General features: G+C 42.6%; 1 protein-coding gene across 1 annotated transcript; it reads right to left on the minus strand.

Annotated features, from left to right (window-relative positions):
- Positions 1-8938: 8938 nt before the first annotated feature.
- Positions 8939-39827, minus strand: Vapa (VAMP associated protein A). Its single transcript, XM_032901718.1, has 6 exons — positions 38965-39827; positions 21974-22126; positions 20561-20664; positions 19746-19826; positions 11029-11202; positions 8939-9721 (listed from the first exon to the last, which is right to left on the minus strand). The coding sequence occupies exons 1-6, from the start codon at positions 39041-39043 to the stop codon at positions 9563-9565; spliced, it is 750 nt and encodes a 249-aa protein (XP_032757609.1). The 5' UTR covers positions 39044-39827; the 3' UTR covers positions 8939-9562.
- Positions 39828-52978: the final 13151 nt, after the last annotated feature.

The raw sequence follows: 52978 nt of genomic DNA on the forward strand, positions 1-52978 counted from the left end.
TTTACATTACCCTGGCTGGGCATCCTGGGCTCTGATGACTATGTACAGTTTCATTATTTAACGTTCTATCAATAGGACCCCCGTCTTAGTGTCTCTGTTGATATGATCAAACACCTTGTCCAAAGCAATTTGAGTACCCAACTTACATATCCTGAATCACAGTCCACTGAGGGAAGCCAGGGCAGCAACTAAAACCAGGCAGGAACCTGGAGGCAGGAGCTGATGCAGAGGCCACGGAGGGCTGCTGCTGACTGGCTTGCTCCACCTGCTTTCTTATAGAATCCAGGAACACCAGCCAGAGGGTAGCATCACCCATGGGCCGTGACCTGCCACACTGAGATAATGTCCTAGAGTCTTGCCTACAGCCCAATCTTATGGAGGCATTCTCTTAGCTGAGGCTTCCTCCTCTCCAGTGAGTCTCGATTTTGTCAAGTTGACATGAAATGACCCAGCACAACCCCCCTACATGGACCTACTTCAATATGAAGTAATCTTACCATATCCCAGATCCACTCTTACTGAACACAGGGAGAAGCACCTGGAGTTAATGCATATCTAAACCAGGTATCATACAAATTAATAACAGATGGTAAAAATAATATGTATCAGAATGAACTTACAGAGGTTATAGGGAGAATCGTGTCTCAAACCTTGTATTTTCTAAGAGTTTCTGATTTTATGCCATTTCATTTTGTACAACCTAACCCCCCCCGCCCCCATGCCAATCATCTGGAGACACAAACTGGCCCATGTAGTCATGTTTAAAAAAAAATCATATCCGTGCGTATGCACTCACTTCTTTTTATAGTTGTTTTTCAAAACGACAAAGGCCTATGACATAGACACTGTCAGGTCAAGGAAACTCCACTCCCAGTGGCTAGACAAAAGCCAGCATTCCTCAGGACTCCCAGAGCCATTTCCTCACCACGGGCATTAGGGACAAGAGGCTACCTGCGGTGCCTATCAGCACATGGAAGTGCATGCTGGCTCCAGGCTCCCTCAGTATCTCAAGACCCCGTTACACATTTCAGAGCCCACGCTGGCACACGCCCTTCACACAAACTCCAGTCATGAGTTCCGCATTCTTACGACCCTGTCATTTCTGCTCTGCACTCTCTTGGCCATCTGCTGTCGTCCTCTCTTGCACCCCCCATCCCCCGCCTTGGTCCTCTTGGTCCAGGGGCCATGTTCAGTCTACTGCTTCCTCTCTGTTCTGGACCCTGGCTGTTCTCTCCTCGAAGCTACAACAAAAGCCTCTGCCTAGCCACGCCTTGGAGCAGCCATGCCCTCAGTTTACACACACATGTATTGGCACTTTCAGGGGAGGGGTTGGGGAAATCCAACTCTCCTGACCAGCCGTCCTAGAGATAGAAACTCAGGAACGTGAAGAGCTACGGTGTCCGAGGTGGTACCAAACATCTGTGCTAAAAGCGAGGGGAAATCCCACCCCCGACAGACCTTGTGTGTCACCATCAGGCAGTGATGGCACTGGCTCAACCCACAGGCTACAGGATGTGGCAGGGCCTTTGGTTTCCAGTTCTAGCGTTGGCAACAAGGAAAACCATGCCAAACATTTCAAGGGCTACATTTGGGTGGAAACAAAACAAATGCTGAGTGAGGGACTGTCTTAGCTAGGGTTCCATTGCTGTGAGGAGAGACTATAACCTCAGTGACTCTTACAAGCACAGCACTTTACTGGGACTGGCTTAGTTACAGAGGTTCCGTCCATTTCCATCATGGCAGAAGCATGGCAGTATCGGCAGGCACGGAGCTGCAGGAACTGAGAGTTCATCACCAGCTAAAGACAGCTAGGAGACTTGACTTCCAGGAAGCTGGGAGGAGGGTCTCAAAGCCCACCCCAGTGACACACTTCCTCCAAGGCCAGACCTCCCAAGAGTGCCACTCCCTAGGCCAAGCACCACAGGGACACGCTTGGGTGACAACTCGACATGGTATCTTACATACATGTAGTTACACACAGTATGAACCAAAACCTGGAGATAAGATCATAACCCCTGGTTAGCAGTGTGAAGGAAATGGCAGGGTAGAGCACGAAGGCTCCAAGTCTGCCTTTAATGATAGCGGCCTCCGGTACAGCTAAAGCAAACGGGAAAAGTAAATCGTTAAAGCTGGAAAACTTCCAAAGGAAGGAAGTAAACTACAGCAAACGAGGAAGGGATGACACTGCTGGAACGGGAGACCCACTGTACAGATGTGTAACTCCGCTCTCTGCTGCCATCTAGTGTGCTCTTCAGGAGCTAGAACCAAGCACACACACGGGAAGACTTGTATTTAAATGAGAGGCAGCGTCTGCAGAGACAGGAGCACCCATCTACCCATCTACCTGCACCTCCCCTATCCACTTCAAGATGAAAAACTTAATTTTGGCACTTCATAAATCTCATGTTGAGAACCAAGGGTTAAGTTTCTTACTAACAATACTCTTAATACCTCCCAGAAATATCCATCCCACTTTTTAAATTTTACTTATTCTATATATGTGAGTACACTGTCTTCACACACCAGAAGGCATTGAATCCTATTACAGATGGTTGTGAGCCGCCATGTGGTTGCTGGTTACTGAACTCAGGACCTCTGGAAGAGCAGTCAGAGCTCTTAACCACTGAGCCATCTCTCCAGCCCCCCATCCCACTTTTTGTAAAAGTCATTTCACCCAATTCAAAATGTGCAATTTTATTTGAATCCTTACTGGGGGAGGAGGACTGCATGTGGAGAGGGGAAAGTGACTTGTGAGGATAGATTCTTGCAAACTTTAGGATAGCCGCTCAGGTATGGAACAATATCCAAAGTAACTTACAGCACCCTTTCTGAAGAGCATCTTTCAAGTTCCTTACACATGGGGCAACTGGAATCCAAGAAATAGTTCTTAAGCAAATGAACTGGGATGCACAGGCCAGTCAATCGGGGGGACATCATGAACTGTCCACGTCCTTAAGCAAGGTTTGTCCTCACATCTTTTTCCAGGACAACAAACAGTTCAAGTTGGGACACAGGCTGCAAGGCTGTAAGTCTTTGCTTCTCTTATCAGCATCACAGCCAAGTCAGTCAAATGCATAAAGCCATGTGGCTGCACACTCGTTTTTACTCGTTTCTAATTGCTCAAAAGCACACAGCTCTGGAACCAGGGATGTATTAGGATATTTTCAAGTCATTTCCCTAGGGATCAGTCTAACCGTCAGCTTTTCCACCTGCGCCCTAGTTCCCACAGAAGAGAGACCTAATAACCGAATGCCTAGGCCTTGTGCTAAGCTTGTTGCTCAACTCGCTCAAAATGTTTATTAACCTATTTATGCTATTCTGTGTCTGCCGCTTGACCTCGGTTCCACATGCCCCACTTCCTGAGTCCAGGTGACTAACCTGCATCCAACTATATCCCAGCCCCCTCCCCCAAACTGCCCCACCTCATCCTGCCTCGGCTTACTGGCTGCCAGCTTTTACTGACAAGGGATGCTTCCACACAGTACACACCAGATCATGCCAGCAGACCAATACTCAGACTTCGTAGCGCCAGCTTCTGGATGACCAAGCATTCCCAAGATGCCACTGTTGAACACAACTCTCCTGAGTGCAGCTTCTCCCACACCTCACTGAGAACTAAGCCAGTGTTCAAGTAACTTTTGCTTTTAATGTGAAAATGACAGACACATCATTACACTTTATTGGTTCCCATATTGTAACTTCTCTTGAGGCTACAAAATAAAGTCCATCTATTCAGCTTCTGATTTTGTCCTATCTTAAAAACAAAACAAACAAAACAAAACCACACCTCCCCCTAACTCACACAGACCCAGTCCCTGAAACAGTCAGTGGACTAACAGGAATCGGCAAAGCTCCAGGGAAACTACTATGCGAATGTTTCTAACGCAGCAAATGTCAACTTTGGAGCTCGCTTCTTAAACCTCATTAAAAAGTCAAATCTTTGTTGCTTTTGACCTTGTTAAAACCTGCTCACATCAAGTAGTTTCAAAGATAAGGCAAAGGTAATCTCCAGCAACACCAGCACTAAGACGACTCAAACACACTTGAACACTTTTGAGGACCGTTAACCTAGAATTTGTTAACTTGCGTCTTTCCCCAGGTACCTTTAAGGCGGTAAGCAGAGACTCAGAACACACCTGTGAGTGTGCTGCAGGTACAAGAGTGAGCGGAACTAAGGCGCACTGGTTACAGACAAAACGAGGGTAGCAGTGCACTTAGTGCCGGGTAAGGCCTCCCAACTAACGTCAGTGGTGACGAGTCTTCTCCCATGCTGACATACACAAAGCAGAACTCTAGCGCGAAAGGATGAAGACAATTTATATTATCTGCCAATAGAACTGGACTTTCCAAGAACTTGGAAGGAAAATAATCTGATCACATTTCTGTAAGTAATTAAAAGAACAAAAAAATGAAGTCTCCTAAGAAAGGCAGTCAAGAGAGGGCCATGTGTATTTTCAAAAGCATCACATACTGTACTTTAGAAAATGCCTACCAAATACACAATGTAATTTACAGCCATCACCATGGACACTGCAGCCCGAACACGGATGCAGAGAAGACAAACAGGGTGGTCACAGAGGAGCTGTTTACCAAACTCAAATGCCGTACTTTTTACACCTACACTCAGGAAGCTGTGTCCGCCAGCCTGTGAGACGCTTGTCAAGTTTTCCTCAGCCCGAGGAAGGCCTGAATCCTCCCCTACAAAACAAAGGGGCTGAGAAACAGAACTGTGGGGAGGATTTTTTTTTGTTTATTTTTATCCTTTCCTTTCCATCTTCTGCATGTTCATCTCCTTCTTCTATTTCTCGGAACAAATTCCTTCTTCAGCTTTGTCTAACTTTGGATCCATCTAATTTGTTGGATTCTGTAATTTTAGGTTTCACAGTTTTTATGTGTGCCTTTATGTGTATGCATGTATGAATGTGTGTGTTTAAAGTATTTGAGTGTGTGTATGCCCATGTTGTGTATCCAGGTCCATGTCCATGTGTATGCAAGTGTTTGGAGGCTAAAGGTTAACATCAAATGTTGTTCTTGATCTTTCTCTACTTGATACATTGAGGCAGGGAGGGTCTCTTACTTAAACCTAAAACCTACCAATTTTGCTAGTTTTTCAGAAATTCAAATTTGAATTTCTATAAAACAGGATTTCTCTTTTTGAAAATTTCTTTCCTTGGGCTGGAGAGATGGCTCACGGTTAAGAGTACTGACTGCTCTTCCAGAGGTCCTGAGTTCAATTCCCAGCAACCACATGGTGGCTCACAACCATCTGTAATGGGATTGGATGTTCTCTTCTGGTGTGTCTGAAGACAGCTACAGTGTACTCATACATAAAATAAATAAGTCTTAAAAAAAAAGGTTTAAGAAATATCAAGCTTACTTAAAGGGTAGAGAGGCTGAGAAATTAGGGAAACGACACCCTTCACAATAGTCACAAATAATATAAAATACCTCAGTGTGACTCTAACCAAGCAAGTGAAAGATTTGTATGATAAGAACTTCAAGTCTCTGAAGAAAGAAACTGAAGACCTCAGAAGATGGAATGATCTCCCATGCTCATGGATTGGCAGGATTAATATAGTAAAAATGGCCATTTTGCCAAAAGCAATCTACAGATTCAATGCAATCCCCATCAAAATTCCAACTCAATTCTTCATAGACTTAGAACAATTTGCAACTTCACCCGGAGTAACAAAAAAACCAGGAGAGCAAAAACTACCCTCAACAGTAAAAGAACTTCTGGGGGAATCACCATCCCTGGCCTCAAGCTGCATAACAAAGCAATCATGATAAAAACTGTATAATACTGGTAGAGACAGTAGATCGATGGAATAGAAATGAAGACGAGAAATGAACCCACACACCTATGCTCACTTGATTTTTGACAAAGGAGCCAAAACCATCCGATGGAAAAAAGACAGTATTTTCAACAAATGGTGCTGGTTCAACTGGAGGTCAACATATAGAAGCATGCAGATCGATCCATGCTTATCACCCTGAACAAAGCATAAGTCCAAGTGGATCAAGGACCTCCACATAAAGCCAGATGCACTCAAACTAATAGAAGAAAAAGTGGGGAAGAGCCTCAAACACATGGGCCCTGGAGAAATTTTTCTGAACAAAACACCAATGGCTTATGCTCCAAGATCAACTCAACAAATGGGACCTCATAAAATTGCAAAGCTTCTGTAAGGCAAAGGACACTGTCATTAGGACAAAACGGCAACCAACAGATTGGGGAAAGATCTTTACCAATCCTACATCTGATAGAGGGGCTAATATCCAATATATACAAAGAACTCAAGTTAGATTCCAGAGAATCAAATTACCCTTTTAAAAAATGGGCTACAGAGCTAAACAAAGAATTCTCAACTGAGGGATATCGAATGGCTGAGAAGCACCTAAAGAAATGTTCAACTTTAGTCATAAGGGAAGTGCACATCGAAACAACCCTGAGATTTCACCTCACACCAGTCAGAATGGCTAAGATCAAAAACTCAGGTAACAGCAGATCCTGGCAAGGATGTGGAGAAAGAGGAACACTCCTCCATTGTTGGTGGGATTGCAAGCTGGTACAACCACTCTGGAAGTGGTCATTAGTCTGGAAGTTCCTCAGAAAATTGGATATAGTACTACCTGAGGACCCAGCTACACCACTCCTAGGTATATACCCAAATGATGCCCCAACATATAACAAGGACACATGCTCCACTATGTTCATAGCAGACTTATTCTATAATAGCCAGAAGCTGGAAAGAACCCAGATGTCCTTCAACAGAGGAATGGACACAGAAAATGTGGTGCATCTACACCATGGAGTACTACTCAGCTACCAAAAACAATGACTTCATGACATTCATAGGCAAGTGAATGGAACTAGAAAATATCATCCTGAATGAGATAATCCAATCACAAAAAGACACAGTCGGTATGAACTCACTGATAAGAGGATATTAGCCCAAATGCTTGAATTACCCAAGATACAATCCACAGAACACATGAAGCTCAAGAAGGAGGACAACCAAAGTTCACATGCCTCAGTCCTTCTTAGAAGGGGGAATAAAAATATTCATAGGAGGGGACATGGAGACAAAGTTTGGAGCGGAGACTGAAGGAATGGCCACTCAGAGCCTGCCCCACCTGGGGATCCAGCCCATATATATATACAGCCACCAAACCTAGACAATATTGATGAAGCCAAGAAGTGCATGCTGACAGGAGCCTGTTATAGCTGTCTCCTGAGAGGCTCTGCCATAGCGTGACAAATACAGAGGTGATTGCTAGCAGCAAACCATTGAACTAAGATCGGGGTCCTCGTTGGAGGAATTAGAGAAAGGATTGAAAGAGCTGAAGAGGTTTGCAGCAACCCCATAAGAGCAATACCAATCAGCCAGAGCTCCCAGGGACAGAACCACCATCCAAAGAGTACACATGGACAGAGTCATGGCTCCAGCTGCATGTGTAGCAGAGGATGGCCTTGTTGGGCACCAATGGGAGAAGCCCTCGGTCCTGCCAAGGCTGGACCCCCCAGTGGAATGTCAGGGTGGGGAGGTGAGAAGAGGGGGGAGGTGAGAAGAGGAGGGTGATTGGGGAGGAAGGAACACCCTCCTAGAAGGAAGAGGAGGATGAGCTAGGTGGCTTATAGATGAGAAACCTGGAAATGGAGTAACATTTGAAATGTAAATAAAGTGTCCAAGAAAAAAGAAATATCAAGCTTGAACTTATCACCATTGAATGATTTTATAAAGAACTTCAGACCAAGGAAGGAGCTGCTGATTCTATACTCAGGGGATTAAAATGTAAGGTTGTCCTCATGCTTTCAGCGTTGGGGAGGAGCTTCTGTAGCAGTAATGCCAACAGCAATAGATCTAAGCATTACTTCTGGTCTGGTTGTTTTGTTTAGTCGTCCGGGGATAACAATACATCACATATAATCTGAGAAATTAAAGACAGTCCAAATACCTGGCAACACCCCTGTACAGACCTGCAACACACTTCATGCACAGTAAGACCTTCAACTCAGTTTCTTCCCCAACAGAGTCCAATTCTTACAAAATCAAAACCTAGTTTTGATAACACAAATTCACCTGTAGGTGATAAACTATATTCTCAGCTGAAAACAGTACTTTCTAAGTTTATCTCAGTACAAGTGATATAAACTAAGACATCAGACTACAGGGAAACATCAGTCTATACGTAATGACTGTTCAAACTGTAATTTTCACGTCTAACACTGATTTGCAAAACTAATGTTTTGTTTTTCAAAAAGTAAATCCCCAAGTTTTGCTAATACTAATTTCCACAACAGAAAAACAATTCTTTTTAGCTATTATTAAGAAACACATTAAAAAGTAGAATTATTTAATGTACTGAGTATTTGAAATACAGGAGAATTAAGTTTTCCTTGAGAAAAGTTTAAAAAAACAAAACCTGGCAAGAATGGAGTCAGCTGAACAGGATTCAGTCAGCTGGCACGCAGGAGACATCACGATTACAGCACTGTTACATTTCATAAATTCAATTAAGATGTTCCGAAATCCCCGTTAGCTTTAAATCTTGTCATTTCTTAAGGCAGCCTGAAGACTAAACTACACATAGCCACGGGGCTAGGAAGAGCCCACACAGGACAAAAGCGTGCAGTGCACAAGGCCCCACTCCTTTGCTGGCTGGTGGCAGGAGGAGTGTGCACCTTCAATCCTCACGCTCAGAAGGCAGAGGCAGGCGGATACCTGAGTTCAAGGCCAGCCTGGACTACAGAGTAAGTTCCAGGACAGTCAAGGCTACACTGAGAAGCCCTATCTTGAAAAACCAGAGCAAGGCAAAGCAAGCAAACAGATAAATCAATAAAGTCCAATAAAATTAGTTCACTGCAGATTGAACTTCCTCACCCACCCCACCCTTACCCGACCCAGCACAAATGACATGACAGACACAAACCAGCTGTCGAGCAAGAATCTGTTAACAGTTTTATTTTTTATGTTAAATACCATGGGACAGGATTGTAAGGATGAAAAACTCAGTCAACAAACTGCCTCACAAGGGATAAGAAAATTCTGCCATGATATTAGCAAAGGTAAAGGAGAAAATTTACACAGTAAGAGGCACCATTTCCCCCACAGAAAACCTCTTGGCATTTCCTGAATGAGTGGGATTAGCAATCTAAATAAATCATATTTCAAGAGGTAACAGCAACAGATAAAATTTAAAGGGATTATTAAAATAACATTTACAAGACTGAACAATTCTTGAACTCTTATTAAAACCACAAAGAAAGAACAATTCTTTATTATGAATTTCATAAAGGACTGGGTGTGCGACTGGCATCTGCTAGTGATGATCTGGTAATATACAATTTGTCCAGTAGCCGAACAGTTTGTTTTTATTGTGTTTTCTAACCGTAAGAGATCATTAAAGGCAAAGCCTATATGACGCTGTACACACAAAAAAAAATGGTCACCGCGGGCCATGGTCACCGCGGGCCATACTACCAATGAAGTGGTAGGTAAACAAATCTTTTTCTGGTCGAGAGAAAAGAAAAAAGAAACAGCACTCTGCATGCTTCACTCTACAAGATGAATTTCCCTAGAAAGAATCCAATGAAAATGGCTGCAATTACAACCAGAAGAGAAGGAAGAGGACTGGTGACATTATCTCTGAAGGACACGGCTGAGGTGGATCCAGGTTTATCCGAATGTGCTACCTTTCTGAGCCGTAGGCCTTCATCCTGGGGGAAACACAGAAAACAAAGATTTTAAGCAACAGCACACACAGGTGAGTGGCGGGGCTAACAGTTCATAAAGAGCGTGGAGGGCTAGGAATAGGGGCAAGAATAAATTCCCATCTACCTTGGGCACCTGTGGAATTAGGAAAAACTCTAAAACTGGATTAAAGCAACTACTGAATAATTCTATAAATCCGCCAAGACAATCAAAAGCGTTCATGTGATATGAATTACACTGCAATAACAATGACTGTTAAAACACAAACTGAGAAATGTGTTCCGACAGAACATGTGCACTCACTCCACTAAGCTCCACGGCATTTTTAATTGGCCACAGCCATGGGCCAGAGGCTATCAATGCACCCTATACTCAACGACGTCAAAAGCCACATGGCAGACACAGGAGGAATCATTTTCATAGTCTTGATATGTGCAGAGCAAAACCAAGGAACATACATAAGGGGGTCACCATGGAGCATAGACTAATGTAGACCACATACGGGAACCCTCTGAAGCCCCTGCCCAGACTGGAAATTTCTCCTTTGTGTTAAAGTACCTTATTTGCTTCCATGTAAAAGAATGAGCTGCCCCCTTCTCACTAAAACGGTTTCACACAGCACTAAGTTTAAGTTTCTGATAGTCCTATGATTTTAGGAGATGTGACTGCTTTGGCTTCTCCTAGGAAAGCAACAGTTTCTCAAGCAAGTGGTTGTTATGATAGTATGTGTCACCTGGTCCTGGGGAAATTACATATACCTCTTAACTTTATCAGGTGCTGTTCATACAACCTAAGAAACTAGAGAATGTTTACTCCCTCAGTATCAACCATTCTATCCTCACACCATTCCTCAACCAGCACCCCAGCTTCATTACGGTTTAACTTACTGCTCTAACATTAGGAATGTGTGAAGTGACACACGTCATTATAGCTGTCCCGAGTCCTCATCTTCCCCAGGCTAGTGACATGTGCTTTGATCCTCTCAGAGGATGCCCAAACTCTGGTGCTAATTAGCAATGCTAATGTGTTAAGCTAGGCTAGGCCATTCGTTAGGCAGGTGCATTTAATCCTATCAAATGTCAAAAAAAAAATCTTAGACCACTAACTAAAGATACCTGGCCATTTTATTTCCATTACCAGATTTCAGAAACTTCATTTCTTTAATCTTGTACTAACTAGTTCCAAGTACTAAGAACAGTCAAACGAGTTCAATAACCAGCAACAGGACTAACTATGAACACAGAGAGGCTGAAGGACACCAGCACACTCCTCACACCTCATCCAGTCACCTCATTTTCAACCAACAACTCACTCTCAGGTGTCGGTTTTCTTCTGAGAGCTTCATCATTTCTCCCTGAAGTCGCTTGCACTCTTCCATCAGTTTCCTTGTCTCCGTGTCATTGAGTGAAACACTATGTGGTTTTGGCAGGGGTCCATCTTGCTTGGATGCATTCAGTGGGACAGCTTTGCTAGGTTCCATGTCGTTCTGTATTTCAAAGATAAGGGAATCTTTAAGCAAAAAAGGTACAGATTTTTAACTAATAAAAATCTAAGTTCTACATCTTTTCTAAAAATATTATGAAAATATGACAGGTTTCAATGAATTAAGATTTATTAGGTAGCAAATATGACCATCTGTAGAGGATTTTCAGGGGAGCATGTCAATAAACACTAGCAGTTAACCACAGGAAGCACTGCACTCCCTCTACTCCACAGCCCTGACACTGACCTTACCATGACACTTAAGGGGTCGCAATAACTCATCCTTTACACCCTTTACTCCAGATTTCAAGTGGAAGAAGAGTCACTTCTCTTTGTATTCACCCCTAGACACACACTTTGGTCAAGAGCAGTCAGTGAAGGGAGATAGGTTGAGTGAGACGCTCCAGGTCATGTGTAATGGACAGGTTGTGTATGGGTCTGATTCTGCACTCAAATGAGGCTTAGGTAACTGGAAGGTACAGGAACACCTCACAATCATTCCAATAAATTTATAACTACCTAAGGACATACAGTCAAAAACAATCTAATGCCTATTAATGGAATACAGTACTAGAAGGTACAAACACTGGAAGGGAAACAATAAACACATCACTACAGTGGGAAGCTATCTGTGGTCATAAACACAGATGATTACTCAAACTGTAAGACTGTCCAATTCGTGTGATTCGTTGTAGTTTTCTATTTAAGTGGTAGGTTAAGACAGCTTTCAAAACTGTAAGGTCCAAATTCTTCCTTTTTCCCAACACCATAAGCATTTGCACACCTGTGGCAACACTAACATTATTTCTAAGCCTGTGATCTAAACTGTTTCAATTATCCTTAAAATCCAACATCTTTATGCCACCACAGCATCAATTTAAAGTAATCCTTTTCAATTTAGATAGATTTTTAATTGTTAAAAATTTTTAGAAGGCTTGAGAGTTTAAGTCAATATAAAATTTGACAGCAAGCAGGAGACCTTGGGTTTGCTACAGAAAACCAAAAAATAAAATGAAATAGGCAACCTTTAATCCAGGTAATAAGTGCTAATCAAGATATTTACAAGAGTAAATTTTATGATATCCCAAAGTAGTCATTTATACCAGGATTAGAGGGGCTGTACAGAACCATTCTGGCAGCCAACTGAGCTGTAATGGTTAATACTGTCCACTAGACAGATCTAGAATCACCCAGGACTGTAAACAAACCTCGGGGCACGTCTAGAAACTCTGTACTAAGTGAGACAAGCCACTCTGAGTGAATGGGAGTAGGTCCCGACTAGAGTGAGGAAGGGAGCTGGGCACCAGCACTCACTCTTCCCGCCTGCAGATGCAGCCGACAACCAGCTGCCCATGCCTCCAACTATGAGCCACACCAGGTTCTCAGGAAGCCCCCCCCCCCAGTACTTTACAAAAGCAACAAGGAGTTCTAATGCAAGACACGCAGTGACCTTTGACTGACCTGCAAGCACATTTTCCCAGCTGAGAAGGGTACATCCTTCAAAGTTAAAGAGCTGCTTAACTTCAGTTTGTTCTGAGTTCTCTTGTGATTGTTCTTTATCGTCTGATGCCCAACCAAACCCACCTCTAAAAGAAAAACCTTTACTTCATATTTTGCTAACAATACTTTGAGTTTTCTCCCTTGACAATAATTAAATCCACTTCAAACTGATTTTTCAAATCCCATCCTGCACAACTAAACTTCTAATTTAGAGAGAGAGACAGAGAGAGAGCGCGCTGTAAAGAGACAACATTTAACAAGAGATAACCGGAGTCCTCACACACATTCCCTTCAGGATGAAGAGTCCTAAGCGCAGCATCTGTCTCACAGGCAGATAGGACTATTCGTACTATCCTCCTGCACCTTTTCATGTGTGTTTTACACAACGTGTAGGCCCTTGGTTCAGTGACCCAGGAGTACAAATAAAAAGGCAGCATTCATGTCACTATGCATTCACGTCACTATACAGGTGTGCGCTCTGCTTTCTCTACCTTTTAATTATTTCAAGTGGCACGATATTTCATTAAATATTCTAATCTAGATTATTCAATCACTCAGCACTTCACTCTTGTTATGAGTCTGGCTGCTGTTCGGAATCTGTAGCACAAAGCATAGCAAATGCAAAAACAAACAAACAAACAAACAAACAAACCTAACTTCTGGGTCTCTAATGTATAGACAAACCCTCTGGCTTAGCTGGAGACCCAGAGGGAAAACCGAGTCTTCTGCGGGACACTCAACAGGCGACTGTGTAAGGGCTTCTGATGAGCCCTCCATTAGTGGGTCTGCCTGCAGGAAGTCAGCCTGCTCTTTTTAGTTACTTCAGATTGAGCCACAAAGAGGAGACTGTTCTTAGGACCATGGACCAAGCAAACAGATTCAACATCCGGTGCGTGACTCTTACCAACAAGAGCAGCCCCCTGCTTTAACAGCTCAAGTCAGAGTAAGCTACAGCGGGGTGTCAAGGCAAGCCAGCATGCTACACCTGCTAGTTCATAGTCTTTGGCCGAACCATAGTCGTCCCTTGGCAGTCCCTTTCACTAACCTTGTTGGGGGCAAATGAGGGAAAAGTGAAACCTGGGGCAGAGCAAACACTGCAGCAAGCTCTAAAAGAGGAGCCAAAGGACGTCTCAGCACTACAGTGAGTAAAGGAGTCGATACACCAAGATGGTGTGCAGCTAAAGGCAAAACCTCTGTCTATGCCGTCAGAATTAAACTTTTAATCTATGAATTGAAATATTCAAAAATTAAGACTTCCTAAAGTTTTTCTTTCTACCCTAACAGCAAATGGATGATTTCTCTAGGCCCATGGTCACCAAAAGAAAGTAATTCCAAATTATAAAGCCAAACAGTTAGACATTTAGATTAAAAAGGCTCATTTGTTTGAGATAGGCCCTCACTATGTAGCTCAGCTAGCCTGAAACTAGCTCTATGAGCCAGGCTAGCCCTCAAACTCACAACCCTCTACCTGCCTCTGCCTCCCTGGTGCTAAGGTGTTTTAAAGTCTTATTAGTTAGTGTGAGGGAGCTAGAGACGGTGCAGTGATCAAGACCAAGTAACGATGACAGTTAGAGCACTTTTATTTTTCTTTCCTAAAGCACAATGCTTGTGGAAAAGCAGTGTTTGCCACCTTTCCTACTTACTATGTATCTGCGATGCTAATTCACACAAGATTCAAATTCCATTTCGGTATTTGCTCTTTAAATCTCATTTACAGGACAAACGACATCAGCTTAATTCTGCTCGCACTCCTGTCCAGCTCAACACTGTGACTCTACTGACTACTGTTTCAGAACAGGATTGTATGCAGGTTTTTGAGTTCTCCTGGTAATTTTAGGTCCAGTCTAACACTTTAATTGTGTGGCTGGTGAAGCAGCAGAGGGCTTGCATACAGGAAGCCCTGGGTCTACCCCCAGCATAGAACCAGGTCTCGGCATTTGTAAGGGCAGGCGGGCGGGCGGGCAGGAAGATAAGGAACTCAAGGTCATCCTTGGCTATATTCTGACCTGAGACTAATCCGGGCTATGTGAGACCCTGTCTCAGAAACAACTATTTATTAATATCCTCAATATTACTCATCTGCTTAGGTATGTACAGTAACTTACTAACACTAGTAGTCTCCTACTTCTGTTAGCTCCTATGACAAACCTGCTTCACCTCTTTTAGCTCCCTGGGATCACTCTTCATGTGATAACTGGCAGGTGTTGCAACTGTACTGCTGATGCTGCTCACTGAGGTGACAGCTGACGCGATCCCTGGTAGAGTTTTACCCTGAGTAGCATGGGAAAAATATTCTCAGATTCATACCAAACTGATTTCTCCTGTATATTGGGAATGACTACAAGAAATAGCTTAAATCTGTAAAATATTGATATCTTATTCTATAAAAATAAGTAACCCATCAGAATTAGAACATCAAAGCAAAAAAAAATAAAACATTTGTGAACTTGCTTTTCATAAATATTTCTACACAAAATTAGACTGTCCTATTTGCATATCTTCATCTATAAAATGTATATATTAATTAAATATAGGCAAAATTCAGACTGCCCTAAAAAAATTAGTTCTTCCTCTAATTCTATGGCAAAAAAAACAAAAAAAAAAAAAAAAAAAAAACAAACTAATACATGTCATTAACTGAAAAATAGTGTCATATCCTCTTTCCTTTGCTAACACTTAACACGAACATTTTCTTATTAAGGTTAAAAAATGGTAATGATATGTAAGCCTCTTTTATACTCAGGACCCTGTTAACCCCCAAACACACCAAGTCAATAAAAATTCAACAATTCATAAAATATTCTGGCTAGCCTACCACAATTCCACAGTTCTCTACTTACCTTTCAAATTCTCTTAACAGGTAAAAATTAGTTAACTCAAAAAGTTGAGCACAAAATATTTAACAGACATCCCCTATTTTGTTTCAACAAAAATAGCATGTATTTTGAAAAATAAAATGCCTTTATAAACGGCTCTTGAACCTCTGCTCCAATCAGCGCCATTGTCATTAAAGCAAGTTAGTTTTTGCAGAAACTATGCCTAGACTCTCTGATGTTATTTACGTAGGTCAATGCAGTAAGTACACTAGTCTTACTAATCTGGAAAATGTCAAGCAATTGATACTGAATTCATACTAATTTCATACAAGAATTCATATTGAATAGGCTGTAAAATATCAAAAAGCCTCATTCCATCCTTAAAAAACACTACAAGCAAGTGAGTCAGGGATGGTGGCTGGCACACACCTTTAATACCAGCACTAGAAAGGCAGAGGCAGATGTCAGTGAGTGCAAGGCCAGTCTACCCTACCATAGCGAGCGCCAGGACAGCCAGAATTACCTAAGAGAGCCCTTGTCTCAAGAGAACAAAAACAAAATAAAGTAAAAACTCCCAGGACCTGGACACTGAATATTTTGTAATCTAAAGCAAACAATAGCTAAGAAGAACTAAGTTGTACAGAACTTCACTTTATGAGGAGTCCACATAAAGGCTCTGCAGTAGACAACTCTGGTACCAGGCAAACAAATGCCTGCTGGACCTGCACTCAGAGCGACAGTGCATGTGATGCTCAACAACTGCACTGTTTCAGTTTTGCAGTCTAGAAAAAATTAATGGTGTCTCCTTTTTAACTAAGTTTAAACTGCTTGAGTTTCCCTGTTCATCCTGACAAACCAAAACATGAACTAAAAACATTATGTATTTAAGCTGACTGCTTGTTACCTTATGACATGATCCCAAAACCTCAAACATTTTAATTTATAGTGTCTTCCAAAAATTCTAAGAAATCACAAAATACCATGTTTCTCTCACTGCTTCCAGGACCATGAATACAAAACAACAAATACCACTCTGGAAAGGTCAGTATCCTCCAGCAGTGCAGTGTGACAGCGTGAGATGCCTCATTATTTCGTTCAGGGTACCCCAATAGACAGTAGGGCAGAAGAGTTGGGGCGTGGGTGGGGGAGTTTAAACTAACCCAGACTCCTCTCTACCATACTGAAACAAAGTGCCAAGAGCCGACAGCCACTGTGAACTGCCTTCATTAAGTTTTCCAAGTTAAATATATCAAAAAACTTGAACTCTCAAGTAACTGTGGCATAAAAACCCAGTAACTATTCAAAGTGATGGTTATTAATGATGGTTATTAATGAGACTGATCCCAGAATTAGTTCACAATGTACATTCATGTAGGAAAAAAGGTCAAATTCTACATAGAGTTCTCCAGTTTCCTGCACACTTTTCAATAACTGACATTTCTTAGACTTTGCAGATGAGTGCCAGCAGCAAAATGAGCTTGAAGAGAGAACCCTATTTCCAAAAGTAAATTTCACAACACTCCAAAAGTTAACTGTCCTCCAGTTTCCTCCTCTGGAGTTGCTGGGATTTCGGGCCAGGGTGCCTCTACCACAGAAGCTTTGGTGGTGCTGTCCTGTCATTTAACCCAGGGTATTGTATGCTAAACCTGCCTCCTACCCTCTAACCTACATCCTCACCATGTCTCATCTTGAAATGGAAACTCCACACATTTAAAAATGTCCACCTACTATCATAAGGCTTATTCCTGAAATACAAGCTCTCACGATGCCAAGACAGGAGGACTGTCCCAAGTTTGAGGGCAGCCTACGCATACAGTGAGTTACAGACCATCCTGGGCCAGAGACAAACCCTGTCTTCCAAGTAATGATGAACAAGACAAAACAAAAGCTTAACTGCATAGTAACAGTACTTCAGGAGGCCTACACAAGGATCTGCTATTACACAGCCTTAAAAGCCATTGTCAATCCAGTGCCCACACTGCCACTCTGAAATGCTTCTCTGACTTTTATAGAGTTTTGTTTGCTTTTATAAGAAAGGGCCTAACTACTACCCTGCAGCACAAGCTGACCTGGAACTCACAGCAATCCTCCTGCTTCCAAAGTACTGGAATTAGAGACATAAGCAGCCAAAGCCACACTTCCAGTGTTTAAGAAATGATTTAAGTCTGAGCCTAGAAAAATCCTGGCCATATAATATGTGAAGAGAAATTGGAAATGAGCTGGAAGCTCTTAGGTCACTGGTGACTACAGAGGCTCCTAACAGTCAGCACACTGGTGATATGACTGTCAGTCAGTCTCTAAAGAAGACAGACAGCTTCCCTCCACAGCTCCAGGAAAAATGGAAACTGAAAAGAGGTAAATGCTTGAAGAATGGGATGCACTGTGCAGCTCTGACTTCCCAGCAGGTCACCAATGTGGCAACTCTTCAACTTGCAGCAGCTGCGACACCTGCACAGGAGCTCCCCAAACCCTGTCAGAAGAATGTGGAGCTCACGGAGCCCCGTCCCACCCCAAAGACTCATGCTAGCTTACTGCTGATGGAGAGAGGAGAGGTATTTCTCTTCACTGTCACTAGTGAGGTGAACAAAGCCATGTAAACAAAACTGAACAATTCTCCTGTGACAGCCTGATCCAAAAAGCATCTGAGTAGCAGTAAGGCCAGTCAGAAAAAGGAAAGGAATCCATGAGGGGGCAAAAGAAAAAAGAGGGCATTGGGCATTGAACACGATCAAATTAGATTATGTAGATATATGAAAATAACAGTGAAACCTATTATGTATAGCTAATATATATAATAAAAATGTTAAAAATGAAAGGTCACTAATGATTACTTGGTTTAAGTGCTAAGAGCCAACTTGAAAGGTCTAATAAGCCAATCTAAGAAGAATGTAGGGACTAAGCCTGACTGGTGGTAATCCCAGTTAGGAGACAGAGGCAATGCAGATCTCAATTTGAGGCCAGCCTGATCTACAGAGTGAGTTCCAAGTCACCCAGGGTTATACAGAGAAACTCTGTCTTAAAAAACAAAAGTAGTAGTAATAGTAATAATAACTACTACTATTATTATTAATATCCCCAAATCATTTTTACAGTAATGTCAATCAAGATAAACTTATCTTTGGTTGTTAAATACAAAAAGCAATGGAAGCTATTATCTTTGGAGCCAGCACAGATGAACAGGGAAACTAACATATAAAGTCTAAACACTGCACTTTTTACTCTGGCAATTATGGTTCCAATTCACTTTAAAAGGATGTGTTGAAAACTTAAGTCATTTACTGGTCAATACCTAACTAACGTTTATGAGCATTTTTATTTCAGCTTTCTTATCAAGAAATATAGTTTACTCTGAATAGAGCAAACAAGTTACCAGATCAAAGCAAGAGTCATACCAGACTATAACCAAATTATACCAATTACATTTACCCACAGTATTTTATACATTTCAATCCACACAAAAACTTTGTTCTATAGTCCCTCCCACAGAAAAAATGAAAAATCCTTGGTTTTGGAGAGATGGCTACTCTTCTTCCACAAGGCCTGGGGTTCCATTGCCAGCACCCACCCATGGCAATTCAAAAGCATTTGTAACTCCAGATGTTCCAGAGAAACCTATGCCCTCTCTGGTCTCTGAGGGCACCACACAAGCACAGATATACATGAAGGCAAAGCAACCATACACATAAAATAAAATACTTTTAAAAAATTTTTAATTTATATTATATAGAGCACAGGCCACTGGTCTGCTACAAAAACATATCTATCCTTCAGCCCCCCCAAATATGTAGTTGCTTAATGCTAATCAATAAGCAATTATTTTAAAAAATAAAATTGATTTTGATCAGAAGACAAAAATATGCAAAGTCTTTGGCAAAGGCTAAACTGGGGGGAAGATGACTTATCCCTGTAAATTATATATTTTAGTCCAAGAATATTGATGATTACCCAAAAAGAAGCCCTGATTTTATAGCTGTATCTGCATATGCATGTCTTATTCTTTAAGAAAAAGGATAAAGACATGATTTCAGTTGTCAAAATTTGAGAGCATTCTCAGAAATTCTTTCCACACTGTAATTTGGACCTACCCTGTAATATTTACTTCTTCTTGGGCAAACAAAATATCATAAATTGGAAATAGCATTATCAAGCTTTTTACGTCTCATAAAATGACCAGGCACTACAAGCCCAGTGTCAGAGGCTGATGACCAACCGAGGTTTCTTTCTTACTCACCAGCTTATCGTTTTCATTCGGCATCTCAAATACACATCTCAGTTTAGAATCCATTAGTTCGTCAGGTTTTGCCTCTTTCCACTAAAAGGAAAAACAAAACAAAAATCCAAAGATGAGAAAAGAGAGCATGTGGCACTCAGGTCTCACCAGAGGGGACAACTGAAGCCTGGGAACGGTGGCTTAGACAACGGCCCCGTCAGGAAGCAACTGCTCGGCTGCTGCTGGCTGGAGTTGACTGCAGGTCACCTACAATCATGTACCAGTGCCTCTGCCATCACCATCAATTAAAGCCACACTGACACTGGGCCCAGGAAGGCAAGGGCACTGCTGCCACCCTGGTGGCCTGAGTCCATCCTAGGAGCCACACTGTGTGGTAGACAGACTGGAAGGCCAGCCTGACCCAGCTGACCTCTGACCCACAGAATGCAATGGAAGGCAACACACACGAGTCTTCTTCACCTTAGTGTTTCTAAATGGTTCCCAAGGAACAGTATTTCAGGCCTGGTGGGCCGTGCATGCCTTCTAGCTCTGTGATGGAAGACGCAGAGGCAAGAGGATCTCTCTTAAGTTCAAAGTCAGCCTTGGTCTACAAAGTTCCAGAACAGGCAAATCATGTCTTCCTTTTTTTTTTTTTTTTGGAGGGGGGGAGGTTGGGAGGGGAGAGGGATCAAAAACTACAAGGTTTTTAATTGTTTAAATTTTAATTTTGTTCTGATAATTAATTTTTAGCAAGGAAGTCAGGATTGTTGAGAGCTAAACAAAACAAATTTAAACCACAGCTCCAAAAATAATTTCTGTACAACTTCTACACTTACCACAGCTTCCATATCTGAAATGTTTGGTGGAGCAAAAATTGTCTGTACCATGAACTTATGTTTACTCTTTTCGTTCGGATCATAGTCAAAGGGCTGCAGCATTACTAAACAAAGAGAGAGAGCACATGATCACCACCACAGCAACACACAAGCTTAATAGCAAGATGGGTTCAAACTCAAACGTAGTAGTCTCAAGATGCACAAGCCACGTTATAACTTTCAATTATTAGTAAATTCATTTTCTGCTGATTCTAATTTGGATAACTGAAACACTTTTAATATAACCCATTTTTAAACTGGATTTTAAACAATTACATAGAATGTGTTCATTTGTTTAAATCTAATTTTAAGAAAACAAAGAAAATCATTAACTCCTTGACAATTAGACTTTATTACGAGATCCCATTAGCATTCACTTTTATGCCTCCGGAGCGGAGTAATCTGTAACAAGTTTTCAGGCTCCAGGGGTTCAATTGGCATGCTAAATTTATGTTACATAAATCCAAAATGAGATCATAAAGAATACACATCAGCAATTACTAAGAATGTCTATGGGATGCATTTACAGTCAGGTTCTACTTCTTGCTATTTTAATGTCCTTTAAGCTTGAAAATAAAAGTTGTAGTCATCTTAAAATTTAAGAGTAATATCAGTGGTCACCAAGGATTTTAATACATGCATTTCTAATCCATGATCTATATTGGCATAACCCATTTGTTTTTCCTGCCCCCTTTGTAATTAACAAATGCAGGAGTTGGAAAATACTGATTAAAAAAGAAGGTAATGAAGTCTCTGTGCGAGTGCAGAGAGGGTCTCCTCTCCCACAGTCAGAAGGTACACGGAGCCACACAGGCAGACCTGCAGTCTATGGTGTTGTGCAGTACTGTCTCTTTAGAAGGGCTGTCTGAGAAAGGAAGGAAGGAACCTTTCACCAGCAGATCCCACGGCAGGAATATATGATGTGTGTAGAAGGAACTACTGTAAGCAATACACAAGGGAATGAGTGAGAAGTGCGGTTTTCAAGACAAGACATTGGCATTTACACCAAAAGGAATAAAAACACATCTGATTTTATCAGTAGGCCCAAAACAGGCAAACATTTTTTTAAGCAAAGGCCTCAAAACACTTCTGTGGATGTACAGAACATGATTCAATCACAAAACAGTGGCATTTCAAAGATGAGTAAGAATACAGACTACGGTGGAAAGACAGTTATGGAAACAGACACTAGATGATGCTTCAGACTGACAGTAACTAATCACACCCACACACAAGCTCAGAGTAGGAAAGTTTCAGTAAAATTTTGTATGGCAGATACCCAAGGAAAACCTTTAGACAAAAACTGAAGGCAAACAATAAACAGATAAAAATATCAATATTCAAAACTGCATTAGTGTAGGACATAACTGCTACCTGAGACAGTCACGATTGACCCTGGGTCAATAACCCCACTGTTGGGCCGCACGCAGTACCGGCGGGGCGCTGTGGTCTTCACTTTGAAACACACTTTTCTGTCCGATGGATTCTGCAATTTAAGATTTGTAGTGACTACATCTGTGAAGGGGCCTGTAAGGTAAGGGGCAGAGGAAAAGAAAATTAACTGGATTCACAAAAGCATTAATTCATGATTAAATTAATATAATCTCAATCCCAATTTTTTTCAACTTTTGGTGATTTCATCCACAAAGTAACTATGATTTTAGTTCTTTAATTTTGGTTACATTTAGTTATTATTGCTTGTGTGTTGCACGTATGAACACATGTGTGTCACGGTTATCTACACGGAGATCAGAAGAAACTTTTTAGAAACAGTGTTCTCCTTTCATTATGTGGGGTCCAGAAACCAAACTCCATCCCTCAGGCTTGGCAACAAGCATCTCCATCCAATGAGCCATCCTGTCAGCCAAAACTGTACTCGTGTTCCTACCACATCACATGACTGACAGTTCCCCAGTGGTCTTCACCAGTGCTGATCTTTGAGCTCACAAGGCCATACAAAACCAAACCCTGACAGTACTCACTGCCTCAATTCATTCAATCCATTCACTCACGTGTGTTATAAGTACGATGTTCTATGCTCTATCTAAATGCAAAGTCTTGTCTTAAAGCTTTACTTTTGTACTCAATAAAACGACAAAAATAGAATTCAAAAAGCCGATCCAGCTCTACTTAACCAGGATATCCTCGCTGTTTGTAAACGGGCTGTGAGACGTAAAGATAAACCTATTTGGTTTTGGCTGAAAAGCCAAGACAGATTATACAGTCTAGTTTGCGCAGCAAGAATTTCTTGTTGATTTTGAAGGCACTTTTAATCGTTTTTAATGGTCTTTTAATGGTTTGAAATCGTCTTTTTAAAATCTATTTTATGCTCTTGCTTTGTGTTTGTCAAAGGAATGATGCTGATGATGCAAACAGACTGTTGGATGGCTATAGGCCTACATTCAACCACCAGCACGGAAAAGAGAAGAAGTCTTCTAGAAGCCTGGAGGAAAAGACATTATAAAAACCGTCCTATTTTATCTAATCCTTTTCATTCATTTATTTGTCTGTGTTACTCAGACTCTATGTCCACATGTGCAGCATGGTCAGCAGTCAATGCTCTCCTACCACATTGGTTCAAAGGATTGAACTATCTTCCAGCAGGGCTGCAAGCACCCTGAACCAGAGTCACCTTCTGACCTATTTATTTGAATCATAAACAAAAATTATGTTTTTTTAAATTTTGCAACAGTCATACTTTGAAATCTGGATTTAGAAATTCACCAACTATGTGCAATAAAGTTTGAGTGTTGGTACTGTCTGAGACAAAGACTTTCAGGAAAGTAAAGACAGACTGCATAAGACAAACACACACGTGTGCCTAATGCTTACCAGGAGAAAAACTACTGCACAGAAGTGGGGAAATTTAAAAACTGCTCAGTTCAAGCCTGAGAAATAGTACTGGTACTTGAAGTGCTCGTTTCATTATAAGCTACTCACTGGCTCTGTGGACAATCTTACACCCTTTGCTGCTCCCCAATTGCTTGTTTCTGATCAGCAGATAATTTAACATCTCTATAACTCATGAAGATAAAGGGGAGGATTCCCCTCCCCCAAACCTGTCCACTTCACCTCCCATATACACAGCATAAGAGAAGAAATAAATACATCTGAAACCAGCGAAACAGGAAGTCCCCTCCTTAATAGTGGCAGTGCCCACAGATCATAACAGTAACTGGGCTTTATGACATTTTTAATCAATTCTCCTAAGAACTGTATGTGTTTTAAAGAGTACTTAATATATTATCCAATAGGGATTATATATTCTAAATATAAAGATGCAAAGATAAAATAATATATCAAGCACGCACAGGCATAATCCACAAATCCTAACACTGAATTCATAAAAGCTAATAAGGCTGTTATGGTAGCTGTTATCACCCTACCAACAGACAGACACAGAGACAGACAGACAGACACATACAAACATACACACCCCACCCATCCTCAATGATATGAATTACTGATGATAAAACTTTCTTCAATTGTCAAGCTAAGCTGAGCTACAGAGAGAATCAGGCAGGGGAGAAAGCAGCTTGTTTTGTCCTTCACGACGACACTCCTCATAAAGAACATTCACCTGCACACTCCGATCTCATTTTATTAAGGCTGGGCTCTTTCAGACATTTCCTACCTAACCCTTTGGGCACAAGGCTTCATGAGTCTAGCATTTCTACCTGTATTCCTCTCCTTTCAGGGATGTGTTAAGCAGAAAATAGTCCTTTAAGATAATGCCTCCTTCCTGAGGACCAGATCAGGTACAATTACTGCCCCATACTCTGCAACAAAGGTCAGGTAAATTTCTGTGCAGCACACCATGAAAGATTAAAGTTCTCTAAGCTCAGGGTTTCCCTGCTCTATGGATAGCTCCAATTTGAAGCCCTTTGTCATCCATCTTGGAACCGAAGGTGACCAAGGAAAAACACAATTACAGAAGCTCTTGCAGAGTCATGAATAACAAAGTAATCCTTTTACTTCAATTCAGACATTTGCAAGTGTTCTAACATCCATGAAATTGCACTCTTTTCACAGTTGCTGACAAGTCTCTCAGCTCTTCACTATGGTACAGACTATGTTAGTGGCTTCCATGTAATAGCACAACATTCAATACCAAAGAATACCTCTTTAAAGGAATCCTGGCTGTCCACACAATTCATGAAACATAATCCATATGTATTCCATGGTGTTTCCCATTTTTCCTACTCTATGTATGCCTTGTCCCATTCATTCTCTCACACCACAAACTCCCAAAGAAATAGTAAATTCATTCCTGCCTGACTGAAGTGGAGAAGTTAACAAGCTTTGAGTCCTTGTGCTACTCAATACATTATTTGTTGAATTACCATATACCAGAAATATAGCTAACATTTTTAAACAAGAAATGATGAAAGTATACATGCTCAAGTGAAACTCTTTTTCTTCATAAATCATTCTAGTCTTACAGCTTTACTCTTTGATCATACTATACCTTTACTGTACTTTGAATATAAAAGGTAGGAATCCTAAAGAGAGCTGGATATCCCTATGTGAATACATAAATAAAAGTCATTGCTATTTACTATCTCTGCACAGGTTTTGCCGAGTTAACTTAAACTAGCTAAACAGTTTCCTAAGCTGGCGCACTGGTTCTTTAATGCCAGCACTCAGGAGGCAGGATCTGAATTCAGGGCTGGCCTGAACTCAGTGGTTTCTGGACAGTCAGGACTGTGTAAAAGACCTTGTCTACAAAAACAGTAAAAGAAAACCAGGTCTGACTCCAGAGCCTCAACTGTACTTATTTCCATAAATACACACGAAGATTCCTGGAGCATTAGAGCAATCAGATTAGCATCATATAATGTACTTATTTCCTTTGGTCCCACAGGCCAATGTTAACACTTCCTAAAATAAATAACATTTAAGTATTTTACACCCAAGAAAGTTCTAAACATGTTCACTACATATTTCTTTTCATTTTAATTTTATGTGTATGGGTGTTTTGACTGAATGTACATCTGTGTTTGCCTGGTTCTTGGGAAGGCAAGAAGAGGGTGTCATATTCCCCTGGAAATGCAGTTACAGATTGTTAAAAGTTGCCATGTGGTACTGGAAAAATAGAACACAGGTCCTCTGGAAGAGCAACAAGCACTTTCAACTGCTCAGCCATCTCTAGCCCCTACAGATTTCTTAAGGACATCACCTTAATTTATTTGCCTGTTCTATACTGTGTGAGCGATCACGAGGACTGATGTGAGTTCCTGCACTGCTGTATCTCCTGCAGTTACAACACTGTCTGATGTCAGTCACTGGTAGGCATCCTTGTACAAATCAACAGTCCCACTTTCTGGAAAAATGAAATGAGAATGTATATGGGTGTTCTGTCTGCATGTTCATCCATACACCAAAAAAGGGCATTTGATCCCTCAGGACTAGTTATAGACGGTTGTGAGCCACCAAGTGGATGCTGATAACTGAACTCAGGACCCCCTAGCACAGCAGTCACTTTTCTTATTTGCTAAGTCAGCTCTCCAGCCCCAAATGAGTTCTATTCTACTCAAAAAGGTTTAGTTTCAACACTAAAATATAGCCCTTTATAAAATTTTTACTAAAGTATGGATTGGGATTAGTGCTAAGCCAAGACTTCATACTTTTACTTAAGCCTCTCTAATATTTCAAAGCTTTAATTATTTAAGCTGCTTACGGCACTTATTTATCCACAGTGGATTATATAAGTAAACAATTCCCAAATATATTGTGAAAAACTCACCAAAACGCACTTAATAGAAAGGCAGTGAGTGTGTAGTCATTTGAGGAGGGAAGATGCCATGTTTGCCCACACAGTGGGTCACAATCATTGTTAAAAGCTACCCATGAGATGGCATCGTGTCTGTCTTTCTTTTAAACCACTTCCCAATACTGCAGTGTCATTATGGGCATATAAGTCCAATACCCATTTGTCATCTTCACAAAAGAAAGCACTTTAAAAGTTAAAAAAATTATTCTTTTCATTACTCTCAATGAAAAGACAGGCAGGACTGGTTTCTGTTATTGGTGTATTATTTTGTTAAAACATAATGTAGAATACTGAATGGCTTAAAGTCTAAAGCCATTTACAATGTGACTGATCCCCCAAATTGATCTTACCATTATAGACAAAAAGATCTCTTAGGTCCCTTCCATCTCCAAAATTAAGTGATATTATGATCAACTTATTATCTTGAAGGTGTCTTTCTCAATGGAAAATAAAGAAGTAGACAGAAATTATTCCCCATCAAACATTTAGGGTTGCTTTTTAAGACATTCTAATATATCCGTGATTGTTATTTTGTTTTGTTCTAGACTTTTGTTGTTGTTCAGCTGGTTTTTTTAGTTTTGGTTTGTTTTTCATGGATTTCATATGTAGCCTAAAATAGCCTCAAACTTACTACCAAAAATAAAAGCTGGGGGCAGGAGTGGAGCACCTTTCCAGACACTGAAAGACCTAGTACCAGTCAGGTGGTGGGAGTGGATGGTGGGGCACACCTTTAGTCCCAGCATTTGAGGGACAGAAGCAGGTGGATCTGTAAGAGTTCCAAGCCAGCCTGGTCTACAGAGTTCCAGGACAGCCAAGGCTACACAGTGAAACCCTGTCTCAAAAACAGCACCAAAACAACAAAGATCCAACCATATTTAAGGGGAAAAAAAAACACAAGAGAGCAAATATCTATTTCAAGAGTTTACTATTTGTAATCTGGTGGCATGGGAAACGAAGTAGAGGTAACATCACAGTCAAAAAAGCAAGCACCATAAAAATCCTCTCAAATAAGTGTCTCTGCACACACTGGCCCAAGCCTGTTATCCGTCTCTAAGTCTGTAAGACTTTCAAGTGTGAACTTCATTACCTCATCTGTGTCTAAAGTCAAGGAATAAAGATCCTAACTTGTCAATCATCAGTATATAGAAAAACTAGCCTTTCCCAGTGGCCAGCTACATATTTTTCCTTTGCCATCGAAATAAACACCAGTATTTTTACCTTCAACCTATATACACCTACCATTGTTCTTTAATATATATCTAGATGACAATACCAAATAAAAGGTTAATACTATGTCAATTGTTATATGTTAGAAATAATAACAAAAAAGTGTGTGCATGTTCAATACTTTTGACATAACTTTTTAAAAATACCTTTCCTTTTAAACAGTTGTTTGAATCTCAAGATGTGAAATCTGTGAACATGGTTCTAAGTGGTTTTTCAGATGTGAGTCTGTTCTTCCTAGTCATATTCTGTTTTGTTTAATCCCAAAACATTGGCCCCCTGAACCAATCCACACTATCTGGGGAGGGGAGGAATTTTAAACCTACTTGTTTAATTCTATATGCAGGGCCAATTCTCAGGGAAGTAAGTATCATCAAATACATCTAATAAAATTCTTACAAGAAGCCAGCAACTGATGACAACATGTCACGTTTATGTGCAGCTGATTTAACATTTGCAAAGTCGTTACAAAGTAGGTTTTAAGTTTTAAAGGTTTTTTTGCTGTTGTTTTGTTTTTACTTTATGTCTGCGCATGGGACAAATGTGTATTGGTGCCACTGTGTGATGCAAATGTGAAGATGAGAGGGCAATCAATCTGAAAAAGTTGTTCTTTTCCTCCTCTATGTGGGTCATGGGATTAAATTCAAGATTGTCAAGCACAAGTGTCTTTACCCACTAAGCCATCTAGCCAGGCCAGATTAGATTTTTAACTACAATTTAAATTGTAAATCTGCACGACATGTATTACCTAAACCAAAGACATTCTCCCAAGATCAGTGAATTTATTTGGAAGTAGCACTGAAACGGGAACACTCCTAACATAATATAAACTGTGTTTATTCAAGGATATTCAGTATACCAACTATACATTACAATAAATGGATCGTATTTATGTACCTTTACAATGAAAGAGTAAGACTGTCATGATCAACCAGTTTATTACATGAATCAGGACAACAGAAGTGACACAATGCAATCTATGAAATACTTTTTGCCACAAATACTGACATCCAAGACTAATGAACCCCTTTAATCAAGGCAAAATTTACACATACTGAAAGAAACAACTAAAACCAGAGCAGAAGCACAATTAGGAAAACTTCAAGACTGAGTAGATGCTAAAGACTTACTGTTGATTTTTATTTTAAATAAAAATATGATATGCAAAGAAAATGTTTCCTTTTAGTTGTTAGAAATTGAAACTCAAGTAGCAATTGAAACCTAAGTCACAGAATATTTGTTTTAAAAGTATTCAGGCAAGTACGGAAGAGACATCTCAGTAGCAGAATGCTTGCCTCCTATGCATAAAGTTCAGGTTTGATTACAGCACACTTCCCCCACTCCAAAAGGGCAAACAAAAATACACTAATAAGTAAATCATGATACTAACGAATGTTTACATCATTAAGACACATTTTTAAAAAGCTTACAATGTAGTAACATTTGGAAACTTTCCTAAGTTTAAAATTTTGAATGATCTGAGTCACATTCCAGTTATAAAAAACCCAGTAAGTAAGCAGGTATTTGCAAATAATAGCTCTTTTCGGTTTTGCTTTCTCCCCCAAAACAATTTTTGTAATTCTAAGAAAGCCAGATCCATCTCAGAAAAGCAAGTAAGCCTTCACATGAGTGTCCCTCAAAAGAGGCAAAGCCAACAAGAAAAAGAGATTAGAAGTAGCCAATAAATAGATGCCTGGCCACAGGGTCCCTTCGCAAACCATTTCTGCACAGTCAAAGTTTTTTAGGCCAGGCATGGTGGCACACACCTTTAATTCTAGCACTTACTTAGAAAGCAGAAGCAGGCACAGCTCTTCATTTCTAGGCCACCCCTCCCCCCAAAAGTTTCAACAAAGAACTTGAAAAGGTAAGGGAGGGATGAAGGACAGAAAGAGGTCAAAGACACAAATTAGCACACATGCAGTCTAGAGCAAGTCTAGAGACCTAATAACACACATGACATTCAACTGTGCTGTGTCTGGATTCTTGCTAAATGACAAAACTTCAACTGGGGGAAGGGGTGAAGAGGGCAAGAGAGGAAGGAACAAGCCAATTTGCTTCAGTCATGCAGCCATTACCTACATACATTCCATAACAAGCCATACACCTATGACGGATAACACTGTCAACCTGACACAATCTAGAATCAGCACAAGTAAGTCTGTGCACACCAAAAGGGTGACCTAGGTCAGTTTAACTGAGATAGGAAACCCACATGAACTGTGAACCACAGCATATCACTGGCTGAAGTACTAGACCGATGAAAAGGAGGAAGACCGTGAGCACCTGCGCTACAACAGGTCTTCGTCCCGACTGGGAATTCAGTGTAACCCCAAACTCCGGTCGGTCCCCAATTCCCTCACTACAGTGGACTCTCATCTTCCTGGACTGTTAAGGTGAATAATGAGAGAAGCCTTTCTTCCTTGGTTGCCTTTCCCATATTTTGTCACAGCAATGATAAAAGCTAACTAATATCTTTTTTTTTTTCTATTCTTTTTTTTTTTTTCGGAGCTGGGGATCGAACCCAGGGCCTTGTGCTTGCTAGGCAAGCGCTCTACCACTGAGCCAAATCCCCAACCCCACTAACTAATATCTTAACTATGTATAACAAATTCTGTTTGGAGGGAAAAGAATATGACACACTAAAGCAATAATTTTAGCAATTTCGAATGCTAACAATTTGGAAAAACAAAACTAATTCTGAAGAACTTAAGTCAAGTTTTCCCAGATTCCCAAACCCTAGTGGATACCTAAAATCAAACCAGAATCAAGTCCTATAATTTACTGCCTTTTCCATTTTAACCAAGCCTGTATCACATACCATAGCCATCCATTTTTATCATTTGAAGTTAACAGCAAATCCGAAGACAATCCCAAGTCATGCGGGGAGACCCTTACTGTAGATCTTTGCAACATCACCATAGAGTTTCTTTGCTTCCCTACTAAGCTGAGAGCTTTGCACTTAAAGGAAAACCCTCTGTGGCTTCTCATGGGCATACCCAGGCATGCTGAAATCGCCGGCACCCTGTTGATTGTTCATAGGCCATTTTTAGGTAAAAAAGTAAACAAGGGTAACCTGAGAACAAATACTGTGATACCGACAATCTGATAAAAAATTGTCCAAGTAACTGGTTAGTGGGCAGCTCTGCAGTGAAGAAATACCTGGCCCAACAGTCAGGTCCTGGGCAAGACTCCAGCTCACAAGGACACAAATCTAAACTTATGAACTGTTTATGTCTGGAAATTTCTCCCCTTCTATTTTGGGACCACAGAAATCAAAATTTATAAATGAAAGGGGTACACAACAGCATACATATTTTCCTACTATTAAAATGACTTCTAAGGTGATTTTTGATATCTCTAGTTGATACGTGCACCTGCAGAGACACATGTGCAAGCATGTGAGCCAAAGAACAAACTTGGGTGTCCTCAAGAACATCGTCCACTTCCTGAGACACTCTCATTGGCCTAGGCCTTAGACTAGGGTGGACTGAGGGGCTGCAGCCCCGGGATCCTCACTGTCTCTGCAGTGCTATAGCTAGGACTACAATCACGAGCCATCCCGCCTCCCCTTTAACCCAGGTGCTGGGATCCAAACTCAGGCTCTCATGCTGGCAGGCCAGCCTGAGTCATCCTCCTAGTCTCACTCCCCAGCCCCCACTCCCCTTCAGACTCCGTTTCTTCCCAAGCTAGCTCCAACTCCAGGTTCTCTTGCTAGGATAAGCTTGTCCCACCAATGCCACCAAGGCAAGCTAAATGACTTAATACTTATATGTACTTACAAACCTTCAAAAGCCAACCCTCCCCCTTCCAAAATACTCTTTTTGGTCTCACTGACTCTACAAAAAGTAAACACACACACCACCACCAACAACAACAACAACAACTAAAAAACCCCACCAACCTAGTCATTTCTTTACAAAATACCCTAGCACTCGTTTTTTAGAACTATGAAAATTCAAAATACAAGTATGTCCAACAGGCAGGTGAAAAAGCCAATTGCAAAGAGTTCAAAGTTTTTTTAAAAGAGAATTGTTATTACATGTGAAATCATCTCCCAAAAGGTCAATCAATCCCATCCTTCTCATTAGTTACTGCAAGCCTTAAGCATACTGTCACACTACTAGAATATGGTCTTCCTCCTTTCTTCCACATACCCCAAAGAAAATGTTAGTCTCATCCAGACATCCAGTGTCCCCTAGCTCAGGGAAGGCCATCACCCTCCCCTTCAGGCACACCATCTAGGAAACCACACCTTATCTCAGCACACACATCTACTCTGGCCTTTCATTATCTCCAACACCACCGTCCATCTCTTGCCATAATCGTTGCACTACAGCATCTAATTACCTCACTACCAATTTACATAGCTACAATTATTTCTTAATGAACACAAAATACCCTGGCATACTTTTATACCTGCCCCTCCACCCAAATAAAAAAATAAAAATAAAAAATACACAGTATTTTAAATCACTCAGTATCTTAAAAAACAAAAACAAAAACAAAAACAAAAACAACCAAAAAAAAACGAAGAAACTTCTAACTTACCAAACTAGAACCACATATACTTTGGTCATTTCTACTACTGCTGCCTGGATGGAACCTTTTCAGTTAACATCATGCGCTCCTTCCTACCACAGGATACTGTACTCACATGTTCCTTTCTTCCTCTAGGTCAGTGGTTCAACTTTCCTAAATGCAGCAACCATTTAATACAGTTCCTCATAACATTGTAGCTGTAGTTTTACAGTTGACTTTAAGTAGTTGGAGACAGATCTGCCACGAGTCCCAACCAACAGGCTAAGAACCATTGCACTAGGTCACTTCTATTTACTACTGGAGTCTCAGCTCTCAACTGTCAAAGGCTCCCTACATTCGGCCCATCTGGAAACTGAGATCTTGACCTGTAGAATTGGCCCCACAAAAACAAGGACTGTTCACAATTGTAGTTCCACACTCACCTCTGACAAATTCATGAAGGAATTCATTCTAAAACTAACAAGTTTACAAGCAGAAGGCACATTTAAAAAAGTCGGATCAACAGAGGCAAAAAGAGATGAGTATGCTAGAATAATTACACAACATGAATGTTCAGGTTAAGGAGTGGGAAAGCTTGGAATATGTGGGGTTTGAGCTGTCACCTGATATGAACATTCAAATCCAAATAATGCAATAAGGACTGTGTAATCTTTGAGCCAGTGAAGGGCTCAGTCAGTAAGACACTTGCCATTCAAGCCAACCACCTGAGTTAGATCCAGGGTGTCCTCTGACCTTCACTAACAACCTTGACACAGCATGCAGACATACACACTCCTCTCTCTCCTCCCCTCTCCATACATAAACTAATAGTAAAATAATTTTTTCAATTAGCCAGTGGCACTCAGGAGGCTGAGGCAGGAAGATCAGCTCAAGGACAGCCTGGACAGCCAGAGTTACATGGTGAGACTTACCTCCAAAACCAAAACAACAAAGTGTCTGACTGTACATCTGAGTGAAATAGAGAACAAACAACAAAGTGTTTGACTGTACGTCTGAATGAAATAGAGACCTGGGTATCTGCCAAAATGTGCAGGAGCAGGAGGAATATGGAGTTGAGGAAGAAAAAAACCTAGTAAGTCTGAATAAGGAAAGGAATAAGGACATTGAAACCAAGTCAGCGTGTCAGAAACAGTAACATTTAAGGAAAGGGTCACACGTGGGACTTGGGGGGAGGAGGCATAAGACAGTGATATTGAAGTCTAAAGTTTCTTCAAGAGAGTAATACTACTTTCCATAGTATTAAATGATAAAGTTACATATACACTGGAAGTGATCAGTGCAGGTGACATCAAGTAGTGAGAACAGAAGTGTGACTACAGTGACTTGGATGTGAAGGAATTGGAGAACAGCAAACACTACAGCTGCTTGGATTCTAATGGTAATGTGTTCCCCAAACTGCTTGTGCATAGCTTCTGAGAACCTGCCCCTAATGAATTCTGACTGGTAAATAAAGACATAAAGACTTTGCCAGCAACAACAGCTGCTGAAAGAGAAAGAGGCAGGGTTTTAGGTTTCCCAGGTGTGGGACCACCAGGAGGAGGAGGAGTGCAGGACAGGGAGGCAGAGCCACCAGGCAAAGGGGCCAGTAGACTGCCGCCCAGGAGCAACCAAGATGTAACAGAAAATTAGGAAGTAGTAACCTAGTTATCAGTGGGAGGTCCATGCTAACAGCATGGAGGGTAGGCAGCTGTCCAGCTATTGCGCTGCTTAAGGCATATTAAAATATAAAGGCAGAGCATGTCTTTCATTCGGGAACATCAAACATTGAGGCGAGAAGCACAGCACAGAATTTATTAAATAATACTACAAAACATAAACTACTTTTCCAAGAGGTCTGAATGCAAAATGATAAAAAAGACCAGGATAGTTGTAGGCCTGCCCAACAGTTACCTAGCAACAGCCAGGTAGTCCTGGCTAGCTATAAAAAGAACTGTTTGGCCTGTCTTCCCTCTCTCTGACCCCTTTCTCCTTCTCTCATCCCCTCTCACTACTACTCTCTTCTCAACCCCCCTTCCCATGCTCCCAATCAACTTAACTCTATACTAGAGCCTGGATCCACTATGGCACCCACTCCAGCATACCATCCCACTCTTTACAAACATACTTGACGAAGGGTTAGGAAACAACCTAGCCTTATCTGCTTACTTAATCTTTTGAAATGAAACACTTTGGTTTGAGAAGCCAGTGGCTGAGAACAGGGACAAAAATGGCTAGAAAATGGTCTAAGAATGAGTCATGAGGAATTTGACCTTAACCAGTAAGAATTCAAAGAAACAAATCTTTCTCAGGGAACAGAGCATGTATGCGCATACAGACACACAGGTGTTAAAGACAGCAGTCTACTATAGCAAGATACACCTACCACAATGACAAACAAGCAAACCTTACCCCATGGGCAAGGCAGTATCTTACACCTTTTAAGAACTGGCTAAGGATTATATTTTAAGACTGTTTGTGAAACGACGATCATCCCAGAATTTGGATGTTTATGTGGAATAAGAGCATCTTCTCGAACCATGTAAAATTTCCTAAATTGCCTCCCCCCAAAAACCTGTAGTATTCATCAGTGCTTGTGCTTATCTTATGAAATGCTGCTATTCAAAGATGCTCAGGAATGGTGCTGCTTATCTATAATTCCAGCATTGGGAAGAGGAAGGCAGAACAAAAACTCAAGGTCTTAGATAACATACACAACACAGAGGAACCAATCTGGAAATGATTGAGAAACTTCCTCCCTACTATCTTTAATTGTACTTGAAGATCCTATGGAGGCCACTTAGGAGAAGATATCAAAAGATAACCTTGGATCCCCCACGCTACAATGCCAACCTACCAGGCAAGATACGCCCACTGATGTAATAGTGGCATGACTAATATGGGGGTAACCAATCAGTTTCTAATTGTATTTGGAACCTGATCCACAAGAAGGACTGATACCTTTTAAACCTAGTTAAAAGCCCACTCGATGCTGGGGAGATCTTAGGCCCTAGGTAGAACCGACCACTATTGTTTTACAACATGTTCATGTTATTGATCTGCTTCTAAACATACACGTTTATATACCCATTCGTAAGTTCTGCTCTGAACCTTTATCCGAGAAGTTTCTTTTTGTAATGAGCAGTAACTAATTCAGGACTCAGAAGTGCTAAGATTGGTGACAGTGCATGCTGCCACACTCCCCTCAAGGCTTAGAGACTATCAAAGAGGACATAAAAAGAATCTAAGAGGAGGAGGAAGAGAAAAGAGTGTTATGAGAGAGATGCTGTGGTCTGGGGGCATGGCCACTGCACTTCTGAATTCACAGCAGCTGTGGCACCTATGCAAGAGACCTGCACGAGGTCATCTCAGATGACTATTGAGAAAAGGCGAGTCAATCTTCTTTAGGGAAGGGAGGTGGCAGCTAGCAGGCTGCTTATGCTCCCACACCGGAGTCAACTTTTTAAGGTAGGGGAGCCGGAGGAGATGGAAGAGCGCTGGCTGCTCCTTCAGAGGACTGAGTTCAGCTTCCAGCATCCACATCAGGTAGCGCACAACCAGCTGTGACCCCAGCTTCAGGGAATCCTACACTCATGTCCACATGAAGACATACACATAAATAATTACAAATATTCATCTTTTAATGAAGACACAAAGGTAGGAGGGAAGCATGAGGCAGGGGTCAGGTGGAGCAGAACAAAATAGTGGAGATGATCACGTTACCCTGTGTGTCTGTAAAATTGTCAAAAAAAAATTTTTTTTTTTTTTAGTTTAAAAAGTGGTTGAAGAGATGGCTCAGTGGTTGAGAACATTTCCTGAGGATCCAGGTTCAATTCCAGGAACCCACATTGCAGCTAATGACCATTTGTAACCCCTGTTCCGGTTCCAAAGGATCTGACACCCTCTTCTGGCCTCCACAAGCACCCAGGACCCAAGCAGTATACACATGTACCTACAGGAAAAGACTTACACAAAGAAAATCAATCTCTTTAAAAAATTAAATTTTAAAATGAATTCAAGATCCTCACGGTTGTACAGGGAGTCCAAAGCCAGCCTGGGATGGATGAAAGAACCCAGTCTCAGAAGGGGTGTGACTGCTGGCAGTGGCAGCACAGCTCTGTAGCCCTCAGGTGCTAACAAGAGCCACCTCAACACAAGGATTTCAGTCAGTTTTCCTCTTTCCCCTGACCATTATGAGCAAGCACACACTTAGAATTCTCTTTCTGCAAAACTTTCTTCTTCAAAGTTCAATACTGTCAACAGCTAGGAACAGTAAAATGCAACACAAAACAATAAACAAATTTTATAATATAGTAAATGTTAAGAACAAAAAAGTTTTTTCTGTGAAATATCCAATTTCAAATCTAAATTATTGGTTAAAGTATTGCTAGAATTTAAGCAACCAAAAATTTTCTTAATGAATCTTTTTATGCTCTAAAAGGTCTGCTTTAGAATTTATTCTACAATCAAGAGACATATATAAAATATATATATATTACTAGTTATGAGAAGTAAACTACAAAGTTATAACACTTATCAAGTCATTATTCATATTAAAGGAAAACTGTCAATCTCAGAATGGCTGAGTCACTCCTGAAGAAACCACTGTTGAATCCAAATAATTCAAATAAACCTTGCAGATAATCAAGTAATTTTGCAAAATGAAATGTATAAACAACCTATACTTAAATGAAAGACATGTAAAGATCAGTTAAATAATTTTTTATATGGTCAGCCAAAAGATGCACAGTGGATTCTAAATCACTCTACTTAGTGTAAAGCTGTGCACAGAGGCTTCCACTGTACCAAGTTACCTCTGGCTGACAAAGTAACACTGAGGAGGAAAGCAGCAAACCTCACTTCAACCCTCTGCACCTCTCCCTATCATTTCCATCTCTCCCACCTTTCCACAAGTCTGACCGACTGGAGTCTATGCATCTCATCTTCTCACTCCGATTTACTCAACCACTCCCTTTGCATGACTTTCCCCAGGCAACTTCAAGAGCCTTTTCCTTGAGTTTCCTACAGAAAAGAGCTTCTTTCAGACGTGCTCCTGCCCCGGTATCATTTACATGCCTTTTCCACCAGCATTGGGATTTTTGGTAACACAGAGCCTGTTGCATAAACACGGTTGTAATTATTTAATATCAAAAATGAGTGATCTACATGAATACAGCACAATTTCTGGTGGTTTTTAAAACCTGCCTCATAAAATACCTTTCACATATGGCTATGCAGTAAGGAAAATTTGCTCTACACTGTCAAAAAGGGGAAAGCAAACCACACAGAATATCGTCAAGATTTATATTAAATCGCTCCCACTAATGATGGCTACTACAGTACAAATACTCTGAGGACTTCTCAGCAAACTCCGCCCAACTCCCCACCAAAAAAACCTAAATCAAGCAACACAGAAATTTGTTGCAACAAAATACACTCGAAATACCGGAGGGTGAGACACTGTCAGGTGTCTCGCATGTAGTCCAGGTTTATTTCAAACTTTGGATGGTTCCTGGACTTCCAAAATTCTGGGATTATAAGTGTGGTTCACGACCCAATTCCAAGCATACTAGAACTGCCTTAAAATCACAATCAAGTTCTTGTCTAGTACGGAGGAACTTGTGAATGTACTGAAACGCCTGCAGGGCATGCTACTAGCAGAATACCACATGTTTAAGTCCTAAACTATTTAAAATATAAAAGTCTTAAGTATCTGGAACTATTTTAAATTGTTCCTACAAGGACAATTCAGCTATTTTCACGTGGACTCACTTTTACACTACTATAATGGGTTTACTTTTTCTTTTCCTACTGGAATCGATATGCGCTTAAGGGAAATTGTCTTCACCAGTTGCTGAAATTAAAACGCAAGGTATTAACTTTCCAAAGGGGGAGGGGGGCACTTTTCATTTAAAGATAGGAAGAAGAACGTGTTCTTTTTAGCTCCTTAAAATGCAGTAAACTGTTCTGTATAACTTTTCGTTTCCTACACACTGAGAAGGCAAACGGCCTCGGATCTGAACAAGGATCACCAAGCCAGTGATTGTCTATCACAGTCAGTGCTCCAAAGTCAACAGTTCCAGAGCTGTGTGGCACCTTATCAGCTTTCTCCGGGTATGCTGGGAAACCGCAAACGTAAGAGGGTCACAGACCCTAAGACTTCTTCAGTAAAAAGACAGTGTGAACTCAAGGACTAGGAGCACAAGGGCTGGGTCCTCCGTACCTAAGGACGAGTCGACGTGACCCAAGGGACCCACTCCCATTAACCTACGACCATACATGCCCCAGCTGACGCACAGCTTTCTGCTGCGCGTTTGGGGCCGTGCCAACACTCGGGGTCAGTCCCAGCCAGACACTGCTGGGTCTCCCGGCTTGACCGAGTCCGGCACCTGACAGGGAAGACTCCGGGCGAGGCCCGCGGTCTTGAGCGCCTCGCCTGCGGGCCGTGCCTACCCAAAGGCGCGGAACGTCGCCCGCTGGCGCCCGCAGACCCCGGAGCTCTTGCTCCCAGCCTCCCGCTCGCACGGCCTGGACCGCGCCGCGGCCGCCCTGGGGCAAGGACGCCATGCGGGCGGGCGGGCGGGCAAGGCGCGGGCGGGCTCCCGCGGCGCCCCCGTGGGCCGCAAGATGGCGGCGGCTCCGGGCAGAGCCCTCCGCGATGTCCGTCCGGCTCCCTCCCCTCCCCTCCGCAGCCCGGCCCGGCAGCGGCGGACGCCTAGGCGCCGAGCCGAGGGACGCAGCGGAGCCGCGGCTCCGACGTTCGGTCCGGGCGTGGGGGAGGGGAGCGCAGCCCGTCCACCCCGCCGCCGCCCGCCGGCCCCAGCCCCGCTCGGGCGCGTCCCAGCCAGCCTACCTTTGAATTTGAGGTCTGAAGGAGGGTCGAGGACCAGGATCTGCTCGTGCTTCGCCATGGCCCCGGAGGCGGACGCCATAGGAGACAGCGCAGAGCGGGGGCGCGCCCGCGGCGGCGGTTCGCTGGCGGGGGCGGGGGACGGTGGCGGCGCCGGCTCCGCGGAGCTCTAGGTCGGGGCCAGGCTCACGATTCCCGAAGCTCCGCGCCTGCTGCCGGGCCGCGGGTCCCGAGGGCCGCCTGTCGGGTCAGCAGCTCCGGGTGTCACAACTGACTCAACCCCACACCAGTCGCCGCGGCCACGCGCACTGCGATCCTCCGCTCCCCACGTGACGGCCTTACGTATCTACGTGCGCGCCCCCGCGGCCCAGAGCCCTCGTGTTGGCCCCGCCCTCCGGGCTTAACTGGGCTCGGCGCTGAGCTAGTGCGCCTGCGCACCTCCGACTTGGCCGCAGCTCCCTGCGCCGCGCTGCTGTCAATCTCTGTAGAGCGTGCTGGGGGCGGAGTAGGGCTGTTTGTGGGAGACGCGGTGCGCGGCGCCGGGCGAGGGGCGTCGTTCTTGGCGCCCTGGAGCTGCGAATGCGGGGCTGTAGCGCCGACTACGATGCTACCTCACAGCGTTCCAAGTGGAATTCCGAACGGAAGACAGTCAAGAAGCGCCGGGTACCTCGACTCCCAGCATGCCCCGTGCGGGCGGCGTCTCCGCGGGGGCTGCTGGGAACCGGGAAGGCAACCCGGGTCCGTTGGAGGCGAGTGGGTGGGGCCGCTGACTCTGCTTTTGGCTCGCCGAGGTTGTCTCGTCTGCATTGGAAAAAGAAAAGGGTTTTTGCAGGCTGCCTGGGAGCCAGGCATCCCAGGAGAGACGGCCCTTTGGGAGAGCGGCAGGGCGTGTCCGTCGGGTCTGCCCGGGATTCCTTCCGCCCTCTGCGGACGCGCGCTCTGTTCTAACCCTGCCGTTCCAAAGCTGCCTCCTCCCGGATCTCCCTCCTGCCCAGCAAAGGGAAACACACCTCGCGCAAAAGCAAACGGGTTCCAGGGGAAATCTAGGCCAGGCACAAATAATCAAGGGTAGAAACCAATGTCTGCTCCTAAGGCGTGGAATTCACGTGCTGTATCTACAGTGTGGCTCATTTCAAACTCATTCCAAATCTGTTTGCCTGGTTCTCGTGCCGTGCTAGGGACGAATTTTATCTGCATCACTTAGGAGAGCCTATACCAAGTGAGAAAAATGCCAAGCAAATTGCTGACAGATACTCAGCTCATTGCCAGGGTATCCAGGGACGGGAAGAGCAAACAAAACAAATGGATGTGCTGTAAAAATAAACCTTTATTGTGTCTATGGTACTGCTTGAATTTAAATCTCTAGGAAGCTCCGTGCGAAACAAAGCACGTATTGATGCTTCTGCCACGGAAAGGCATCCTAGACTGTCTGGAAAGTAAATGTCGAAAATGGGCAGTCTAGAATACAGCTAATTAAACTTTTTCAACTCTCCGTCCCGTCACCTGAGAAATTTTTATGCCACCCTGGGTATATAGGATATAAAATTGTGGTATAAAACATTGATCACACAAAAAAAGTTTGTTTTCCTTCTTTGAATGCTTACTTTGTATCCTAACCTAAAAATGAAGTTTGAAAGAAAAAAAGATGAAAAAACTTACACATTTAAGACAAAAGCTAGCTTGTATACAAATGAGATAGGTTTGCGTGTCCATTCCTACATAAAAATTATTCCTGGCTGAATATTTGATAGACTGAACAACATTTTCAACTTTTTTGTAGTTGATTGCTATTTTGATTTTCTAATTACCAATGCTGAGAATCGGTTTTATATAAATACTTAGTGCAAAGTGGCAAAAAAAAAAAAAAAAAAAAGTTAGGTTTGGAAACATTTCAAAAATAGTTGGAAATTCTATCCCAATCACCAGCCAAATTTTTTGTGTGATTTTTTTTTAATGAAATGCAAGTCAGTAACCCAAACTGCAATTTTTAAAATCAAAGATTCTAACAATACAATCCAAAAATGAATAAATTTGACACGTGCTAAGAAGCAATAATAGGAAAATATTATATTTTTTCCTTAAGCTACTATGTCTTTTAAGAGTAGAAATCTAGGAGCAGAAAGGATGGCTGAGCAGTTGAAAGTACACGATGCTCTTGCAGAAGACTTTGGCAGCACCCACAGCCGACTGCTCTCATCTGCCTGTAACTCCCAACTCCAGGGACAGCCAATGCCTCTGGCCTCCTGGGGGCACTTGCGCTCAGGTGCACAGACCCTTAAGTATACATAATTAAAAATAATCTTTGCTTTTACAAGACTGGAAAACTACAATTAAAAAAAAAAAAAACCACTGCAATTCATAAGACAGAAATCTCACATCTGGGCCAAGGCGTTTCAAAGATTACATACACAGAACAAAGTGCACATGGCGTGTTCAGAACCAAGGCTGAAGTGATAACCCACAGTCCAACACGGATGAACTCCTACACAAATCCGATTGCACTATTCATTCGATTTTGATTTCTATTTGATTGTTGCACATTCAGAAACCTCCTGCTATTGTCAAACTTTTCCCAACTCCCACAGTCAGTTACACAAAACCCACAGTTTAAGAACTTGAGGGTCTACACCCCTACCCGACCACCATCCAGTGCCAAACGTAAGGCATAGATCTTCAGTCATGAAGAACCTGGTAAGATAGAAGTGCTTAAATTGTTTTAAAAACAAATGCTAATTTACTTATACTTTGAATTCTTTTTGTCCGCAAAAATTATTTTGAAATGTCAATTTTAAAGAATACAAAAGTATATCAGTTTGAAAGATAGCTTGTGGGTTTTATTTTTTAAAAAAAAAAAAACATGTGTATGATAACCAGTCCATAGGATAGTGTCGCACATCTACTTCATTCCGAATTGAAAATCCAAGAGTCCTGACAAACTTCAATATCATGTTTGCCTAAGAACTGTTCTATGGACAGGCTCTGTAGCTAAACAACCACTTCACAGCTGGTTAAACACCTCTTACTAGAAAGCATAGGCATCCTCAGTGTGCCAACAGCCAGTCAATAGGAGAGCATGTAGAAGTTCCCAGCAACATGAGACTGTGATTGTCCACTCACCATGTGAACCCTGAACTGGGTGAGTTACAGAAACCTTTCCCTATTTACATTATTTACCACTGAAATCAAATGCTTCTTAGTGTCACTAAAAAAAATTAACAGGATATGTGTGTGTGTGTGTGTGTGTGTGTGCGCGCGCGCGTGTGTGTGTGTGTGTGTGTTTATGACCATATATGAATTATAACAAGCCAGGCATGATGGTGGTGGCATAAAGGGTGGGCCAACATAGCTTTAAGGCATCCACCTTTCCATAGTGAGACCTTATGTCAGAAGAAGGAGGAGGAGGAGGAGGAAGAGGAGGAGGAGGAGTGAGGGAGGAAGGAAGGAAAGAGAGAGAGAAAGAGAAGGAAAGAAAGAAAGAAGAGCTACCATAAGAATTTAAATGATGAATAGTCTAAATGCATTCAGCTTGTCAGGATTCATCTTCCTATTAGGATTAGGACGTCAATACTGCCCCTGAATCATCTGCCCCTCATAAACTAGCACACTGTTTTTGTGACTTGTGCCTTGTTATTTATTAGACTGTTTCTGGTAGTACAAAGACCTCTACAGACACCACACCCTGTTGAACTTTACAGCAGCTGGCAAGAGCTAACTTTTGTTGTTCTAGATATGGAAAAGAAAACAGGTGAGGTATTAAGTCAATATTAGAGCCAAACCAGGAAGGGGAGCATTGCCCAGTTTTACATTCTATGTATCTTTAAGCGATTTCCTTATTTCATGAGTGCCTGTCTGTATGTGTACCTTACCCACGGAGACCAGAAGAAGGTGTGCTCTCAAAAGCTGAGTCACCTCTCCTGCCCTAGATACTGTATCTTGACTCTTCACAGCCACCATAAATGACAGTCTACAGTAGTCCAGGGAAAATTTAAAACTAATTAGCTTCTATTTAACAGAGGGTAAACTCTGGGTCCTAACGCTCATTCTCTTAGATTGATTCGGGCAACACAGAAAGGTCACTGTAGTTTCTATGATGTCTATTCCCAGTTGTCAGCTTGACTATATTGTCTGGAATGAACTATAATCCAGAAATGGAGGGCACGTCTATGATCCAGATCATGAGGCTGGATGACACTGGCTTTAGATCTGGTAGATCTTGAGGCACAGTGGCCATGCAGAGCTGAGGCCCAGGCAAGGTGGTACATACCTTTAATCCCAGGAGACTGAGGCAAGCAGATCTCTGAGTTCAAGCTTGAGACAGAGCAAATTCCAAGGAAAAATAAACTTATTTCAGGTGGAGGCCTGGTGGTACACACCTTTAATGTGGGCCACACCTTCTGCCGGAGGCCTACATAGGGACACTGGAAGGAAGGCTCACTCTTCTTTGCCTGCTTGCACTGACTTGCCAGCACATCTGTTGGAACGGACTTCTACGGGTTTTGTCATTCTCAAAGCCTCTGGTGATTCTTTCCTGAGCTTCAGGGGTCAACTTCTTTGCAGCTAAGAGTCTGACCATCAAATGTGCTGAACTGGTTACTTTTCTATTGCTGTAATTAAACCATCACAACCAAGCAGCTTATAAAGGAGTTCATCTGTGCTTACAGTTCCAGGGCGATAAGAGTCCATGGTGGAAGAGCATACCGTGGCAGCTACAGCTGGAAGCTAAGAGCGTACATCCTGACCTGCAAGCAGGAAGCAGAGAGCACACTCAAGGTGTCACAAGGTCCTTTACTTCTTGCCTGCAGTGACATACTCCTCAACCCAAACAGCAACTGCCAGCTCGCAGCTAAGCACTCAAACACCTAAGACTACTGAGGTTATCATAACCACGCTATTTCAACCAATGAGCTCTGTTGTCTCCTCCAGCTATTTCCCTGCTGGAACAGGAACACAAAACCTCAAAACACATGTTTTAGTTTCCTGGCTATCAAAACGCAAAGTCAACAAGACCTATGACCACAAGAAATAGTCACTGTTGCTTCCTGATCAAGGGATCAAAGGTATGTCAGTTCCAGAGGAATGTGATAGGTGCCGTTAGTCTTGTCCCAAGAGAGCCTACTATAGATCCCGCCTCTCCAGCTCTCCCCCAGAATGACTGTACGAGCACCCAATTCCCATCACCATGTTCTCTCCTGGTTGTACTATCTGAATGGTACAGAGACTAAGTCATGATGGACAGGACTTGGGAACATTCGCTTGCAGAGTGGCAGGGCTGCTGGGGGTGGAATGAGAAGATTCAGCTGTTAAGTAGATGATTTCGGAGATGACAACCACCTGAGATGAGGCTGGAAGACTCACAGGAACACACAACTGTGTGACAGCCGATTTATGCCTGGCGCTTATTGTAGTATATTTGTGAGAAATGCAGATTCCCAGAAAAGGCAAACTGAAGCCTCACCATACAATTAGTAGTCAAAGATGAAAAGGAGCTTGGGGGGAGGGGAGGGAATACCCTGAAGACATTTCTCTGTGTGACCAGGTGAACTAGCTAAAACTAGATTAATAATCTTTAAAAATTTTTTCGTTTATCTCTTCTATTTTAGAAGCAGTGTGTGCCTAGGCAATAAACTACATAATGCAATGGTATGTAAATAGCATTTATTTCACATCTCCCACTGTAGCAGGGCAGTCAAGATCACCTGCCGCGTTATGGGTCATCTCCCACCTTTCTTACAAAACTATATCTGATTGTAATCATTGATAGTCCTTATGAGAATTTTGGGGCTGGAGAGATGGCTCGGTGGTTAAGAGAACTTGCTGCTCTTGTAGAAGACCCAGGATTGGTTCCCAGTACCCACGTGGCCATCACAACCATCCTTAACCCCAGTTTCCAGAAGATCCAACAGTTAGTTTCTTCTGGCCTCATCAGGCACCAGGCACTGGGCACAGACACTGTACACAGACATACTTGGAGGCAAAACAAACTTTCGCATAAAATAAATTTTAAAAAGTTAAAAAAAGAACTCTCAGTACATTGCTCCTTAATTGTTTTATTGAGCCAGCGGTATCTCGGTGTTCGCTGGACAGTCCACTGGCGTGACTCTTCATCTTGTACTGGTTGAATTCATGGATCACTGTGCCTTATTGATGAACATGCAAATTAATATGCCTCTTTCTCTTTTTTTTTTTTAAAGATTTATTTATTATATATAAGTACACTGTGACTGTCTTCAGACACACCAGAAGAGGGTATCAGATCTCATTACAGATGGTTGTGAGCCACCATATGGTTGCTGGGATTTGAACTCAGGACCTCTGGGAGAACAGGCAGTGCTCTTAACCACTGAGCCATCTCTCCAGCCCAATATGCCTCTTTCTCTAAAGCGGCAAATACCACTGCAGTGAAGAACGTTAAGCACATATATGAGCACAGGATGAATCCATTGGTGGGACCGCTGGATCAAGGAATCCTTCAGTGTAGAATTGAAGCTCTGGTTATTTAAAAGGTCATAGCAGCACACACATCTGGTAAGAATAGGCAAGGGTCCATCTCTCCCTACCTCACTAAGTTACAGGGACATACAGAAACAACCTTAGGTAGTTTGCCTGCCCTCTAAACATTTATGATCTACTAAATGTCTGTGGAATTCATCCTTAGTTCTCGTTTCCACCTAGTCCTTCTGCTCACCCACCACTCTCGGGTGGGTGGCAAAGAGACCCCGTCACTGTCTGAACTGGTAACACTTCTCCCATGAGGACAGCTGCTCTTAAAGAAATTCAAGGAGAAAGGACGGGAAATGTCCATGAACGTTGACGCCTCCATTGACCCATTGCCTGGCTGCTCACAGCCTTCTTATACACGCGTGCAAGAAGTACAGGGTGCTTTAGGAATATCTAAGACCCCATCACTTGATGCTACCCTGTGTGACTATACAGTTAAACTCTATGGCTTTGTTTACTAAGTAGCAACCATCCAATACATATCATCTGTGAGAACTAAATGATATGATTTGTTAGACACTTAGTTCTATTTAACCAAATGATAACTAAAATTCTTCAGTATTATATATGTCCTTTGAGATGTACTTTTGTTGGCCCTTTATATCTACAACCAAATTGAATCTCTTCATTCACATGCTTTGGGGGTTGGGGGTTTGTTTTTCCAGACAGGGTTTCTCTGTATAGCCTTCTGTCCTGGAATGTATTCTGTAGACCAGGCTGGCCTTGAACTCAGAATGTGTTTCCTAGGGGTTATAGAGAAGGAGGAGTGTAAAGTTAGGTTTTACAGAATGCAAAGAGGTCTACAGATTGATTGTACAGTGGTGTGAATGATCGTAACATTACTGGACTGCACATTTTTAATGGTTATGGTATATTTCACTGCAATAAAAGAATAAAAATATCTGCCACAATTGTTTAGCACAAATGGTTAATCGTTTAGTTCTATAACGGTATCTTTGAAGTCTCCTCTCTTCATTATATCTTCTTGCCTCATGTATGATGGGCTTAAGCAATAGCCTGAGGACCAAGAGTCCAGGGCTAAGTTCAACTCTGTCATTAAAAGGAGGTCAGTAAGGGACCAAAAAGATGGCTCAGCAGTTACTGGTCTCCTTAGGTGCCCGACACAGTGCAGAGATGCAGGCAAAACATTCATCCACATAAAGTTTTGGTTTTGGAGACAGGGTCTATTATATAGTTCTAGCTGTCCTGGAACTCACTATGTAGACCAGGCTGGCTTCGAGTTCATGGAGATTCCCTCTGCCTTTGCCTCCCAAGTGGTAGGATGAAAGGTATGTGTCACCATGACCAGCCAAATAAAATATTTTTAGCAAGGCTAATGAAATGAGCTAATAAAATAAAGCACGGCTAATAAAACTCTTGCCCACACCGATTTGAGAAAAAAACATCAAACAAGCTATTTCTAAACACATGATCGTAAATGCTGGCCATTCATAAGCATTCAATAAGTGTTAGTATTATTTACCTTGTAATTGCTAGCTCATGTGGGTCCCTGTCCTTTTTGTTTGCTTCTCTTTAAAGCTCCATCTTCTGTTCAATAGCAGAATACCTGAGACTGGGTAACTTATAGTGTGCTTTGGCTCACGTTTCTGGAAGCTTGGAAACACAAAATCGGCAAGGCTCTGGATCCGGGCCACGCACACAGAAAGAGGAAGAGAGGAAATGTGTACAAGAGAGCGGGCAGGGCTGAACTCCCATAATAGATGATCTATTCTCCCAGGAGGGGGATTAATTCATCATTAGCACTCTGCTGCCATGGCCAAACATCTCCATTAGGCCCCATCCCCCAATCCTGCCTCAGTGAGGCCTGACTTCATGAGGAACTGACTTCACAGTTCGCAGCAGATGGCTTTGAGGAAGACTCTTTGTCAGGAGGTTTGGATCCCTGTATAACGATCTGAAGAAAACCACAGGCCAAAAAAAAACGGGTCTTAGTTTTGGGGACTCAATCTGAAAGTTCACCTGAAGCATGGAAAAGACTGGAATTTCAGGGAGAGGTGAGAAGTGGTGTTGTCTTAGCAACTTTTCAGTTGTTGTGATAGAACACCATGCTCAAGGCAACTTACAAAAGCACTTAATCTGGGGCTCCCAGTTCCAGAGGGTTAGAGTCCATGACCATCATGGCAGGAGCAGGGAGGCAGGCAGGCAGGCAGGACACTGGAACAGTTGCTGAGAGCTTGTACTCGATCCACAAAAATGACGAAGAGAGAGCTGACAGGAATGTGGCAGGCTTTTGAAACTTCAAAGCCTGTTCCCAGTAACACACCTCCTCCCCCCAAGCCCACACCTCCTAGTCCTTCCCAAATACTTCCACCAAGCTGAACCTACTATGTGCCTGTAACCCTTATGAGTTGAAAAGCTAAGGCAGGGGAATCTTGAATTTAGGCCAGCCTGGGCTATACAGCAAATCCCAGGGAGACAGGGAAAGAGGAACAGAAGAAAAGGTAAGAACAAAAGAAAGAGAGGAAGGACTAGAAGGGGTGGGGAGGAAGAGGGGTCTTTATCGTACAATGACTTCAGTCTGTCCGGAAGAGATCTGGGTCATCAAGGAAATGAACACAGGGAACAGACCCTGACACCCACGGAAGTGGAATTACAACACAAAGAAACTATGTGAATTCCTGTTTTTCAGCTCTCTAACAGCAGCACCAGTCTGACCAGCATGATTTAAGAGAAGCCTCCTTTTTACAGCACTCTATAGGAAGCTGCTAGCTCAACCTGCACTTTAAAACCAAGAGTCATTAGCTGACCAACGACTTCTGCCTCTGTCTAAGGTCGGTGGGAGATATTGATTGAGTAGTCATTAGCTTCACATTTACCTTGGCTTTTTCTTTTTTTTTTTTTTTTTCGGAGCTGGGGACCAAACCCAGGACCTTGTGCTTGCTAGGCAAGCGCTCTACCACTGAGCTAAATCCCCAACCCTACCTTGGCTTTTTCAAACACCACAGGGTTTGACCGACCTTTCAAGGTCAGGGAAGGCAGCAAGGGATGGTGTGTGTGTGTGTGTGTGTGTGTGTGTGTGTGTGTGTGTGTGTGTGTGTGTGTGTGTGTGTGTGACATTTCCCATCCTCTCAAGAAACAGTAGACTGGGCAGAGACTGACACGGGAGAATGGCTCAACACCACAATTCACTTTGATTTAAATTTATTAACCTAGAGGACACCCCTGATCAATGTGTACTTCTGGCCAACATGTAATAGAATGGGTGCCTCATTTTCTGTTAGCTTTCATAATCAGTTTCTATATTTCAAGCCCTGACTGTCGTGACCAAACTTCATGTCCTTGCACCTACCATTATTCTACCATCAGAGTTCTGATTTTAAAATGAGTCGTTTTTTCCACTCCAGAATCTGGAAATCCTAAATTGATTAAAATGTTAATTACAGTTTCCTTACTGAGTTGAACACTACCATTGTCATTGTGCCATTGTTGTTCTCTCTCTCTCTCTCTCTCTCTCTCTCTCTCCCTCTCCCTCTCCCCCCCCCCCTCTCCCTGCCCCCCCTCCCTGCCCCCCATGGCATGTGTGCATGTGCGTGCATGTGTGTGGAAGTGTGCATGTGTGTGGAAGTATGCATGTTCGTGTGCATGTGTGTATTTCTCCATGTTTATTGGTACTGCCACTGTTCTGCTCTTGTTTGTACATCCATTTCTAAGAGAGTCTGTCAAACTTCCTGGTATCTGGCTCATTCAATCCCCTCTTCCAAAATATTCCCTGAGCCTTAGCTATAGGACCTGGGATATGGATGCATTCAACGCGGCTGGACTCCCCCCATCTGATCTCCGCATTGTGTCCAGTCGTGGTTTTTCTGCGGTGGTCCCCATTTACTGTAAGGAGAGGGTTCTTTAACGAAGGGTGGTTCCCTTCCACCAGGTGGATCCTGAAGACCAAATTCAGGTTGTCAGCCTCAGCAGCAAGCACCTTCACCCACCAAGCCATCTGGTCACCTCTTAATTACTTCATATACACAGAATGCAGTCTTTCAGGGATCCCTTTCAAAGTCTGGGGAACATAAAATTATCCGCTAAAAATAAGAACAGAGTTCTAAGTAACAATGCACCATAATTTGCAAGTTTGGGTCACATAAAAATTTATTTGGAATAACTATTTTTGCATCAAAAGGACTGAGGTATTAACACTGAAAGAGAACAGACCCCCCACATACACACTATTATATTAGGTTCTCCAGATGTAAAGAGTAAGTTTCAAAGGCACTGTCTGGAAGAGCACACCTGACTTGTCTTACCCGTTCACATCTGTTGTATTTTCTGGTCGTCTTCTCTGGGTCACAGTTTGCTATGGTTTAAGTAGGTTGTTCAGGTCAAGTGGTACGTCAGAGGGTGTGGCGATTGAGAAGGTAAAATCTTTATGGTGTGAGGCCTCCTGAGAGACAAGGTCATAGATGCAGCGTATGTTAATTCTCATGGGAGCAGGGCCTTACAAGACAAGACCGCACACGTGGTCCCTTCTTGCTTCTTCTTCCTTCTCTGCCATGTTGTGAGGCACCAGAGGCTGAACAGATAAGGTCTGTTTAGTCAGGGTTTCTATTCCTGCACAAACATCAGGACCAAGAAGCAAGTTGGGGAGGAAAGGTTTTATTCAGCTTACACTTCCACATGGCTGTTCATCACCAAAGGAAGTCAGGACTGGAACTCAAGCAGGTCAGGAAGCAGGAGCTGATGCAGAGGCCATGGAGGGATGTTACTCACTGGCTTGCTTCCCCTGGCTTGCTCAGCCTGCTTTCTTATAGAACCCATGACCACCAGCCCAGGGACAGCACCACCCACAATGGGCTGGGTCCTCCCCCTTGATCACTAATTGAGAAAATGCCTTACAGCTGGGTCTCATGGAGGCATTTCCTCAAGGGAGGCTCCTTTCTCTGTGATAACTCCAGCTGTGTCAAGTTGACACACAAAACCAGCCAGTCTTTGGTTTTTTGGTTTTTGGTTTTGGGTTTTTTAGGGCTTTTGTTTGTTTGTTTGTTTGTTTGTTTGTTTGTTTGTTTAAGTACCCAGTGTCAGGTAGTCTATTATAGCAGCATGAAACAGACCTATGCAATGTTTCATGTTCCATTTTGACTATATCCATCAGGCCAATTTTAGCGAAAGTTACTTAATGTCGTAATTTGTCATCTGACTAAGACAGATACTATCTAGTCTTAAGGCTACATAATTACAGACTCAAGGAAATCAGAATGACTCAAAGTGAAATAAAATGACTTGCTTAAAAAAAAAAATGGACAGATAAACAGCCCTCGATAGGCTCGGCTCTTCTTGGGGATTTCTAAGAGGGGATAAGGATGACTCCAGAATATTCTTAGTGTGGGCTCTGAGGTGAATGTAGCAGTGTTCAAACACCATTTTCTGAGATCAATACACCTGTGTTGACAGCATTACTTCCTTCCTCCCACTTTCCAAAGTCACCCCCTCCCCCCACTTATCTGACTGGACGGGATTGGATGTGTTCTAGGCATGTACAAGTGACAAATCCAAGGATCTCAACTCCCCGAGTACACACTAGTTCAGGGATTAGGACATGAGCCAGCCAGCCAGAACTGGGATGTCTGTCGAGGTAACTAGTGAACGAGGTTCAATTTGTATCTGATCTCGAGCCAGTAGGCGACCAACGATAAAATCGAGGTGGATGGCAGACCTGAGAAGTAGGGACGTCCTTGCTGTTTGAGGAGCAGGGAAACGGCTGAGTGGGTCTTGCTCGCCAAGTCGGGTGCACAGCCTGAGTCTCATGGGTCCCATGTGATGGAAGGAGAAAATCGACTCTTACAAGCTGTCCCCTGATCTCCACACGTGCACCACGGTGCACACATCCCTATATGCACACATACACACACAAAGGTAATAAAATGTAATAAAACGATTTAAAAAGAATTTCCAATTTCAAGATTTGGTAAAACTTTCTAATTTTGCCAGACCAGGTTTAAGTTGGCTTTGTATTAAGGTTTAAGTCTGAAATGGCCCCCACCTCACTCACACACACTCACACTTCCTCAACACACACACTTTCTCCCTCACACACACTCCACACTCTCACACACTCACACGCGCACTCATATACATGCACACACTCTTTCTTTCTCACACATACTCTCACACACTCTTACACATATAATCACATGCACACATTCTCTCTCTCTCTCTCTCTCTCACATACACACACACACACTCATATACATCCATACACATACTCTCAAACACTCTCTCAAACACTCTTACACATATACATTCTCTCCCACACACACACATACACTCATAAGTGCACATACACACCACATCAGTGTGTGTGGTAGCATGTCTGGTCCTCAGTGGCCAATGCTATTTCAGGAGGTTGTCGAATCATCAGGAGGTAACACCCAGCTAGCGGAAGTGAGGCAGTAGGAGTTTGGATATTATGCCCACTTCTGGTTCTGCCCCATAGTTCTCTGCTCCTGGTGAGCTGCAGCAACAAGACAAGCTGGCTCTTACTCCTGTTTATGTGGGGTAAGTTTCCCACCATTGTGGGCTGTATCTCCTGAAACCGTGAGACAAAACATATCTTTCCTTCATTGATTTATTTGCTTTTCACCAGTTTCCACACAAAGTAACCAGAAAGCTAGTGGATACAGTTCATGTCGCCAGCATACCGCCCAGCTCACACTACCCCGGATCACTCACAGTTCATCTCTAAACAGTAGGGCATCTACTTTGTGTTCTTACATCATATTATGAAGCCAGAATGTTGAGCTAGAACACAGAACCTCTGGCTAAAGTCAGCTAGAGCATCCTTGGACAGATTCTTACCCTTTGTTTCAGTTCCCGTAGGTTTGATACTTTCTAACACTTGCTAGTAGTCCTTGGACTCTACCAGTGAGCAGCACAGACTCTAAGGAACTTCATTCTTGCTTACTATTGGCAATTTCCTTTTTATGTAAGTGAGCAGAAGAAAATATCTATCCCCAGAGACAGCCTGTATCCCACTATACCTTCCGTTCAATAAAATAAGGGGTCACTCTGCTTGGATAATTCTGATTTTTTTCTGAGACAGGATTTCATTATATATCCCTGGTTGAGCTTGAATTCAATATGTAGCCCTCTAACCCTGGCTTAGAGCTAAAGATCTTGTCTTAGTGCCCAGGTGCCGAAACTATAAGCCTGTGCCAGCCAGCACACCCAGCTTTGTCGCTCAGTGAATTTGGGAAGTGCAAACTATTCTTCTACATGCACTCCACCCCAACCCCCACCCCATCAACAGCCTGGGAGGAGGAAGGCCTCAGGACTCAGGCCAGATCCAAATGGCAGATCACCACCCTGCCTGCTAGGATTCTGTGTAAAGGTGACTGACCAGGGAGCCCAGGGATTTCATTCTGGTGTCCTGCTGGGACAGAAGAAGGGGATGCAGAGGACATGACACTTGTGGAGACTCAAGGAGCCTGACAGACCAGAACCTCCTGCTGACAGCTGTGAGCATGTCTCTGGCAGAAGTCTCTCACAGACCCAGAGCCATCCCCTA

Source organism: Rattus rattus, chromosome 4 (assembly GCF_011064425.1).
Source record: "Rattus rattus isolate New Zealand chromosome 4, Rrattus_CSIRO_v1, whole genome shotgun sequence".
NCBI lineage: Eukaryota > Metazoa > Chordata > Mammalia > Rodentia > Muridae > Rattus > Rattus rattus.

What these genes read in the sequence shown, in the direction of transcription:
- Vapa (XM_032901718.1), bottom strand. Translation starts at nt 39,043, where the DNA reads ATGGCGTCCGCCTCCGGGGCCATGGCGAAGCACGAGCAGATCCTGGTC. An exon ending in TTTCAGATATGGAAGCTGTG is followed by an intron (nt 19,827 to 20,560) that starts GTAAGTGTAGAA and finishes TTTTCCTTTTAG; the next exon opens with TGGAAAGAGGCAAAACCTGA. An exon ending in AAGAAAACCGACACCTGAGA is followed by an intron (nt 9,722 to 11,028) that starts GTGAGTTGTTGG and finishes TGTTTCCCCCAG; the next exon opens with GATGAAGGCCTACGGCTCAG.